The following is a 65,127-nucleotide window of genomic DNA, read 5'->3' on the forward strand; positions in this document are numbered from 1 at the left end:
GGCTCAGGAGGTTAAGTGTCTGACTCTTGATTTCAGCTCAGGTTGTGATCTCAGAGTCATGAGACGGAGCTGCGTGGAGCCTGCTCAAGATTCTCTCTCTCCCTCTGCCCTGCGCCCCCCTTTAAAAAAAGACTTTAGGATATTAAGAGACTTACCCAAAATTCCACAGCCAAGAAGCAGGAGATCCAGCAGTAGAGACATAGTTTATCTATCTCTAGAACCCAGACTCTTAATCTCTTCTTTTTCATACATTGCCATAAGCTGTTTGATGCATTTTTTCCCCCATCTATTTCACTACTTTAAGGATACAAGTCCTGTTAGAAAGTGTTATCATGGTGAATGGAGCCTATAGCATGGATTCTCATGAGAGCAGGAGGCACTGAGGGAGCACTGATAGGGTTGGTGGGCGGGGGGGCTGCAGTAGGGGAGGTAAATGGACCCTTGCTGGGTTCTGCCATGGCGGGCTCTGGCTTCCTTCCCACCCTGGGTGCCCTGTTGTCTCCCACTGTGCAGCAGCAGTGGCCTCCCCTGCCTACTCTTTCCTCCTTCCTCCATGACAGGAACCTGTTTTTATTGCCACACATAATAAAGATTACATTTGCCAGCCTCCCTTTTAGCTAGGTGTGGCCACCACTGACCCTGAGCGTGGGCTTGCCCTCTAGTGACAGCAGAATACAGGGTGTGAGGAGCCTGGGGGCCTGATATTGGAGAACCCAAGGCTGTTTACCTCCACTGCTTCCATATGACAGACAAATGCACTTGTGTTGTGTTTAAGTTCATAACTTGGGATTTTCTCTTTGTATGCATGGATACCTGGTCCTAACTACTAACATTGATTTTTCTTCTTTTTACAAAGGGGGAAACAAGGTCAGAAAGAGTAAAGAGTAAATAACTCTACCCAAAGTCATACAAGTATTACTCGGCAGAATTTAGATTTAAATCTGTCTGACCCCAGAGTTTGCCTTTCCAGCACAGTCTCTACTAGTAAAAGTAGTGGGAGCATGCACGTATTTAGTGCTCTGTAATTTGGAAACATTTTCTCATGCATTATGCAAGGTGTATAGTTTGGGATTTGGGGGCTGCAAGCAACAGCAATAGACTCTAGATAACTTACACTAAAGTGGACTCAATTAGGAGGATTTGGGGAGGTGTATCAGTCAGCGTTCACTCAGAGAAGCAGAACCACTAGAGAAGCAAAATTGCTAGGGATTATTTTACAGACATTTGACCTCATACTGTTGTGGGGGCTGGTTAAACAGTAAGACCACTGTCCTCAGTTCTGAAGCTGGGGCTTGCGGTCCAGAGGGCAGACAGTTAGCAGGGCAGCTGAATGTAAAGTAGGGGAGAGCAAGAACAGCTGGAACCCACACACACCAGCTGGGGACCACAAGGATGGACGGCAACCCATGCCTCTGACCTCGGGGGCAGGGATATCCTGCAGACATCGGGACTCTTTTATGACAATTCTTGAAACACACACACACCTGGCCCATAAGTTGGAAAAGCTGAAGGAGGATCCTGGGAAAGGCCACTGCCTCTTGCTAACAAGGTGAGCCAGCCAGAATGACAACAATGTGGTCTACAGAATGGATGCTTCTCTTCCACATTCCAAATCTCATCCTAGAATCTCTCTCCTGGCCCATCCTACATGAAAACATATAGGAAAGGGAGTTCTGGGAAGTGTAGTTCAGCTTAGCCAGGTTGGCATAATATAAAGCCACCTCAGGTAGCTTAGGGAATTAAAGGAAAAGCTGCAGAATCAGACTGTGGACAGGAAAGAAAGCAAGGCAGCTCAGGGTAACTGGCAGATGACACTCAGATTCTCTCCAAGTCTGAGTCACCTCCAGCTGCGCTCCCTCCTTGTACTGCTCAAATTCACAGGACACAGTCTGGTCGGCTGCTGGGATCCTGTGCTCATGCCTTGGCCAGAGAAGAGCAGACTCCTCAGTTGACCGTCCAAATAACAGTGCATAAAATGGGGGAGTGGTGGTCCCCCAAAGGGAAATCAAGGTGCTGTTACAAGAAATAAGGGTGTGCATGCTGGAAAGGCAGACACAGTGGCTACCCTTGCACATGCTGAATGCTGCAGAACAGGAGGCAGGAGGCAGTGAAACCAAGTTCTCTCCTGTCAGGTCAGCCTCTATTCAGAGCGCATGTTCCCTCACCAGATCCAGGTTTGGCTGAGCTTTTGAACAGCAGAGACATCTTCCCCTTCCTCTGTGGTGTCCCTTGCAAATACCCAGCCATAACAAAGGACTGAAGGATGGAGTGAAGATGTCAAAATAACTCCACAATCAGGGCTCAGGGTTGCCACCCTTCTTTTTCTCAGGTGTGGTGTACGTGTGTGTGTGTGTGTGTGTGTGTGTGTGCGCCTGTGTTTGTGATGTGTGTATTTTCTAGAAGGGTACAAAACTTCCAGATTTTCAGAGGAGTACATGACTCCCAAAAAGGTAACAACTATCGCTTTACATTTGGTAAAATTCTGCAATTCCCTATGTTCCAGCAATTGATACTTATTACAAAGTGGCAGAAAGTGGTTCCCAAAGTGGTGTGTAGTGTAGTGATCAAACCGGTGGACCCTGGAGCCCAGAATGCCTTGGAGAAAATCCTAATTCTACCACTTCCTAGCCAGCTGACCCTTGACAAGTTCCTTAACCTTACTGTGCCTTGCTTTCCTCCTCTGTAGAATAAGAACAATAATAATAGCTGTAGGTTTGTTGTGAGGGTTTAATGAGTTTGTACATGTAAAGGGCTTAGACTTATGTCTGACACATAGCATGTCCTCATACAAATTTAGTCATTATTTTTTCCTAACACTGATTCAGTATTTGTGGAGGTGGGAGGCATAATCTCTGAACTTGAAGAACTTAAAACTGAAGAGATAAGGTCATCCTATGGAAACAAGAGCCAATGACCGGGGCATTGTTAAATTGTGTGGTGCCACCTTGGGTAGGAATTGAGAAGAAGGGCAGAGTGGTAAAGGAAGTTGAGGTTCAGAAGGGGTTGGCAGAAGAGATGGAAGTCTTGCCCTGGGCTTGACGGCTGGTGGCACAGGCCAGGGAAGGTGGTCTGGAATGAAGATGTTGATGATGGGCACGGGTGTGGCACACTGGGGAGAAAGACTGTCATGGTAGAACAGAAACAACACTGATGGTGGAATCAGAAAGCTGCAGTGTTAGTCATGCCTTTTTGGGTTTGAGACATAGGAACTCTGGTTTAACACTGGGTTAATAAAAATGGGGAGGTGTGAAACGTACGAAGTCCAGGGATAATTTACCGCTGGCATGGCTAAACCAAGATGCAAAGCTCATGCAATGCTGCCAGGGTAGAGTCTTGGAGTCATGGTCCCCCTTCCTCTGGGTTGATTACATTCTCAGGCAGGCTCTCCCCCCATGGTGGCTGAAGAGACCGAGTATATGTCAGCTCAGCTGAGCAGCCCCTGTGGGCTGAGGGCATGTCTCCTCACCAGATCCAGTGGAGGTCTTGGGATCAAGGCTTATTGGCCAGGGTGGTCCCAGACCTCCCTGAGCTAACTTGTGTTGGTCAGGGAGAATGAGTGCTCTCATTATTCAGGCCCAATCCTGTGCCCACAAAAGTCCAGACAGTGCTGAAAAGATCGGGTGGTTTCCTCCAGCATGTGAGGCTACCATCGCTACAAGATGCAGGGGAATGGCAGCTGTGCAAGCCAAAACAGCATGCTCTGGGGAGACACAGCCCCAGTCCTGCTCTTCACATGCTCCAGGTCTAGCTTGAGGCTGGTACCTGCAAAACCAGTAAATGGGATAAGGTATGCACAAGCCCTCTGGAAACTGAGACAACCTCCCACATATCTAAAAGTTAAGAGGAGACCCGCATGGTCAGACAAGAGAGAAGACATCTAGAGCACAAATAAGGGAAACAGAGTCATCAGGATGGGTGTGGGCAGAACCCTGAAGAGAGCATAGAAACAAAGACCAAGAAGTCCCTGAGGCAGAGGAACAAGCATGGGTGCTGAGTAATTGTTTGATGTTTGATTCAAAAGCATACATCACTAAAGGATAAATAACTTGCAAAAGAGTCAACACAGTGCTAGCTGCAGGCCTCAGCCCACAGGCATTCTCATCAGTAAGCAGTGGGGAAGACCTGGCTACAGTTCTGGGCCCCCAGGGCCTCCTGCCCTCATAACTCTATTGGGAGCAGCCTCGGAAAGCAAGGAGAAACATGGGATCTGTTAATTAGCGTAGCTGTCGGGTGCCTGCCTGCCATGGGGCAAGGACACCCAAGAGGGCCTGGTCCCTCGGGCTGGGCTGTTATTTACCTGGCCCACTGTGGCCCAAGGCAGGAGCAGCACTCTGGTGACCTGGTGCTTGTCCCCAAGGAGAAGTAATCTCTGAAGCAAGATGCAAAGCAGTGCAAATCCAGCGAGTCAAGCACCCAGAGGTGACCATGAGGCCTGCTCTGCATATAATAGGCGAAGGTCTCTTAGCGAAGCCATTCCAATCTACATGCCAGGGCTGCTCCCCTCTGAGGGTGACCACCTGTGCTGGGATGCTGCTGGGCTTTTAGTGCAAAAACCAGAAAAGACCAGGATGAGTTAGTCATCCTACCAACCTTCAAGGACTGAACTTTTCTCTGACTTCTGAGGAACTGACCAGGAGGAGCATGAACATTATGTGAAGGGAGGAAAAGCCAACAGGGCTAATTTGGACTTTGCTTGCCCATGCTTTGGGGGCCTCAAAACAAGGATAGAAGCAAGATTGTCTGCCTGGCTTGCCATTCACTTCAAGGCAGGTGACACCATCTTTGCTATTAAATATGGAATACTTGCAAGCCAAGAGAGGTTCCTACAGGAAATTCAGAGGGGAAGCAACAAATACTGCTCACAGATCATTCATGGGCCAAAAAGCATGTACTTCCAATCAGATAAAGAGGAAAATCAATAATTATAACAAAACATTGTCATGGAAGGAAAAATAGAAGCTCCTGCCCCTTCCTTGAGACACAGGGCCTGTCCTGTCAATAAATTGAACAGATTCAGAGTCAGTTAGCCTTTTTTGAGCATCTGCTATGTGCCAGAGGAATTACACTCTTTTATTATGTAATTATTCTCATTCTGTTAAGTAGAGATGATTATCCCCATTCTACCCATGAGGAAGCCAAGGCTCAGAGCAGTTGAGCGAATTGCTTAGGTGACACTTAGAATATAGTAGAGCCAGGATTTCCCTCTGTTCTGCTCTGCATCTGGTGTCCCTTCTCTGACAGCAGGCTAAATAACTCAGGCATTAATCATACATTACTCACAACAGAGATTCTCTGGATTTGACTGCATTGACTGTGAATCTTTGCCACATTTGATTCCCATTTGACAAGTTCTACAGGAGTTTTAATCTACACGAATGTGTAATTTAAAAAAGGAATTTTATTTGCTGTCTTTATCAGTCAATGTGGGACTTGGTTTGGGACTCAGACACTTGTCAGTCACTGTCTTTGACACCTGTCACCTGCAGGGTGAGTGTTCCTGATATGGGGAGGGAGAGGACCATGGGGAGACAGGTGATGGGCCATTACAACGGTCAGGAAGGATCCTTTGGGGATACATGAGTAAAGTCACTCCTGCCTGATCCTCACCAGGGACAGGAGCAGGCTTAGCTGCCAATAAAGGCCCGTTAATCTTTGGAATGCTACAGCCATCACATTTATTCAATAGCAAATATGGATTGTTAGGCTAACCTGACCATAACTTAGAACAGGACTCTCTAAATTGTGCCATTGGTATTCATCACTGTAATAAAATTGTCTAATTGAAAAAGTCCATATTGACAAACCAACAGGAAGTACACTGATTTAATAGTAGCTTTGAATTATTAATTCTGCAATTTTTTATTCCATAGAGCTATTACATTTTTCATCAGATGGGCCTTCTCTTAAAGAGGGCCAAAGGGTTATTCTGGAAAATTCCTGAGACTGAAGTAAGAACATTTTATGGATTCTGTGAAAAGTTATTTGGCTTTTTGTATGCACTGGTGTGTGTGTGTGCGTGTGTGTGTGTGTTTGTGCATGTGTTTGACTGATTTCCTTAGGTGATCTGAGCTAAAGACAGGAATTTAAAGTTTGCTTTATTAGTTCTGTGGACTGAGATTACCATTTGGGGAAGAAGAGATGGGAGTCAATGTAAAAGGTCACATATCTGGTCACACTGACCTCTCCAAGGACAGCCCACTTTGGGCACAGGTATGCACACTGTGGTGATAATCCATAGCACATGACCAGGCTCATAGCAAAGACTGGCTTATTGGTTAAATGGTTGAAAGGAAAACTGGGTCATTTAGGAATTCAGCGGCATGTAACAAAGACTCAGAATATAGGGGTTTATCCTCTCATATAATGGAAGTCAAGATGTGGGGAGTCTAAGGTTGTGCGGTAGTTCTCCATGATTCAGCCTCCTTTCTTTCTTCTCTAGAATCCCTAATGGATAGTTTCCATCCTCAAGATCACATCTAATGAACTTGGCTACTGGAATGTTAGCCATAAAACCACTACATATGTTGGAAGAAGGCATAAAGGCAGAAGGGCAGAAAGTGGCATAACTTTCAGTGAGCAATACTGCACGATGTTCCAAACATTGCCACTTACAGCTCAGGGGCCAGAGATAGTCATGTGGTCATACTTCACTGAAAGTGAGGCTATGAAGTGTAGTCTTTAGGTAGGCATACCACCACTCTGAAATAAAACAGGGGATCCCTACTCAGGAATTAGGGAAAATGAACATTGATTTTGCACTAGTAGTTTGTCACAAAACACCATTACATTAGCATGAGGGAGACAAATTGACAACATCCATCAAAATGTTAAATATTCACAGTCTTTGAACTAAAAAACTAATTTTTAGAAATCCTTTCTATGTATTTACTCTCACATATATGCACACACAAATATGCATATAAGTGCTTACAATAGCATAGCATAGCACTATTAATATCACAAAATTGGAAACAAACTAAATGTCCACTGACAGTCAAATTGTACAAGAAGCTATTATATGCACCATGGGATACTATGCAGCTGTGGAAGAAGAATGAGGAGACTAGAAGTACTGAGATGGATAGGAGGCATTACTAAATTAAAGAGCAAGTTGCAGAATATTATACATATTATAAGTATAATATCCCATTAGTAGAGTTTTATTATATGTATTCCTGTATCAAAATCTTTGTGGACAGATGAAGGAGACTGTGTAATTTGAAAGAGCTGCCAGAAACTCTAAAACAGAGAATCATAGTTAATAACTGTGATGAACCCCTGAGAACAAATAAATGAGTGGAGTCCATGGTTGGAGAAAGTGCTACCAGTCTGGTTTCCAGAAGAGTTCTGCTTGTACCAAATTTGCACCAAAATATTGGGTGGGCCAATCAGATGTAAGGCCTTTGTGGTACATCTTAATGATGAAACTGGGGTGGTTCCTGGCAGGAAGGTGTACAAGATACCCCGAGGTAATACTCTACTACAGTGGCATTGCATCCAGGTGATGACATGATTTTTAATACATTGAGCTCTCACCAGAAACAGAGGGAACTTTCCAATGATAATAAAACAAAAGAATAACATACAAACATGCAAAGTAAGCTAAAACCAGGATTGAGAAAGGAAAGAAAACTGCAAATTTGGAAGATAAATGACAATGCCAGCCACAAATGCAGGGACTGGAAGCTAAACTCAGCCTGCTGCTGGAGCCTATTCCCTCATTAAGAAGGTTAAAGCTGTCTCCTGTTGGTGGTATACATGACTCCAGGAATAAGTCAATGCAAATTCCATTTTGGAGGAGGGTGTCATTAATTCAGGTTTTCAGGATTTCCACAGATTATGTAAAACCAAATAAAAGATCAAAATAAAAAATTACCAAACACACGAGGAAACAAGACATAATGATTATATCACTAAGGACTAAATTTAACCTCACATGGCAAAAAACAAGAACATAAACAAAAACAAAAAACCCACCAAATAATGGTGCCTTAAATATGTATTTATCTGTTTTCATGTAAAACAAACCAAGAAGTAGGTATCCAGGGCAGGTTTATCACAAATTCATCAGGGACCTGTTTTCTTATGGTTCATGAATCCTCTGAGATCTTGGTTATGATCATTGCTCTTGTGATCCGAGGTGGCTGCTAGAGCTCCAGATATCCACATTCCAGACCATTATGGAAGGAAGGACAAGAAAAGCACGACTATTCTCTTCAAAATCAGATTCTGGATGTTACACATAGTTCCTCCACTTATAATTTACTGGCAAAATTTTAATTCCAGTGACCACATCTGGATGTCAAAACAAGAAAAAACCAAAAAAACAAAAAACTAGGAAGTTTTAACTGGCTGACAATAAGTCTGGCTAAAAATTTGTATTTTCATTCCTAGGAAGGGATGGTAGAATGAATACTTATTGGCAACTAGCAGTCTCTGACACAATGAGTGTATGGTAGTCTGAATAATGAGCCCCCACAATATCCCAGTTCCAATCCCTGGCTCCTGTGAACATCACCTTGCATGAAAAAAGGGACTCTGCAGCTGTGATTAAGGATGCTGAGATGGGGAAATTATCCTGGATAACCCAAGTGGACCTTAGATGCAATCACAAGTATCCTTATAAGAGGAAAGAAGAAGGAGACTACAGAAGTAGGGCATGTCATGATGGAAGCAAGAGGCCAGAGTGATGCAAGGAAGGGGTCCCAAGCCAAGGAATGAGGGTGGCCTTGAGAAGCTGGAAAAGGGAAGGAAATCGATTCTGCCCTACAACATCTGGAAAAAGCAGCCCTTCCATCATGTTGGCTTTAACCAAATGATTTTGGACTTCTGGCTTTCAGAACTGTCATAGAATGAACTTGTGTTGTTTTAAATCACCAATTTCAATTTTGTGATAATTTGTTATAGCAGTTATAGGAAACTAATCAAGAGTTAGAGACAGAAGAAAAAAAAAACAGATACAGTGCTCCTCCAAGAACTCAGATATTGTAATGATCAGATAGTGAAAACTTTAAAGAAAGTTTAAAGATAATTTAAAGATAAAAAAATTCACTTTAAAAATGTGCATAGAATAGACTATCAACAATGACTTAGAAATCAAAAATGGAATCCATTTCGGAAATGAAAAATTATAATCTTGATATGAATAACAAATAGGTGGGTTAAAGAGCAGATTAGAAATGGCCAAGAAAAGAACTGACAAACTATAGAAAAGAAATGAGGAAATTATCTGTAATAATGCACAGAGACATGGGGAGATGAGAAGGATGACATATAAGTTAAACACTATGGAAAACAGAAGGAGCAAGAGAAGAGAGACAGTATTTGAAGCGATGAAATATGATGAAAGGCATGAATCCACAGCTACAGGAAGACCAACACATATAAAACAGAATAAAAAAAATTCTACACCTAGACACATTTTTTGTATGATTCCACAAAATACCAAAGATCTTAAAAATAGAGAAAAAGGATCACCTACAAAGGAAAGGCAAATGGGGTGACAGTAGACTTCTCAATAACAGCAAGGGAAAACAGACAAGAATATATCTTCCAGCTCATTAACATAATATCCAAATAAGATTGTACTCCAGGAAAGGTATTTTTTTAAGAACAAGGGCTAAATAGGGGCGCCTGGGTGGCTCAGTCATTAAGCCTTCAGCTCAGGTCATGATCCCAGGGTCCTGGGATCAAGCCCCGCATCGAGCCCCGCAGAGAGCCCCGAGCCCCGCATTGAACCCCATATCGGGCTCCCTGCTCAGCGGGAAGCCTGCTTCTTCCTCTTGCACTCCTCCTACTTGTGTTCCGTCTCTCTCTCTCTCTCTCTGTCAAATAAATAAATAAAATCTTTTTTAAAAAAGAACAAAGGTTAAATAAAGATATCTTCAGAGTAGCAAAGAATGAGAGAATTTATAATCAATGGCTCTTACTAAATGAACTTCTAAAAGATATCATTCAGGAAGAAGAAAAATTATCCCAGTAGGAAGGTCAGAAATATAAGGAGGAATGAAGAGCAAAAATACCTGGTAAACATAAAGGCCAAACTGAGGTAAATGTGAACAAACATTATCTGGATATGATTAAGAATAATAATAACATATAATATAATAATATAATATTCAAATACAAGTTGACATCAAATGAGATGCCATTTTACACACCCACTATCTCAGCAAACACTAAGAAGCCTGACAATACCTCATGTTGGTGAGAATGTGGAACAAGGACTCCTACACATAGCTCAAGAGTATAAATTGGTGCACTTTGGAAAATAATTTGACCCTGTAATACCCTAGAGAAATTCTTGCACATATGGACTTGATGACGAGTTCAAAAATGTCCATAACAGCATTGTCTGAAACAGCAGAAACTGGGGACAACCCAAACGCCCCTCAATGGGAGAACGCATAGATAAATTGTGGTCTATTTATACAAATGGAGCCCAGCAGTGAAAATGTTGACAGCACAGTCAACTGACACAATAGGGATGAAATTTAGAAACACAATGCTGAATTTAAAAAAAAAGGTTAAGTCCAGCTCTAAGTTCTTCCCATTTCATTTTCCCTCCCTTCCCTGATGAGCACTGAGTGTTATATGCAACTGATGAATTACTGAACTCTACATCTGAAATTAATGATGTACTATATGTTGGCTAATTAGAATTTAAATAAAAAATAAAATAAAAAAGGTAAGTCACAAGTGGTTGTGTATAATACGATGCTACTTTTTAAAAGCTCGAAAACCACACTAAAACTATAGCTTTAAGGACATTTACCTTTGTGGTAAAGGCTATTTTACACACCTAGAGGGTGATAACCACATAATGGTGATTTCTGTGGGGGTTAGGCTGGAGAAGGAATGAGTAGAAGTGAACAGGTCACTTCAAAGACATTGGTAGTGATGGAGCTTCAAAGTGGCATGGTGGCTTATGTTATTATTACACATTATAACATATATGCCTTATTTATACATTTTATGCATCAAGTATTACATAATAAAATAAAAAAAAATAGTGAGGGTCTGGCTCAAAGCCAGATTGCCTGGATATCAGTCCTGGTGCTGCTACTAAACTGGTTGTATGACTTTAGGTAAATCCCCTAATCCCTTAAATCGCAGGATTCTCACCCTTAAAATGAGGACAATAATAGTTTCCACCTCTTAGAGTTGTTATGAGGCTTATATAAGATAAAACTTGTAGAGCATTTATTAAATGCTCAGTAAATGTAAGGAGCAATTATTGTGATTACTCTGATTTCGGGATTCACCCTCCCTTTGGTCACGGTGTGCAATCAAGCTATGCCCATGATGATCTACTCATTTTCACATCTCCTCTTTTATGCCCCAATCCTTACCCTTTTCTCTCCACTCCCTCATACAAATGAGAGCACGAGCAGCATCCAGGGCTTGTCTGACAGAGCATTTAAAAGCACGTATATGGATGCTAAGAAGGGAACCCTAAGCATAAAGGGACAGAATATTCTTTGTGTTAAGACCCAGCAGATGTGGCTTTTGCTTTAGAATGTGTTTGGATGGTACTGTTTGGCCCTTTATACAACTCTGAATGACTAATTTCTAAGCAATGCATCTGTAGGGTTACAACCAGGACATTCAACTCTAACTAAATAAAATAAAATGACATCCCCTTAGGGAGATTTGGATGTTGGTGGTCTGAATGGGTTGGGGAAAATGCTTCCAGAACTGGGATTCCTGAGGAATAATGAATGCATGGTTGGTTAGCGCAGTCTGACAAACACTGCTAAAATCCTGGCAGCAAAAGTCTTGAGCTGAAAGGGTCTGTTTCATTGTGCCCCAGGGACTGGAGAAAAATAAGTACCAAGTCACCCTTTCCCTCAACTTTCTTCTTTTTTTAGCTCTAGTATATAGCACAGGCTGCTTGCATCTGGCTCAGGAACTAGGCATTTTGCAACATGTTTTGGAGTGCTTCTCTTTGTGTTCTCTGGAACTGCAGCTGGTTTCCTTGGCTGGAAACAGAGATGGAAAGAGAAGCTCATATCTAGCTGCCTTCACTCTCCTCCAAACCCCTAACTCTCAGTAAATGAAATCCATGGCGTGATGCCTAATGTGGTTCTTCTGTCCATGCCTGCCAGCTTCCAATTCTTTCTCAGACTTAAGGTATGTTGAAGTCTGTATTAGTATGGGTTCTCCAGAGGAACAGAAACAATAGGAAATAATAAAGATATATAGAAAGAGATTTAGAATGAGGTACGGGCTTACATGATTATGGGGAATGAGAAGTCCTGTGATTTGCAGTTGGCAAGCTGGAGGCCCATGAAAGCCTCCAGTCCCAACTTGAAGGCCTGAGAGCCAGGAGTGTCATTGTCAGTGGACAGGAGATGGATGTACCAATTCCAGCACTGTGTTGGGATGGAGCCCAACACAGTGCTTGAACTCACACCCATGAGATTAAGACCTGAGCTGAGATCAGATGCTTAGCCGACTGACCCACCCAGGTGCCCCTATCATTCCCAATTTTTGAACACTTTGCATTTCATGTGATCTCAGACCACATCTTTTGAAAAATGTATTTATTTCCATGCCCCTATGGTCCAGTCTACAGGCAGAAAGAACCACACTCTACAGGAGTGAAGTACTCTACACCTCCAGTCATTGTAACATGGATAAGGGAGGACCCCAGTGGGGATATTTTCAACAAGCCAAGTGTTGTTCACTGTGTTGCAAATAGAATTAAGGGCCTCTCAATTACTCTTTCTGTAGGAGGAGATTTCATTAATGTCCTATCCAGATGTCATTTCTCCTTTCATTTCATTTCTTTGTCCAGATAATTGGTGGTTATATACTGTTCCTCTTGCTTGTTTAACCCAGCTTGCTTTACCTATTTTTTCCTTCTTCCCACTAACAAACGTAGCCTTTATCATACAGATGTAATATACTGTTTTGAAAAAAATCCCCAGGCTGAATGCTGGGCTTGTGACAAAAGAGTTCTAGCCCAGCCTTCTCTTCCCACCAGCTCCCCATTCCCTACCATCATGCTCCTTCCAAAGAAAAGTATCTTTGCAGTTAGAAATCACAGATTTTACACCAATTAGTTATTAAAATTGTCTCTTAAACCTTAAGAGTGGCTTAAAGGTAGCTGTAATTTCAATTCAAGACTATCTATGATTTATTTCATACCAACTAAGTGTCAGACCGTGCAGGGCATCAACATGAATAATCTTATTTAATCCTTACAACTGACCTGCAAGGCAGACAATTGTGTTCGGTTGTTTGGAAACTTTTGTTCTAAATTATTTTGTCCTTAACCTCACTTAAAAAGCAATAATTTAGCTTTAATTTTGTATAGATAATAGCATATACACAAAATCTAAAGGCAATGGAAATATGGCCAGTCCAAAATGAGATGTATTATAAGTATAAACTACACACTGGATCTTGAAGGATTAATATGGAAAAAAAGGAATGGAACATGTCTCATTAATAAGTTTTTATATTGATTGCATGTTAAAATGACAATATTTTGCATATATTGGGCTAAATAAAATCGATTATTAAAATTAAATTCACCTGTTTTTTTTTTAATGTGACTACCAGAAAAATTTAAATTACATATATGGCTTGTATTGTACTTCTATTATATAGCGCAGTGCTGAAATATTCAGGAAGAGGAAACTACTCCTATGAAGACTCAAAGGGAAGACTTAAAGAAAGTGGAGGCAAAGGTGCATGACATGTGATATAGAGCAAGCTCTCCGTAAATAACAGGGAGGGGATGAACTGATTTTCTCTATGTTAACATTTAGTTCTTGTTAAGGATGAGGAAGTTGACTTGAGACTATGGCTTGTCTTCTACCTTCAGTCAGGTACAGGTATTCTCCTTTCACACCCATGGCACTTCCTATTCAGCTCTACCAGAACCCTTCGGCTAGTGCTCCACCCCACCCCCAATCTGGGCATTGCCTGCCTCCTGCAAAGACTCACATTCCTCAGTCACAATCTTGGGGGATTTAAGACTATTTCATTTTGTTCCCACAGTCCTTTTCCTTTTATGAAAACCTGGCCCTTGGACTCTCTGAGCTTATGATTTAGAAAACAAGCATGGATGAATATCTTTTAGGGTAAGGAAATCTAAGCCTTCCATATATAAATGTTTAGTTGATTTACAATGAGCCTAAAGTTGAAATCAATATAGATGGTGTCTTGGACAGAATTCCTTAGAAGCAGAGCTTGACACGGGGACTTGGGTACACATGATTTATTGAAGGAGTACTCTTCAGAAAAATAAATGATAGATAGATAGATAGATGGATAGGAGGCAGGGAGGCAAGATAGGGAAGCAGGATAGGGAAGGGGAAATTGCTGAGCATGGACTTCACCTAGGTGAAATCTAACCTTAGCCTGAGCCATAGTGGGTAGACTCTGGAGCTGTGCTGTCCAAGAGAAGTTACTACAGTGTTGGAAGTGTTCTATGTCATTGGCATTGTCCAGTATAATTACCACTAGCTACATATGACCATTGAGTATACAAAATATGGCTAGCATAACTGACAAACTTATTTTTAAATTTAATTTAAATTTGACGGGGCACCTGGGTGGCTCAGTTGTTAAGCGTCTGCCTTCGACTTGGGTCATGATCCCAGGGTCCTGGGATCGAGCCCCGCATTGGGCTCCCTGCTCCGTGGGAAGCCTGATTCTCCCTCTCCCACTCCTCCTGCTTATGTTCCCTCTCTAGCTGTGTCTCTCTCTGTCAAATAAATAAATAAATAAAATCTTTTAAAAAAATTTAAATTTGAAGAGTTTTACATGGCTAATGTCTACCATGTCAGACAATATAGTTCTGTAGTATAAGCCTCAAGACAGAGCAGGGAGGAGGGGGCTGACCCCTTGTGCTCTCATTGGTTGTGGGCTGCCCCAGCCTTGGTGGGAGGGTCGATGGGGCATAATTTCCTAGCCAAGGCTGTCAGCAGTGGACATTCACACAGCTGAGGGGTAGGTGTACTGGCTAAGTAAAAGGGATGAGGCACACCCCAATGCCTGCTATTCGTTAGTTCTCAACTGGATCATTCTGACATCTTATTTTTATCACTCCTCATGGATTCTCCAAGAACTAAATTGTAGCCATAGAATAACCAACACCAAGAACTGGCCATGGCTTCATGCCCCAAACAAACTTCCTAATCCCCAGAGCTGTTGGTTCCTCTCCACCCCATTCTCAAATCTTCCCTGGCAATTCTACTGGTTTGTTGGTCCCAGGAGGAGAGTCATGATGTTTTGCATAAGTATGCAGAAGGAATTTTTCTGTGGGCTTCTGATTATTAGCTTTTTCAGCCATAGAGAGGAAATCTATTTGATTTTACAATATCTACTAACCCAACATCTCTAAAAGAGAAGAAAAAACAAAAACAACTTTGCCCTTTTCCACACCGAGGTGTCATAGATGTGAGGTTATAAACAAGGAAACCTGAGTTCATGTTTTATTTATACCTATTACACTTGATTTATGGCATTGGAAAACATATTCAGCTTAATTTATGCAGGAATTAACTTTGGTAGAGATTAATTTTGGATCTGTGGCCCCTTCCTAAAGTATATCATCTCTTTTCATAACCTTGGCTTGCAGACAGAGATGGTAGTAAGTGAAAAAAGAAAAAGAGAGAAAGAAAAGGAAAAACAAAACCAAAAAACTTCCAAAGGGAAATACTTTAAGTCTTTAAAATGAGAATAACAAGATGTTTCAGAATTAGGATGCCTTTAGAGTTCATTGATAGAGCCAGAATTCAGAATTTATATAATGGTTCTTTCTACTGAGTTCAGCCATTCAATAGAAAGTTTTAGATGAAATACATAATGGAAGGTTTTATTTTTTTTAAAGATTTTATATATTTATTTGACAGAGAGAGACAGCGAGAGAGGGAATACAAGCAGGGCAGTGGGAGAGGGAGAAGCAGGCTTCCTGCTGAGCAGGGAGCCAGATGCGGGGCTCAATCCTAGGACCCTGGGATCATGACCTGAGCCGAAGGCAGGCACTTAACGACTGAGCCACCCAGGCACCCCCATAATAGAAGGTTTTAGAAGAAAAATAAAAATCGGACCATGGCACATATTAATACTTAATATTAAGAAATTAAGAACTATGAAATATTTAATCAGCATTATACTTACGATATCTATATCTTTATAGGTCACCAGGTGTGTGTGTGTGTGTGTGTGTGTGTGTGTGTGTGTGTGTGTGTGTGGAGAGGGAAGGGATGGGAAGGAGAGGGAGATCACTGTGTCAAAAAAAATCAAAGGGAGGCCCCTGGCTGGCTCGGTAGAGCACGTGACTCTTGATCTCAGGGTCATGAATTCAAGCCCCAAGTTGGGTGTAGAGCTTATTTAAAAAAAAAAAAAACCTTAAAAAAATCAAAGGGAAGCACAACATATAGCTTTGAGCTTCTTGACAGTCAAGGGAAAAAGGGAACAATGTGATGCCTAATAAAAGAAAGTATATTAGTTTGCCAAGAGGAACTAATTTTGTTTTTGTTTCAGAATGTTGTCTATTTAAAAAAACAAAGCTGTTGGGGCACCTGGGTGGCGCAGTCCTTAAGCATCTGCCTTCGGCTAAGGTCATGATCCCAGGGTCCTGGGATCGAGCCCTGCATGGGGCTCCCTGCTCTGTGGGAAGCCTGCTTCTCCCTCTCCCACTCACCCTGCTTGTGTTTCTTCTCTCGCTGTGTCTCTCTCTGTCAAATAAATAAATAAAATCTTAAAAAAAAAGCTGTCTTTATTAAAAAAAACAACCAAAAACCAAAAAACAAAACAAATAAACAACATAGATTATGTCTTTTTTTCTTTTCTTAGCTCCCAAACATCTTTATTGCCTATACCTGGCCCATTTCACTCACTGGCACTACCTGCCTGGCCCTGGCTGATACCTGTGATTGTGACCCCTGGGCCTGAGGATGCCATTCAGAGCTGGTCATACCTGCCTCTTTCTGTTTAAGCCTCAGGTCAGTCAGTGCCACCAGACAGATAGAGGAGGAGACAGAGTGAGTTGTCCCCTACCCTTCCCAAGGCAGATGACACCCTCTCTCCACAGCTGTATTGTTTTCACAACTCTCTTTTCCTGAGCCCCTGGCACTATCATCACCCCAGCAGCCAGCCAGCAGCCAGAACTCCAGGCCGCCTCTGGTGATGGGACGGGGTGCCAAAGGAGGGTGTCTGGGGGAGAGGGCACCAAAAAACTCTTCCCTCATAGATGGGGTCTTGTCTGTTAATTTGTACTTGAAAAAAGGCAGGGAATTCTACCTGGCTATGTGTTTTATTGGACAAAAGTGGAGAGTATATAATATTAAGTCATCGTTCTGTAGATTATCTGACCAAGTGAGTGATTCTGGTTTGCTCCTAGACTGTGTCGCTGGCAGTTGCCTGGTTTAGTTCTGAAAGGGAGAACAAATCTCTCTCCTTCACCAGCACTCCACAAAAAGCAATGCAGGAAGCTTAGTCAAGTGCGCAAATCTCTACTATGAACTTTTCTGCCACATATGGGGGAATTACTGGCCCTTGAAAGCTATCACAAACAGGTAAGAAGCAGGGTTATAACATGATTTGACATGGAGTTTTGATGGGTCCCACTCAGAAATGTGGAAAGTGCAGCTTTAAAGGCACCATTTCAGGAGATTAAGATTTGAAATTGTGTTGCTTTACCTTGCTGTGTTCTTTCCACAGGCTTTTCCTTAGGTCTTGCCCTGGAGTTCTTTTTTTTCTTCCTTTCTTTCCCTAGTGTACATATGAAGGTTTGTAATGCTTCATGCTTTAAGACTTGAAGAAAACTGAGTAAATTTAATGAGACTGATTTCATAGTCACTGGCTCCACATGCATTCGCTTGCTGTGAAGAGAAAAGCATGTGAGGAAAATATATTGCCACTGAAGGAACAGATCTGTCTCCAGTATAACCGCTCATTTTTATCCATCCCTTGTGTCTTACCAGAGTAGATTACTAAAGAAGCTAGCCCTGCAGCATGAAGCCCTCTCAGCCACAGCTCTTCAGGGTGGGCCGCATCTCTAGGCCTCCTCACTCTCCACCCCACACACACCAGCAATAGCTTGGTGAACACCAATTCCCTGGGTCCCTTCTCAATTCCCTGACATTCCCTGAGCATCTCACAAGGCTTGAGTCCCTGGGCTCTTGGCAGTTGAAACAAAATCTAAAAGAAATGCACTAAGCTCTGCAACCAGTATGCTAAACCCCGCCACAGCAAGAGGCCAAACCCTTCCGTTTCCAGTCACATGAATGCTGGCGCCACTGGCTCAGATCCCTGGAGAAGTTGAGCCCAAACTTTATGTCCAGAGGGGAGAGCAGATTTAGTCCTTAGTGCAGAGCCACTTCTATTTCCTGAGAAGAAATGAGGAAGCAATCACTCACATCAGACTTTCTAGAGCAATCCTGTTTTGAGCTTTCTTATTTTGTGGGCTATAAAAAAAGCTCTTCTGTCCTTATTAGAACACATGCTCGACCTGTGCCTGGGGGTGGGGGTGAAGAGATTGGGGAAAAGGTAGGTCTAGGAGCTAACAGAAATTGAGGTTGGAGAACTGCTCATATTATTTCTGGGAAGTCCACTGCAATTATTAGGGCATGTGTTATGAGGAAGAGCTGTGGACCAGGACTACAGTTGAAACTTCCTTACCTGTTTAGCACACTCTCAGTCTTGTCAGTTAAACAAAAATTGGGGCTCTGACAGGTGTGGAGAAGGAAGAAGAATGGCAGGGTGTGGAGCTGGGAGGACTATGAAGGCCTGAAACCTCTAGCAGCATCAAATAGGTTGTAATGTACAGGTAGAGGCTTTCCAAATGGCCCTGGGGACCTGGGATAGAGATTGGGAGGGAAAGGGAGACTCAACAAAAGGAAGGTCTGGGACAAACTCTGCCTATTCTATTGTTTTACTTAAACCAGCCTTAATCCCTGGGGTTGAACTGCATAGTGAACAAAAATCTTACCAGGACTAAATAATCCCCTAAGATATTGATCCCAATGATGTGACACGTTGCCAGGGCCTTTCATCAGGCCTGGTGTGGTTTTGACAATATGGCCCCAGTCTGTCTTTCTCAGGTCATCTTTTTCCACCCTCCCATCAATCCCTTGCTCTTGTCCTTCCCCATTCCCAGGCAGACCCTGAAGTTACACAGCTGTGCTGACAGTGTTCTCACTCCCTGGCAGAAGTCTTCTCTTCACTCTCTAAAGAAGTTCATTATCTGTTCTTCATGTTCCATGTCAAGTTCCTTCTACAATTATTTTCTAGATCCCCATACAAAATTAATCCCATCCTTTGAATTTCCATTTTTATGCTACTCTAGCATATGTTGGATTATGATGATTTCTTTATTGGTTTTGCTCTGCTGGATCATGTATGCTTTAAGTGGAGGGGTGGGGGAGACCAAAGTTAAGTTTCGTTGCCTTGTCCTGAATTAAATTAAATGAAAAGTCTGAGATACACAAGTACTGTCTCAGTATTTGGTAGGTGTTAATAAAAGGAGGAAGAGAATAGGGGTAGAGAAGCTCTATCTCTGTTAACAATGTTGCATGCTGGCATACATACATATTCATATATGTATATGTATGTGTGTGTGTGTGTGTACAGATACCCAAATATAAATATATAGAAGTACTTACTATGTACCATATACTGTGCTAGGCAATTTTACATGAATGTTTTTATTTAATCCTCATAAAGGGTCTGTTGTAAAGGTGAGGAAATAGAAATGATTAAGGATTTAAGTAATTTGCTCAAGATCACATAGCTAGTAATAGGCATAAATTCAAATTCAGATAGTCTGACTCCAGAGCCCAAGATTTAATCTGTTATTATTAGTTACCTCTCTTTATCATACCTGTAATGGACAGCTCTCATTTTCTTGGCTGCCTGCCTCCCACTTTATTTATTTATTTATTTATTTATTTATTTATTTTTTTGCCTCCCACTTTAGAAGCTGAGAAGTCCAGCCATTGTCCCAGCTTCGATTGTAGCTAGAATGTAGGCACCTGACCCAGGCTTGACTAAACAGATGCACCTACTAGTGACTTTGAACTGGGAGCTGGTAACATAAAGAGGCAGAGACAGTGAAGAATTCAGAGGCAATGAGGTGGTGGTAGCAGAAGGAGCACCATTCAAAGTCCACTGTCTGTGGCTGCCTGGTAACCTGCAGCATTCATTGTTTAGTGGTAGGGGCAGTAGTGGTGGTTTCCTCCCTAGATGGGTAGGGTGGTATGCTCTTGGCTGGGGTCCACTTGCTGCCTTCCTCCCTTGTCTGGTCTTCTTTTCTAGCCTGGTTCCAGTCATGTTGGAAACTCCTTGAACTATTTAATAACTCAGCAAAAAAAAAAAAAGTGTATATATATATATATATATATATTCTTTTCCCCCGCTGCTTAATCAACCAGAGTTAGTTTCTGTTGTTTGTAGCCAAGACCCCTGTCTGGTATAATATCCAAACCCATTATCTTGAATATAGGTTGACTGCCACATACACCATTCCTATCTGGGAAAAAAAAAACAAAACAAATATGGATCCAGAATTTCATGAAAGTTCAACTGAGTGGAGGATGAAGGTGGCAGATTGTGTATCATTGGGAAGAATTTCTAGGTCATTTATCTGACTACCTATTTATGATTCATATTGCAGTTTGCATGGATAAATATGAGACTTTTTGGTATGTCGCTACTAAACTAGAATCCAGAAATGGATTTTTACCTTCCAAGTGTAATTTGATTTCCAGGCCTAACTGTGAGCTTTAAACATTTTGTGATGAATTTTGCTTTTGAATAATAATAAGAAAAAATACTAAATATCTTTCTTGATCGTTATAGGAAAAATGGCTTCCCAAAACTGGAGTACTTACAACACTAAGATCACAGAGGAAGTTGAATTGCTGAATTATTTGATATAATCTAACTCATTAGAGTCTTAGTTTCTGAGATGGAAGAGGATATGATAGTTTACATAAAGATTATTGATAAATTCCAAGATGAAATTCACTTTGAAGAGAATGAAATGTGGTTGGGTGTAACTAATCTCTCTGGCCTAATTCAATGAGGGAGTTGTGTTTGCAGTTTGACAAATGGGTTATAATTACAAGGCATCTTGGAACTTCTGGAAGAAGCTACTGCTTTGGATGGCCAAGTGGTCTACTGAGATGTCAGATATTAGACAGGAATAAACCTTACAGAGGCCAGGGCTTTGACCTTGGTAAGTCTAGACATACTAACATAATTATCATCACTCTAATCAGATTATAAGTAAACACACACTCTACAAAGCAAAGAATCTCATGGGGTTATTTGGAAGATGATGAAAAGCTGCTTTCTATCTCTACTGAGGACACAACAGGAAGAAACGGGGTGGTTTGTAGCATAAGAGACTTTGGGAAGATTAATGGTTCTAAACCAGGATTAATTTGGAGACATTTTTGGTGGAAGGGAGAGGGAGGGTGTTACTGGCATCTAGTAGGTAGAAGCCAGGGATGCTGCTAAACATCCTATAATTTATAGGACAACCCCCACAACAAAGAATTATCTGGCCCCAAAATGTCTAATAGCGTCAAGCTTGGGAAACCCTGAGTTAGACGTAAGGAAAAAATTTCTGATTCTGAAATTATATAAATAGTGAAATGGGTTTACAGGTCCAGGACTAGTGTGAGGTGAGTGAAGTATTTGCTTTAAGGTGCAAAATTTAAGTGCCAAAAACCTCAATTATCAAGATAAATAATATAAAAAAACCAAAATCAATGCAAAAAATCCATGATGAGCAATATAACAAAATTTTAAATAAAGACAGGATTCAACAGAGAAGGCATTTGGGTAGGCGAAGTTGAAATATTATTTATCTTGATTCCTAAGGCTTTGGAACCCCCTCCCCTGGCCCCCTTTAAGTTTGTGCCTGAAGGCAAGTGCCTCATTCCCCTCCTCCTAGTCCTAGCCTGTTGGATTATTAAGGGTATGCAATTGTTTTAGCTAAAGGGTGATTTGATTTGATTATTACTAAAATGGGTTAGTCAGGTCTGGGATTAAAGGTAAATGGGAAGGTCTTTCCAGCTCTAGAATTTTAGATCTTAGTGACTACATTAAGTAAGGAAGCAATCCCTGTATTAAGCCCCATAGAATTTCCCTAACATGGGTTTTTAATTTCTCTGACTTATAGTCTGGCCTTGATTAGCCAAGATCACCTTCATTATGAATGGTAATATATGAATGGGATCCCAAAGAAATACGTGGCATTAATTGTGGTCTTAAGAAATACTGTTCTGTTGTAACTCACCCTTCCTGGAAAATAACCCTTGTATGATTTTTCCATTTTACTTAGCAAGTAAACTATTCTTGTTCCTTATCCTCTCCTCTCCCCAATCCCACTTCACCTCAAAACCAGCTAAGTATTCTTTTCTGGGCTCCACTGATACTGACATTCTATATCATTTGCCCCTTTTGTCTCCCAAAATGCCTTAGATGGAATTTTTTTTTTTGGTGAGAGAGAAGATTTTAAATATTTCTTCTTCTAATTGGCTGGGAAACTTGTCTATATCTAATTACTAAGTTTATGTATGTGGGATATAGAGTACTTACAACATAACGCTGACCCCCTCAGAAATGCCAGATGAAAGATTCAAAGACAATTTATTGTCCTGGGCAGGGCAAGATAGACAGTTATAAAAAATTACAGTAATATTACTAATTAGGAGATATGTGGTCTTGGATCCATATCAGAACAAACACCCTAACCATTATAGATTGCTTTCCATTAATTTCCCTGGTTTCGGTCTATGTGCAACTAGCCTGTTAGAGTACCTGCATTCAGCAAATGTACTCGTGCATAAAGTAACTGGATATGGGACCTACCACTTCCCCACATCCTGTCACTTAATCTGACATATGTACAATTCCTTTTGATCTATGCTAACCATCTTTATCTCAATGCAGATCTCAGCTTCCTATCTGTTATTTTTAAAAAAATGCTTTAATCAGAGGGTAGTGACAAGTTGGGTTGAATTACAGGGTTTGGGTTTAGGATTTTTTTTTTCATTCTGTTAAAAACAAAACAACTTCAAACTTGGGCTCCTTCTTCCTAACCATTTAGTCATAGCTATTGTGATTAGCTATTTTGAGTTTATTTCTTGAACAAAGAACAAAAAGAAAGAAGAGAAAAAGGAACTAAGGAACTAAGTGGTAGGGGGGTAGATGAAGAATGATTCTAATTCATTTGAATTGCCAAATCTAGACATATCCAAATGGTTTCTTCTCTTTTTTTCCCTTTTCCATTCCTTTTCTTTTTCATTTTTGGTTCAGAGGTGAACAGAAGTTCATGTGTGTCTGTCCGCTGCTTTAATTGTCTAGGATTTGGGACTCAGCTGCGTGAGATGTGAGCTTTGCAGAAAATCCACCAGGAGAGGGCAGTATGGAGAACTGAGTGGAATGGGTGTTGCCCTGGGGAAGAAGTCGCTTTACTATTAAACATTTTGGCTAATGACAGGTCATAGGATCTAAATTGTATGTGGCAAGGTTTTCCAATTCACAAAATGGTGATGACAATGCTTAAAGTTTCCTTTATAATAAACTGTATACATGAATATTAAGTTTGTGGACTACCTATTATTCTGTTGCAGAAAGAAAAACCCCAAACCAACCAACAAACAAAAAAGCTATGTCCCCTAGAAAATCTTAGTTAGACCTTTGGAAAGAAAATCAAATGAGACAAATGAGGTATTTGTTCTCTTTTTTAACTATAGAATGCCTTTTCTCTAAACAAATGTTACTCCACCTATTTTATAATCATATCCTGGCCAGTTGTGCAGTTAATTTTCTTCTCAAGATTATATATATTTTTTACAACAGACTTCCAAGTCCAAATAAAAGAAAACAGCTTTTTAAAAAAGTATATTGAAATGTAGCATGATATTCAATTAAAGAGGTTATTTATTTATTTTTTAAAAAAGATTTTATTTATTCGAGAGAGAGAGCACAAGCAGTGGGGAGAGGCAGAAGGAAAGGGAGAAGCAGACTCCCCACTGAGCTGGAAGCCCAACATGGGACTCCATCCCAGGATGCAGAGATCAAGACCTGAGCCGAAGGCAGACGCTTAACCATCTGAGCCACCCAGGTGCCCTAAAGGAGTTATTTAATCCAGCCATTGTTTCAGCACGTTTGTGTTTATAACTAGCTAAGCCATTTTTAGTTCTTAGGTAGAAATGAAATGATTAGGTCTTTCAAGCAACCACTTGCAGGACTTGGACACCAAAGCTTTAAGAGATGGGAACTCTGCAGAACCACAGAGGAAAATAGGAAATATTCCTGTAGGTTCCTTGAAGACAAGATACAAGGGTGGTACCAAGATGGATACGTCATTTTGTTTTGTGAACCTCAGAGAAGGAGAGAGGAAGTTTGCAAAGCATTTCCATGCTTCTCATCGCATAGATGATTTTAACAGAAGATTCTGCTCACAGTGCTCAATAAATGAGATGTCAAGAATAAGGCTCTTAAAGGTTATGTGAGGGCTTGATGAGAGCCAATACGTGAGATTCTGATTCTTTGCTGTAGCTGGTGGATTCTTTGTGTATTTTATCAAGCTTTCAGGACTGCTTACTTTGAAACAGGGAATCAGAAGTAGTGTGAGGAGTCATGGCTTCTAAATTATGCTTCTTAAACATCTGTTTATTCTTGTTGTTTCAAATTAGTGCTTTCAGTACTGATACTTCCAACATGGCCCCCTTCTAGAGGGGTGGAGAATATAGGGCAAAGTCAAGGAGTCTTTTCTACTGAGAATCTGCCCTTGCCCCTTGAAGAAGGGTGAGGAAACTGAGTAGGGAGTATGATGCCAGGGTAAAATAGAGCAACTATCATACATGACAGGTGAGGAAAAGTTTCAAATCCAAATACTTATTAAGTAGTGAACACAATTATTTAAGGTCAGAAGAACTTTATACTATTCTTTTTTTTTCTTCTTAAAAATGACATTTAAAAAAAGATACTATTTATTTGAGAGAGAGAGAGCATGTGATGGAGGAAGGGCCGAGGAAATATCAAGTGGAATCTCAAGCAGACTCCACATCAAGCATGGAGCCTAACACCGGGCTCCATCCCATGACCCCAAGATCAGGACCCCAGTGGAAATCATTAGTTGGATGCTCAACCGTCTGAGCCATCCAGGCATCCCTTAAAAATGACATTTTAATTTGATTATGTAGTTATTAATTTAATTTAATTTTTTTTTAGCTATTAATTTTAAAAAAGAAGCTGATATTGGAAACGTTAACTTGGAACTAGGTTTTCTGTTGTTTTATATTAAAAAAAAAGAATAATACAGTGAATCTCCTGTGTGAACTTCAGCCATGAGATCTGAACCAATATGTCTAGAGAGCAAAGAAAAATGGAAAAATCTTCACATAAATATTGGCTTAAATAGTAGAGATGGGGTTCTTTGTGGAGAAATAAGATACTCTAGCATTTATTTAAGTGTGTCTGTTCTGTCCAAATCAGTTATGAGGGCAATTATGGAGTTCCTTTAAATTGGCCCTGTTTCTCGTTGGTCTTGAGAATCAAGGCCACAGACTGCAGTGAAAGCTTTTCCAGATACTCCTCCCTGTGAGGGGGTGAGTGAGAGGAACCATGGAACATGTCTGGAAATAGAGCTTTAGAATTCCTTCAGCCTCCCCTAAGGTCAGGAACATGGCAGGGATGTCCACTCTCACCACTCTCATTCAACATAGTATTAGAAGTCCTAGCCACAGCAATCAGACAACAAAAAGAAATCAAAGGCATCCAAATAGGCAAAGAGGAAGTCAAACTCTCACTCTTTGTAGATGATATGATACTGTATGTGGAAAACCCAAAAGACTCCACCCCAAAACTGCTAGAACTCACACAGGAATTCAGTAAAGTAGCAGGATATAAAATCAATGCACAGAAATCAGTGGTATTCCTATACACCAACAACAAGACAGAAGAGAGACAAATCAAGGAGTCTATCCCATTTATAATTGCACCCAAAACCATAAGATACCTAGGAATAAATTTAACAGAAGAGGCAAAGGATCTGTACTCAGAAAACTATAAAATACTCATGAAAGAAATTGAAGAAGACACAAAGAAATGGAAAAACGTTCCATGCTCATGGATTGGAAGAACAAACATTGTGAAGATGTCAATGCTACCTAGAGCAATCTACACATTCAATGCAATCCCCATCAAAATACCATCCACTTTTTTCAAAGAAATGGAACAATAATCCTAAAATTTGTATGGAACCAGAAGAGACCGCGAATAGCCAGAGGAATACTGAAAAAGAAAAGGAAAGCTGGCGGCATCACAATTCCGGACTTCCAGCTCTATTACAAAGCTGTCATCATCAAGACAGTATGGTACTGGCACAAACACAGACACATAGATCAATGGAACAGAATCGAGAGCCCAGAAATGGACCCTCAACTCTATGGTCAACTAATCTTTGACAAAGCAGGAAAGAATGTCCAATGGAAAAAAGACAGTCTCTTCCACAAATGGTGTTGGGAAAATTGGACAGCCACATGCAGAAGAATGACACTGGACCATTTCCTTACACCACACACAAAAATAGACTCCAAATGGTTGAAAGACCTAAACATGAGACAGGAGTCCATCAAAATCCTAAAGGAGAACACAGGTAGCAACCTCTTCGACCTCAGCCGCAGCAACTTCTTCCTAGAAACATCGCCAAAGGCAAGGGAAGCAAGGGCAAAAATGAACTATTGGGATTTCATCAAGATAAAAAGCTTTTGCACAGCAAAAGAAACAGTCCACAAAACCAAAAGACAACCAACAGAATGGGAGAAAATATTTGCAAATGACATATCACATAAAGGGCTAGTATCCAAAATCTATAAAGAACTTATCAAACTCAACACCCAAAGAACAAATAATCCAATCAAGAAATGGGCAGAAGACATGAACAGACATTTTTCCAAAGAAGACATCCAAAGGGCCAAAAGACATGTGAATAAGTGCTCAACATCGCTCGGCATCAGGGAAATCCAAATCAAAACCTCAATGAGATACCACCTCACACCTGTCAGAATGGCTAGAATTAACAAGTCAGGAAACGACAGATGTTGGCGGGGATGTGGAGAAAGGGGAACCCTCCTACACTGTTGGTGGGAATGCAAGCTGGTGCAACCACTCTGGAAAACAGTATGGAGGTTCCTCAAACAGTTGAAAATAGAGCTACCATACGATCCAGCAATTGCACTACTGGGTATTTACCCCAAAGATACAAATGTAGGGATCTGAAGGGGTACATGCACCCCAATGTTTATAGCAGCAATGTCCACAATAGCCAAACTGTGGAAAGAGCCAAGATGTCCATCGACAGATGAATGGGTAAAGAAGAAGTGGTATATACACACAATGGAATATTATGCAGCCATCAAAAGGAATGAGATCTTGCCATTTGCAACGACATGGATGGAACTGGAGGGTGTTATGCTGAGTGAAATAAGTCAATCAGAGAAAGACATGTATCATATGACCTCACTGATATGAGGAATTTTCAACCTCAGGAAACAAACTGAGGGTTGCTGGAGTGGTGGGGGGTGGGAGGGATGGGGTGGCTGGGTGATAGACATTGGGGAGGGTATGTGCTATGGTGAGCACTGTGAATTGTGCAAGACTGTTGAATCACAGATCTGTACTTCTGAAACAATGCAATATATGTTAAGAAAAAAAAAAGAAGAAGAAGAAGATAGCAGGAGGGGAAGAATGAAGGGGAGTAAGTCGGAGGGGGAGACGATGGACTCCGAAAAACAAACAGGGTTCTAGAGGGGAGGGGGGTGGGGGGATGGGTTAGCCTGGTGATGGGTATTAAAGAGGGCAGGTACTGCATGGAGCACTGGGTGTTATGCACAAACAATGAATCATGGAACACTACATCAAAAACTAATGATGTAATGTATGGTGATTAACATAACAATAAAAAAATTAAAAAAAAAAGAATTCCTTCAGCCTCAGAGGACTTGCTCAGGGCAAAATCTCCTAACAAAACAAATTATTAAACACCCACTATGGAGTAGGATGAAACTCCTTTAAGGTATGTTTAATTGAGCCATTAACACATAGTGAGGAACAGCCCAAAGCACTTGCATTTCAACCTCCTGGCTCACTCACTGGGCATACTAGGCATGTCATAACAGCCTCGTAAAACACAACAAATTGTCTCTTATTTTGTAATTAACATCTTGTAAAGTTGACAATATGATTATGATTGAATCGAGTCAGAAATGAATTGCCACTTTTATCTGCACATAAGATAGTTTCCTCACGGGAACTAAAGGAATAGTGTAGATAAGAAAAGGAGCTGCCCACTATGTAAAGACAAAGCAAAAATAGTGTTATTTTAAGGAGCTCCTTAAAACCTTTAAAGAAGAAAATAACAAAGTAAGGGGGATCTTAGCTCTATGATTCCTTAATCAGCTTAATCAGCTTCCTCTTCCTTAGAATAAGACTGGCTGTGTATATAGCACTAAGGCAGAGTAGGAAGAATCAAGTGCCAGGTGCAATTTTATCTTCTTTTCATAGATTATCTCATTTAATCCTGCCAACCAACCATCAGGAAGATACATAACTACCATCTCCTTTTACTGGTGAGGGAAATGAAGCACAGAGAGGAAAAAGTAACTTGTAGAAGTTCACAAAGTCATTAAGTTCTGTGCTGGGGTTACAACCTGGAATTCTGACTTTGTAGTTGTTCTTTGTACCACTATTACCACACTGCCTTTTTCTTTTTCCTGCTAAACTTTTTTTTTTTTAAGTAAGCTTTATGTCCAATGTGGGGCTTGAACTAGTGACCCCAAGATCAAGAGTTTGCATGCCCTATGGACTGAGCCATCCAGGTATCCCTCTGCTAAACTCTTAAAGCAATGCTTCTCAAGTTGGGGTCCAAAGACAAATTTTCAGGAACTCTGGAATTCTGTGAGAATTAGCATTTCTTATGATCTTGCCTTTTGTGAGAATCTGAAAAAAAATTAACATAAGCGTGTTCAGGGAATCACATCATAATTGGGTATGGGCCTGTGTTGTAACTTCTTTTTGCCTATGTAAATTCCTGCCTCCTGTGAAGCCACAGACTTGGAGAGAGAAGGATTTAGTCATTAAGGTCACATGCTTCTGACAGTCTTATGACATCATGCTCCATGGAAGGAAGAAAATCTCTAAATACAGTTTGTATACCTTGTTTACATCTCTGTTGGGACCTTTTTCTTTTTTCATTGGCTGCCAATTCTCATTGGCTCTTCTGTTTCCTCAAATTTTTATGTATTTACAATGTAGGAAAAGTGGAGATGCAGGGTTCCCTGCCTTCCCAATATTAATTATCTGTATTCCTACAGTTATGAGGTTGAATAGATTACAAGGATTACTGTAGGATAGGTGCTTTAAAAGAGAAAGATTTGGGGGCGCCTGGGTGGCTCAGTTGTTAAGCGTCTGCCTTTGGCTCAGGTCATGATCCCAGGGTCCTGGGATCCAGTCCCTCATGGGGCTCCCTGCCTGGTGGGAAGCCTGCCTCTCCCTCTCCCTCTCCCACTTCCCCTGCTTGTGTTCCTGCTCTTGCTTTTTCTCTGTCAAATAAATAAATAAAATCTTAAAAAAAAAAATAAAAGAGAAAGATTTGTCTCAAGGGACTAAGTGAGGTCCTTGGGAAAATTGGTACATCCTTCACACACTTCTGCACAAATGAATCTCTTTGTGATTATGTTGTTAAAGTGAGAGTAGAATGTCATGTCATGCCACCTAATAATTTTGAAATAAACTTTTCATTTGTAATATGTTAGATTTATAGAACAGTTGCAACTATAAGAGTTCTTGTTTACTTCTTACCAGTTTCCCCTAATGTCAATTTTTTTTTTTTTTAAGATTTTATTTGCTTATTTGAGAGAGAGAGAGATCACATAGGCAGAGGGAGAGGGAGAAGCAGACTCACCACTGAACAAACAGCCCAATGCAGGGCTTGATCCCAAGACCCTAAGATCATGACCTGAGCCAAAGGCATACAGTTAACCAACGGAGCCACCCAGGTGTCCCTCCCCTAATGTCAATTCTTAACTTATATTTATTTGTACACTTGTCAAACTAAGAAATTAACACATATTACTTTTAACTAAACTCTAGATTTTATTCAGATTTCACAAATTTTTCTCAGTTTTTCTGTTCTAGGATCCAATTCAGGATACCACACTGCATTTAGTACCTAATAATTTTGTCAGAAATATTAAATTAAATTAATTTATTCATTTTTAAGATTTATTTATTTGAGAGAGAGAAAGAGACGGAGAGAGAGAGAAAGAGGGAGAGAGCAGTAGGGAGGGGCAGAGGGAGAGGAGAAGCAGACGCCCCACCAAGTGTGGAGCCTGATGCAGGGCTTGATCTCACAACTCTGAGCTCATGACTTGAGCTGAAACCAAGAGTCGGATGCTCAACTGATTGTGCCACTCAGGTGCCCTGTGAGAAGTATTTTATTTTATTATTTTTTTAAAGATTTTATTTATTTATTTGAGAGAGAGAGAATGAGAGCCAGAGAGCACGAGAGGGAAGAGGGTCAGAGGGAGAAGCAGACTCCCCGCCGAGCAGGGAGCCCGATGTGGGACTCGATCCCAGGACTCCAGGATCATGACCCGAGCCGAAGGCAGTTGCTTAACCAACTGAGCCATCCAGGCGCCCCTGTGAGAAGTATTTTAAACAAAAATCTCAACCAATACTTGATTCTGCCTTTCTTCATTCTAACAATTAGTGTGTTGCTGTTATAACCAGAATTTTGTTAATACATAATGAAATAAATTTTTAATAATATTTTTTCTTCTAATTTTCAAATGGGAGTACAAATCAAAATATTTCCTACACAATTTACTATCAAATTTTACTTTAACTATGGAAATTTAACTTTAACCAGTCTTTTCATCTTAATATGTTTAGATAACTAGTTGGCTAGAGGGGCTTCTTTAATATACGTAAAACAGGTTATTAGGATCTGTGGATAAAAAGAATAAGTTTGATGTCTGTATAATCAGAACTATGTACAATGTGCATATCAGTTCTTTGGGTTAAAAATTAAGTAATAAGGGGCACCTGAGTGGCTCAGTCGTTAAGCGTCTGCCTTCCTCTCAAGTCATGATCCCAGGGTCCTGGGATCCCAGGGTCCTGGGATCAAGCCCCATATTGGCGTCCCTGCTCTGCCGGAAGCCTGCTTCTCCCTCTCCCACTCCCCCTGCTTTTGTTCCCTCCCTCGCTGTGTCTCTGTCAATTAAATAAATAAAATCTTTAAAAAAACTTTTTGTTTTATCAATTTATTAATTTTTTAAAAGATTTTATTTATTAATTTGAAAAAAACTATTTTTGTTTTATCAATTTATTAATTTCTTTTAAAGATTTTATTTATTTATTTGACAGAGAGAGACATAGCGAGAGAGGGAACACAAGTAGGGGGGAGTGGGAGAGGGAGAAGCAGGCTTCCGGCAGAGCAGGGAGCCCGATGTAGGGCTCGATCCCAGCACCCTGGGATCCAGGACCCAGGGATCATGACCTGAGCCGAAGGCAGACGCTTAACAACTGAGCCACCCAGGCGCCCCAAAACAAAAATAGTTTTGATGCATTATAGAACCTTCAGTTGAATACCTGGACAGTAATGCATTGTCAGGTGGTAATTACTCTCTGCCTGCCTCTTGATACATAAAAGTATACCTTCAAACAGATATGTAGCTTTATGATAAAAAAAATAAAGCTTTCATCTATTTCAGCAGTATTATATTTCACCACTATCACCTTTATAATATTATGAAATAAACCCCACTGAATATGTAGCTTGTATATTGGGGGTAAGACACCTTTATGGTTTTTTTTTTTTTTTTTTTACTTTTACATTTTTTGGTTCAAAAAATAATTCATAATATCTAGGAGAAGTAACACTTTATAAGAAGCCAAACTCTCTCCTCTTCCCCTTTATATATTTTTACCGACCTATAGCAGTGAGCTAGTGCCACAAAATTGTGTGCTGTGTGGCATATAATTCTATACATTTATTTCTTTAGTGTCTGAAGAATTCAGCTAAGTTGGCCTACTTCTCATCTTGACCTGGGCTCACTTATGTATCTTGGCATGGGCTATGAGGAAGCTGGTTTGGCTGTGCTTCTGCTCCACGTGACCCTCACCTTCCTCCTGGGATAATGGGCTAGCTGGGTCTATCCTCATTGTAATGGCAGAAGCATAACAAAGCAAGCCCAGGTTTTCATGCTTCCTCTTGCATCATACCCACTATTATTCCATTGGCCAAAACAAAGCAAATGGCCAAACTCATCATCAAGGGGTGCAAAAATATACTCGACATCCTGATGGAGGAATAGCAGTCACCTGGAAAAAGGCACAGACACCCAGAGAGCTGAAAATGCACCGATCAACTACCTGTTTCTTTCAATGATTTAGCCTTCTCATAACAGGGGCCTATGTTACAATGTTGAAAACTCAGTACAGCATGGCTTTGTAAGGAATACATATAGAAACATTTTCAAAGCCTTAAATTGCAAAATTTAGCACCTAACTTCTGTCATAAAGTTTAGGAAAAGCAATAAGTAGGTTGGAAATCATGATTTTACAGGTTTTACAGACTAGGTTCAGAGCACTTAACTGAATCACACATGCCCACACTATTGATGGACTGATTTCTGAGTCTTGGACCATCTAAGAATGCCCTTTCCCTTTACATCCTTGATTGTCATTCCAGAAAACTCAGGTTATTCTTCCTGTGGGAATGGCAGGAGGCACAGAGCTACATGCAATTCATAGAATGGATTCACTTTGAGTAATAAATATATTTATTTCCATTATGCCTACAAACATTGATTTTTTTTAAAGATTTTATTCATTTATTTATTTGAGAGAGAGAGAGAGAGAGAGAGCACATGAGAGGGGGGAGGGTCAGAGGGAGAAGCAGACTCCCTGCCAAGCAGGGAGCCCAATGCGGTACTTGATCCTGGGACTCCAGAATCATGACCTGAGCCAAAGGCAGTTGCTTAAGCAACTGAGCCACCCGGGTGCCCCAACATTGATTTTTTTTTTTTTGAAGGATGTTATTATGTGGCAAGGTTTCAGGGTATATTTATTTATTTATTTATTTATTTATTTATTAAGATTTTATTTATTTGACAGAGAACGACACATTGAGAGAGGGAACACAAGCAGGGGGAGTGGGAGAGGGAGAAACAGGCTTCCTGTGGAGCAGGGAGCCCGATGTGGGGCTTGATCCCAGGACCCCGGGATCATTACCTGAGCCGAAGGCAGGCACTTAACGACTGAGCCACCCAGGTGCCCCGGTTTCAGGGTATTTTTTAAGGAATATGACAGGAATCAATTTCTTAAAGAAGTACTGAATTATCAGTTATTTTTTCAAATGGCTAATTCTAGGGAGGTTTTAAAATCCTGTCTTTATTCCATTTTTTGATGTAAATAATTTAGGACAACAAAGCACAGTGAGGTGAAGATGAGTGTTATGGTCTGAATGTTTGTGTCTCCCCCAAATTCATATGCTGAAATCCTAATGCCCAATGTGATGGTTCTAGTAGCTGGGGCCTTTGAGAGGTGATTAGGTCATGAAGGAGGAGTCCTTATGATGGGATTAGTGCCTTTTAAACAAGGTCTGAGAGAACTCCCTTCTGCCTTCCCCAAGCGAGAATACAAGAAGTCGACAGCCTACAGCTAGAAGAGAGCCTTCACCCAATCTTACTGGCACCCTGATCTCAGACTTTCAGATTCCATAATTGAGGGAAGTAGCTGTCTATTGTTTATAAGGCACCCAGTCTGTGGCATTTTGTCATAGCAGTGTGAAAGGACTAAGACAATAAGGGAAGAAATACAACTTTTCGTGTATTTAGAATGACTTATGAGCTGACAACCTATCCCACCAGATGTTTCAAATGAATCAAGTACTCAACACCGGGAAAACAAAACAACAGCAACAACAACAACAACAAAAACAAAAAACCCAAAACCAAAACAAAACAACAAGAAGGAAGGAAGGAAGAAAAAAGCACAAAAAAATAGAAGAGGAAGTGGCTTATTTATTTAGATTAATTAGACAAACAGTACAGATAGTGATGGCATCAATTGCTCATCACTTGGAATCTCCTACTTGGTTTCAAGATAGAATATTCTTACCACCTGGGCATTCTTCCTCAGGGTGTCATGAAACACTAACGACCTCCCCTGAACTAAGCCTAATTTGCTACTAAATTCTCATTGTCTATAATTTTTCTGTTTCTTACAGCAGGAGTCAAATGAGGTGGAGTTAGACTGCAGATTGTCTTCTGAACTAGCAAGTCAAGGTCCCAAATGGGGCTGGGCATACATGCAGGGACTTCCATCCCTCAGTATCTATCTGTCTGAGCAAAGCTTACTCTCCATCGGTCCCTCTCTTGCAAGGCTGGAAGTTGGAGTGGAGTGCAGGGAAGCTGAGTGGTAAAGCAGCCTCACTTGCTCATTTATTCTCAATATCCAGTCTGAGAAGTAGGGAGAGAGTGATTTAACCACTTTTGGTTCAATGATTAAACAATGAGATTAATGAATGAGAACAAACTTCCAAATGTTGATGTGGACCAGTTCACAGTTTTTTAATTCATGATATATGAAACAAAGAAACAAAGATGGAAACAAAGCTTGCTATTGGAATTGTTAACATTAGTATGACCTGCACTTTACTTTTCAAAATTGAGGGAGGGGATGGGGGTAGCAATGGGCAATACTCTGTACAGTAATATTTCGTACACATAGACCATAACCTGTGGTGATTATTTCATCCCAGCTCCTTAAAGGTCACAAACAAGACAGGAGTCTTGTAAACAAACCATCCATAAAGCTAAAGGGTTGAATTTCAGAGAAGGGTCTTCCTCTCTGGTCTCCCATCCATCATGCTTTTTCCCTTCCCTTCCCTTCCCTTCCCTTCCCTTCCCTTCCCTTCCCTCCCCTCCCCTTCCCTCCCCTTCCCTTCCCTTCCCTCCCCTCCCCTTCCCTTCCCCTCCCTTTCCCTCCCTTCCCTTCCTCTCTCCCTTCCTTCCTTCTTTTTCTTTTGTACTTTAAATTTATAGACAAGCTGCAAGAATAATACAATGAACTCTCTCATGTCATTCACCTAGATTCACTGATTATAAACCAAACACTTGGGGCGCCTGAGTGGCTCAGTTAGTTAAGCGTCTGACTCTTGGTTTTGGCTCAGGTCACGACCTCACGGATCTTGAAATCAAGCCCCACATTGGGCTCCGTGCTCAGTGGGGAGACTGTTTGAAGATTCTCTCCCTCTAATACCTCCCCCCAACACTCTCTCTCTCTCTCTCTCAAATCAATGCATAAATCTTTAAAAAAAATAAACCACTTTGCCACATCTGATATCTCTCTTCATGTATAATTACTATTAATATTTTTTCAGAACTATTTGAGAGTAAATTGCAGACAACATGGCCCTTTACTCCTAATCTAAATATTTTAGCATGCATCTCCTGGGAGCAAGAACATTCTCTAACATAATCACAGTGCAATTATCAAATACAAAAAACTTAACATAGATTTAATACCATTATTCAATATAGAATCTATATTCAATTTCAACTGCCCTGGTAATATTCTTTGTAGGGTTTTTTTTTTCTTCATTGATTCGGGATCCAATCCAGGATCACACATTGCTTTTGCTGTTGGTCTCTGCAGTTTCTCAATCTAGGACAGTTCTTTTCTTTCTTTCTTTCTTTTATAAAAAAATCTTTCATGACATTAACATTTCTGAAACAGAGCTATTTTTTTTTTTTAAAGAATGTTCCTCATTTTGGGTGTGTTTGATATTTCCTGAGGATCAGACTCAGATAATACCCTTTTGGCAGGAATAACACATTAAATGATGGTATGGTCTTAGTGCATCACAAAAGGAGGCATGTGATGTCAGTTTGTCCCATTAGTGATGCTAAAATAGAACACTTGGTTTTATAGGTACCAGATTTAGCTATTGTAAAATTACCATTTTTACTTTCATAATTCAAAAATAACCTATGATGAAGTGTTTTAAGGTGGTGCATCAAACTTGCACCTAATGGTTTCAGCATCTACTGATGAATCTCACCTGAGTTGATTATTATTATGATGGATGTAAAATGGTGATTTTCTTTTGTTATCATCCAGAAAATAGAAAAAAATTCTAATATTTTACTCTGGTATTAATTGGGAGCCTGATTTGTAATATATAATTTGAATACTAAGATCTAAGAAACTTCTTAAATCCAACATCAGAATTTTCTTTTTCTATCAACTTTAGAATTTTCTAATTTCCTTTTTCTTAGTGATAATATTGTATAGTGATAATTCCTCTTACTAATGATTAATGTTTATTAAATGCTTACTCTGTGCTGGGCACTATGGAAAGCACTTATGGTGCCTCATTTGTCTCACAGTTATTATTAGCTCTATTTTCCCAATGAGAATACTAAGAATCAGAGAGATTAAATAACTTGCCTAGGGTCACATAGCTAGTTTGTCCTGAACAGCTACTTTTGCATCATCCACCATCATTTGTACTGTGAAGTAATCAAATGGGAAGGAATTAATCTACTCTGGGAATGTGGTCAGTGCCTTTATCTTCCAGTTCGAAGGCCAGCTATATTGTTAAATACTGAGTCTCTTTCATTACAGCTAAGAGCTGGAGTATTCACTAGCACTGAGGCGAATTCAGCCTCCTGATGTGAAATAGAGTAACAGAAACTGTGATGTAGCATAAGGCAGTGGTTTTCAAATGCTATCAGGAGGTATACCCCCCCGCCCCCAGAGGTTGTGGATAACTTTTCTTTTTTCCTTCTCCTCTCCATTCCCCCACCCCCACCAGTTTTATTGAGATATAATTGACTTACAACACTGTATTAGTTTAAGGCATACAATATAATGATTTGATATATGTATATAAATCACATATAAAAGTTACAAATGTAAAAATGATGCTCTTAATCACTTACAGTAGTCCCCACCTTGTCCTTAGAGAATATGGTCCAAGACCTAACACCTGCCTCCATGCCTGAAACTGCATGTAGTACTGAACCCTGTATTTACTGTTTTTTCCTATACATACATATCTATGATAAAGTTTAATTTGTAAATTAGGCACACTAAGAGATTAGCAACACTGATAATAAAATAGCACAATTATAACTATATTGTAATAAAAGCTATGTGAATATGGTCTCTCAAAATACATTATTGTACTGTACTTACCCTTCTTTTTGTGATGACATGAGATGGCAAAATGCTTATATGATGAGATAAAGTGACCTGAATGGTGCAGGCATCGTGTTAGGTGACTATTGACCGTCTAATAATTCTAATAATTCATCAGAGGAAGGATCATGTGCTTCCAGATTGCGGTTGACCTCAGGTAACTGAAACCAAGGAAAGTGAAACCATGGTAAGAGGGGACTACTATACTACATTTCCAATTAACAGTTTTCCCTCTCATATCTGATTATATTTATTAAAATATAATTTTATGTTTACTGAAACTAATAATGAAAAATCTGTCCTTGTATTTTGCCTATTTTTTTCCATTTTTCAAGAAATTCATTAAATTTTTTTTATTGTTATGTTAACCATACATTACATCATTAGTTTTTGATGTAGTGTTCCATGATTCATTGTGTGTAACACCCAGTGCTCCACGTAGAATGTGCCCTCCTTAATACCCATCACCAGGCTAACCCATCCTCCCGCCCCCCTCCCCTCTAGAACCCTCAGTTTGTTTTTCAGAGTCCATCATCTCTCATGGTTCGTCTCCCCTCCGATTTCCCCCTTCAAAGAAATTCATTTTTGCTCTATCTTACAAAAGTATCTTTTCAGTGATGAATTCTAAAACTAAAGAACTTGTGCTTTCACCACAGATAATTTGGGAGTCCGCTCTAGATGGTTAATTTTGAGGCGGATATTGGGAGTGTAGTTAAGAACCAGGGTCCCGGAGGGGCGCCTGGCTGGTTCAGTCGTTAAGCGTCTGCGTTCGGCTCAGGTCATGATCCCGGCGCCCTGGGACCGAGCCCCCCATTGGCTCCCTGCTCGGAGGGAAGCCTGCTTCTCCTTCTCCCACTCCCCCTGCCTGTGTTCCTACTCTCGCTATGTCTTCTTCTGTCAAATAGATAAATAAAATATTAAAAAAAAAAAAAAGAACCAGGGTCCCGGAACCAGTTTAAGCAAAAACAAAAACCTAACAAAGCCTTAGTAACTAACATTTTTTTTATGGTTATGTATGCCCAACTTGTATCTGGGTTTCCGCAGAATACAAATCTAGTAAAAGGTACCCGTTTCTTGCCCCAAATCCTTCCACAGGTGTGGCCTGAGGTATTTGAGAGTAGAGGCCCAGGGGAAAGGAGACAGGGGGCGGGGCGAGTCGCGTGACGTTATCACAGAGCGCCGCGCGCGCAGCGGACAGAGACGGCGCCTATTGGCGTCACCACCGCCCGACTGCTTTTTCTGGAGACAGGAGTAGAAGGCCCGCGAGGTATCAATCAAAGCTGGGGTTTGAGTTTTTCTCGTGTTTCTGCAAAAGTTCGCTTCTTCTCGGAGTCCCTCTTTTCATCCCCGGGCTGACTGAGGGGAGCGGGTCGGGCTGCGTAGCCTTCGCGAATGCGTTACCTCATACCTGAGCGTTGGGGGGATGGCATTGTTGCAGGACCCCCACTTTGGCTTGTCCTGCGGCTGCTAGCCGGTTTTGGCTAACCTTGGCCCCTCACCACTCTCTCTTGGTCTGGCCTTTAGTTTTTTTCTCCTCAGCTTCTCCTCTTAAATATTGGGAGGTGGAGGAGAAATTAAATGACTGCACAATTTTCAGCTGCCGTCAAATCTTGTTTAGGGACGAAGGCCAAAGTGTAAGGTGTAGGGGAATAACTTTACTATGTTGTCACCGTTTATCATTCACATACGGCCTGCCGCTGCGGTATTAGGCCACGTGAAATGGTAGGCTAATTTCGATTTAAAGGCGAAATCTGTAGTCGATAATCTCGACAAAGTTTTTCATTATGCCTCAGGAAGGCTAGGTGCGATTCAAACTTCTGTTTAAATTATCTTTAATGTCTTTCTGTTTGTTGACCTCAATTCGATTTTGGCTTGATAAAGATGTATATGTCCTGCTTATTAATCTCTTTGGACTGTCTGATAATATACTGAACCGAGAATTAACTGTATTTTGACACTGGATCTGAAAATGTTGGATCTGAAAATTCAGACAATTCCTATTGAAATTCAGAGAACCGTTTGTGATTTGTGGACATGCTAGAACTCTGTTTTGTTGAAAGATAAAATAATGACCGTGTGAACAGTGGTTTTCCAAAATGTTACAGGGTGTTATAGCTGCCTTCAAATAGTTAATGTTATATGTATCACAGGTCAGAGGTGATACAGTTTTTCATAAAACTGCTTTTAATTTTCAAATGGTTCTTTATATGTGTTATCTCAGCTACTGATTCCAAACAGTTGACACTTCAAGTATGGCTTTGAATCGTCCACATTGGTCACATTTGGTCAGTCTCACTTTAGTAAATTAATAACTATTACCACTAGCTAATGTATTGAGTGGTAACTGAGCCAAGCACTGTTCTAATAGCTTTACCAATATTATTCATTTAACTTTCACAATCGTCCTATATACGGTTATTATTTTAGAGATGAGAATTTTGTAATAAGCGAATTCCATGGTTTTGGAAGGTAATTTTGCTGCTTCATATCTGTAATTTTGAAAATACTTTGAATTAAACATTGGCATTAAAAGAAGTAAATTCATTATCTGATGTAATTATTCATCTCAACTTTGAGCAACCTTTTGTAATTTGTATCTTTTTCTATTATCAGACTTTGGGTTAAATTTATTTTTTAGAGGTTAATACCTTTAAAAGGAAAAAGTATCTTTTCTCAGGGATTTTACTGTTAGTTTGAAGGAGAATTATAGATGGCATCAACGTGAACTGTCTGCCGAAGGAGCAATATTATTGATAGATTGTTGTATGTGTGTTTCACCATTATTTTCTAAGATAATGCAGTGCGAAAAGGTCATTATGGTAATAGAATTCTGGTGCAACATCTGCAGATGTCTCAAAATTATAAATTGGATTTTTTTCTGGCTCAGTTCATAATTGTATGTAACTCTACTTAGCATAGGAATGGAAATAGCCCTAGAATGTACCTTATGGTATATTTTTCTTTTGGATCCATGTGGTGACTTCCTAATATCTTTAAGTACAAACTCTAATCTGATATTAAGATTCTCAAAATTTGTCCCCAATTTACTTTCACTGGTTTTGAAGGGGTAACAAACAGTTACTAAGTACCTAATATGTGGCAAGATGTTATGTTAGTCATGTGCAGATGCAAATGTCATGCAACATAAATCCTGCTTTGAAGGAATAACATAGAGGATAAATAACCAGTGGAATGTTCTGGGCAGAGGAATGTCATGATCTGATTTAGGTTTTTAACAGGATCACTCTGGCAGCTATGTTAAGAACAGATTGTTGGAGAGTGTGGTAGGCAAAAGCCAGGAGACTAATTAGGAAGGTGTTGTAATAATTCATATGAGATTATAGTGGCTTCATAGGGTGAAAAGAAGTATGATGAGAGGCAGTTCAATTTTGGATGCATTTTGTAGATAAAGCTAACAGATTTGTTTATGGATTGAATGTGGATTGTAAGAGTGAAATAATTGTCAGGGTTTGGGGCTTGAGCAACTTGAAGGGTGGAATTGCCATTAACTAAGAAGTGAAAAACTAAGAAAGGAGCAGTTGTGTGGGGGAAGATTAGGAGTTCAGTTATGACATGTTAGGTTTGAGATGTCTGTTAGTCATCCAGGTGGAGATGTTGAGTCTACCAAGTTTAGAGTTCAGTGGGGGGAGTTCATTGCTGGAAAAGAACATTTGGGAGTTGTCAGTGAACAGATGGTACTTAAAATTGTGAGACTGGAGATAATCACCAAAGGAATGAATGTAAACAGAAAAGAAAAGTAGTATAAGACCTGAGTCCTTAGGCATTTTAGCCTTTATAGGTTTGGGGAGATGAAAAACCAGCAAAGGAGACAGAATAAATAGCTAGTGTGGGACAATGACAGTTTTGAGAGTCTTGTGTTGTGGAATTCAGGGCTGAGTAGTGTGTTCATTTTTGTCAAATGCAATGAATGAATGGATCAAGTAAAATGAGGTTTGACACTTTTGGATTTATCAAGATACATGAGAAGGAGTATGATTGATGGATATATAATAACTAAGTCTGGAGAACTTGGGAACAAAGAAGAGATACTTTTGTTTGGAAGCTATGGGAGCCTTTATAGAGGAGGGGCATAATTAGTATCCTGGCTTTAAATAATTAATGTTTCACTAGGCCCAGAACATAGGGGATGGGGTGTGAGGATGGGGTAATCCAAGCAGAGGGAAGGGCCTTACTTTTTTCCGTTCAAGGCCATACCTCCCAGTCAGTTGTTTTAAGGATGCTTTTCCAAGTTCTTTCCTAGCCATTTCCTCATTCTGGATAATTATTCTTGCTCTAGGTCTGAAGAAATTCACAAAAGACACAAATTAATGCTAGTTATCCTCAACCAGGTACTTGCTTAGTTCCCTGACAATTCTTTTTTTTATCTCTACTCCTCCTAGCACATACTCTACAGTGCCATGTAAATGAATAACATTTACTGAGCATTCACTACATGCCAGGCACTAGGGTTCATTTATTTAATAGATATTTATTTAGCAACTATGACATGCTGCCACGATACTTGGAATGTAATCATGAGCAAAGACTTGCCCTGTACCAGGATTATAGTATAGTGTGGATGATGGGCGTTCATCAAATAATCACAGAAGTATAAAATTACAACAATGACAGGGAGAAACCAGGACGCTGTGAGACTCTATAACTAGTGAATGTGACTTGATCTGAGTGATGAGGGAGCTGGGTTAAGCAGGCAAAAAATGGTGGTGACTGGGAGTCCTCACAATTCTAGGAGTTCTAGGCAGAGAACAAGGCCAGAGAGGCTTTTGTACGTGAGAATAGGGAGAAAATGGCCTCATGGTGGCTAGAAAATTTATGTGTAGAGAAGGGAATCTATTCATATGGTTCTTTGAATATAATAGAGCTAAAGAATATAGGTTTGATTTTAGCTGCTAAGTTGGGGGAAATGACATCGGGCATATTTGGGAATAAATTTCAAAATTTCAGATAATTAAAAAATTTATGTATGATATGTAAAAATATATATTATAATGTTATATTATTGTTTAAAACGCGTAATTCTGAGAGTATAATGTAAAATGTGCTCCTTTGCTTTCCTGCTTATTGGTTTCCCAGAAGTAGCCATAGTTAGCAGCTTCTTTTGTATCCTTTAAGAAATTTACATGCATATACAAGTATATGCTCATACATCTTTTTTCTTAAAAACAAATGGATTGTATTCTATATCCTGCTTAGTTTTTGTTCACTTAATATATCTTAAGAATCTGGCTCTACTTTATACTTTTTCACTGCCTCAGAGTATTTTATTGAATGACTATGTCATAATTTATTTAACCAGTTCTTGTTAATGGTTCTCTGCTTTAAAGTTTCAGTATTTTAAAGAGGGCTATACTAGATGTCCTTGAACGTTATCTTGTGTGAAAATGTACTCTTTGGGAAGTAAAATTGCTTGGTCAAAGAATTTGAACATAAGTAATTTTGAAGCACCATGCCAAATTCCCACCACTCCCCATACTCAGTATACACTCTAATTAATAGTGAATGAGAGACTGTTTCTCCTCACCTTTGACCATATTAGATACTATCAGTCTTTCTAATTTTTGCTTGTTTGGCAGATGAAAAGTGACATCTTGTTTTAGCGATTTATGTTTCTTTGATTATAAGATTGAGTAGCTTTATCTTTATTGGTCATCTGGATTTCCTTTATATGTGAGCTTCTGATTTTCTTTCATTTTTCTTTTGGGTTGTAGGTATTCTTTTTGTTGTTAAGTTGATTTGTAGGGGTTCCTTTTTGTGTCTTTGTGTTGCAAACATTTTCCCTAGTTTTACATATGACTTTTGACTTGTGTTGGTTTGTTTATTTACTCATTCCGGCATGCATACATTTTTAGGAGGGCAAGATAATGTATAGGACATCAGAATTTTTTTAGAAGGAAATTTGTGACATTATTGAAATAATTAGACATTCTGGAATGTCAGCCTTTGTTGGAAATGTTAGTAATATAAACCTCATTTGAGGCCACAGGGTCTGTTTTGTTTTTATAAGCTTTGTTCAACAACTATCACAGGTCTGTTGAGCTCGCCCAGTAACCTAGCTTCCCTTTACCCCCAATTATATTTGGAATTGAAATGGCAGATAATAGAGCTGCTTTAGTATTCTAGACTGTAATTTCTGTTTAGGTGTTCCTCAATTTATGAACTGAGTTATATTCTAAATGTTAGGTTTGTGAGTTAGGTATCTAATTTCACTATAGAAATAATGTGCATAGGTTCTTTTTTTAAAGATTTATTTATTTATTTTGAGAGAGAGAGCGTGTGCATGTGAGTGCACAAGTTGGAGGGAGGAGCAGAGGGAGAGAATCTTTCAAGCAGACTTCCCGCTAGTGAGAAGCCCGACAAGGGCCTTGACGAGGGGCTCGATCCCACAACCCATGACATCATGATCTAAGCTGAAATCAAGAGTCAGACACTCCACTGAGCCAACCAGGTGCCCCATACATAGTTTTTTTTTTTTTTTTTAACGATTTTCTTTATTTACTAGAGAGAGAGAGAGAGGGGGTACACAAGCAGGGGGAGGGGTAGAGGGAGAGGGAGAAGCAGACTCCCCACTGAGCAGGGAGCACAACGTGGGGTTCAATCCCAGGACCATGGGATCGTGACCTGAACTGAAGGCAGATGCTTAACCGACTGAGTCACCCAGGCGCCCCCCACCCTGCCCCGCTACATAGGTTCTTATCTCTATTCTCAAAGTATAAGTAATTCATGAAGGCTAGTTTTTTTTTAAATTGCAAATTCAAGATGTCCTGTAATTTTGCCCCTATGTACTTCAGTATGCATCCTTAAATGATATTATATAACTATAATGCCATTTTCAGCTGAATTCTAATTTCCTAGCAATAATCTCTTAGTGTCATCTAACACCTGATCCGTATTCAGATTTCTTTGTCTCATAAATATTTTTTTACACTTGATTTGAATCAAGATCCAAACAAAGTCTACATATCCATTTGGTTGTTAGCTCTCCCAGATCTCCTTAATCTCTTCTTCCTCTACTTCTCCCTTTTCTTAGTTTTTCTTCATCACATTTTTTGTTACAGAAACCAGGTCAATTGTCCAGTAGAGTATTTCTCATTTTAGATTTGTCTTTTTGCTTTCTTGTGGTGTTAACTTGTTTCTCTATCTTCTGTATTTCCTGTAAAATGGAAGTTAGCTTTAAAGGCTCAATTAGATTGAGTCAACTTTTTTGGGAAGTTGGAAATGCTACGCAGATGGTGCTGTGTACCTCACATTGCTTCACATCAGGAGATTCATAATACGTTTGTGTCCTACTTTCAGTGATGTGAAGATTGATCCCTGGGCTTAAGTAGTGACAAGTCTCACTCCTGTGTTGTAAACTTCCCCATCACCCCTTTATCTGTCAGTGATTGTTGCCTGAATCTATAATTTCATCAGGGGTTGCAAAATGGTGATTTTTTTTTTTTAATTTGTCATTCCTTCACATTTGTTAGTTGGAATTTGAAGTCTAGTTTTATTACTTGGGAACCTGACAATCAGGAATAACAAGGCTATTGTGGGGGAAATTCTGTCACAACAACAACTTGTAATGCCAGGAATGTACCTTTTTTTGCTGTAGTTCTGGAGGCTTAAAGGAGTGTGACGGTCTTTCTGATGTGACAGCTTGACTAGGCTGCAGCCCCAGATATTCAGTCCAAAACCAATCTAGGTGTTGCTATAAAGGTATTTGTAGGTGTGATCAAAATCTACAAATTAGCTGACTTTAAGTTAGGAGGAATATTCTAGATAATCTGGGTGGGTTTGATTCAATCAGTTGAAAGGCTTTAGAAGCAGAGCTGAAGCTTCCCTGACAAAAAAGAAATTCCACCTGTGGACTGCAACTTCAGCCTGTAGCCAAGACTTCCAGTATGCTCTTCCTTGATGGCTGCCCTGCAGATTTTGGAATTACTTAGCCAGCCCCCACAGTTGCTTAAGCCAGTTTCTTTCAGTAAATCTCTTCATATATCTCCTATTGGTTTCTTGCAATAAATGTCTTCAAATCTCCTATTGGTTCTCTGCTCTGGGTGAGCGCTGGCTGGTACCAGGAGCAACTCCCCTGATGCCGTTCTCTAACAAAATGGGGTGGGGAGTTGTGGTAAGGGTCAGAGAACCTACATTGTTTAGGGTGATCATATGATTTATTGCTCAGACTGGGACTTCTGAAAGAGAAATGGGGAGCTGAATGGATGGCCAGTAGAAACAATAGGCACAAACTAGGATTGTCTTGGGCAGATTGAGACATAGTCATTCCACGTGTCAGCCAGTGGTGATGGAACATCAGTATGACACAGCCCCTTCAAGGAGCTTGTAGTCAAAGGGAAATTAATTATATCAACAGACAATACCAGGTAGTGTTTTAGTGATATGACAGCTTGTAGTTGCGTTTTTCAGAGAGAATAGGAGGGTGGTACTCAGAGAATTCTTCACTAGCTGAAGCAAAACCTGATCTTATGTCTAAAGTTTGAACAAAGTTAAGTGGGAAGAATGGTTAATATACAGAGAGCCATGTAGGTGAAAGGTTAGAGTGAATGAGCGTGGCACATCTGGAAGACTGCCATCATGGCTGCAGCTGTAAGATTGGAAGAGGGGGGCAATGAGAGATGAGGTTAGACAAGCAAGAGTCACGTCATAATAGGCCTGGTATCCATACTGAGGGATTGGGGAGCTATTGCAGGATTTTAAGCAGAGGTGTACCATGACTAGAGTATCTTTATAGAAAAATCATATCTTGTAACTTTTCAAAATTGAAAGTGGAAAAAATTGACAGTAGGGAGACTACTCAGAGGCTCTTGAAATGATCTAGTCAGTGAGAGTGGAGGAAAGCTTGTGGTGTAAGGACATTGAGGCCAAATTGATGGGACTGATTGGATCTGGGGCCTGAGGAAGGGGTGACGGGTGACTCCCAGGTTCCTGACCGGATTGACCTTCCTGAAGTAAGAGAATCGTCGGCAGGAGGTAGGGGGATGGCTTCTGTTCTTGTGTGATAATATGCACCCCTCCTTTTCTGCCTGTATTATGATTTTCCTTACCAGTGAGAGGAGGGAGGGAGTGGCAATGACATCCTGTAGGGATTACTAGGGAGGTTTCCCTCCATCTGCACTTAAATCTTAGCCAGACCGTAGGAATGGAAAGAGGCCAGTTTTCTCCTGCCCTCTCCTACCTCCACCTCTGCTGCTGCTACTTTAGAAGGAGCAGGTCGAAGGGCGAGAAATACCTTTAGACCTTGGGAGAGGGTAAGGAGCAGAGGAGGTTGAGTTCTTTTCTTCTTTCCCTTTGGACATTTTACCGTGTACAACTTTGGGCAAGTTATTGACCCTCAAATAAAGGAGTTAATGTGTATAGAGTACTTAGAATAGTGCCTGGCTCATAGGCAGTGATTTTCAAATGTTTGCTATTGCTGCTAATACCATACATTTCATGGCTTTATTCTGGGATCTGAGTAGCAAAGGGAACAGAGGGAAGTTTCTGCAGTTCTCTCCTTGTAGATTTTCCTGTGGAAGGAATGAATATTTAGGAACTGTCTGTATAAAACGTTAGAAGAAATCATATGAATTGGAGGGAATTTCTGATAATAGAAGAACCATTATTTTGTAGTCTGCCTTGCCTTTATTTTTTTTAGTTAGGAAAAAGGCAAGTGGTTTAGTTCATATTTAATGAGGGTAATTATTCTTACTGCTTTGCTTTCACTGTTTATCCTAACCCATTTTAACGATAAATAACTGCTTGTTTATTGGGGCCTAGGGACCAGGGATAGTTGTAGGAAAAATCCCCATCATGATTTTGGAGAGGAAAAATATTCTCAAATAGAAAAATTGGATGAAAAAAATGCACATTTAAATAAAGGCCTTCCTGTGTTTTTTATATTTGCAGTATTTGTTAAAAGCCAAAATGCATTGTTAAAATATGCCTTTATTTGAATTTAATGATTTGTTTTTTATTACAATTTTAGTACATGCTTTTTGAAATAACAAAATTTAGGGATGCCTGGGTGGCTCAGTCAGTTAAGCCCTTGCCTCTTGATTTTGGCTCATGTCATGATTTCAGGGTTGTGAGATCCAGTTTGGCTCAGTGCTGGGCATGGAGCCTGCTTAACAGTCTCTCACTCCCCCCGGCCCGGGCTAGCACACGCATGTTGGCTCTCTTAAAAAAAAATCATGACGAATGAAGAATTAAAATGAGTCTGCTTTGATCCTATTCCCTAATCCCTGCCTCTTCTCAGAAAGAATGTCTCTTTTTTGTGTATCTCTTTCCAGACCTTTTTCTACATATTTTCATATATACAGGTCTTTAAAAACAAATGGCATATGTAAGATACATATTGTTTTATATACAATGTTCTATGAATTTTTTCACCACTTCTCATTGTGTGTCACTACATAAAGATTTACTTGTTTTTAATACTCTTTTGGACGGATGTGCTATAATTCATTTAACTGTTTCCCTATTGATGAATATTTAGATTAGTCTTTCCAATATTTTGTTAAGAGTTTTTTCATTCAGCAAATGTTTGTTGACTGTCAGGCAGTGCTAGTGAACAAAACACAAAAATTTCTGCTCTCATGTGGCTACATTCTTTTGGAGGTGGCCAGACAGTAAATGAATAAAATAAATATGTCATGCTACTGAGCACTGTGAGGTAGAGAAGGAGATAGGAGTGCTGGAAGTCGGTGGGGGTAGTGGGTGCATTTTAACAAAGGGTGGTCAGGAAAGGATTACCTATAGGTGACGTTTGAGTAGAGATCTGGTGAAGGTGAAGTAATGAACTCTGAAGCTCTTGGTGCCGGAGAAGCATTCTAGGAAGGGAAGAACAAAGGTCCTGAGGTAGGGGCATGCCCAATGTCTTCGAAGGGGAAGAGCAATGAGGCCATTATGGCTGGAGAGTCAAGGACCATTCTGTAATTTTAGGTCTGAACTGTTGTAAAGGTAGAGTTGGAAAGACTATAGCAGGCAAGACTTTGGTTTGGGTACATTACATTTGAGAATCTATTAACATCCAACCAGAGAGGTATTGAGTAAGCAGTTGGAAATGTGATTTGGAGTTCATGGGGAGGTCAGAGTTGGAGATAAAGACCTGGGAGTCATCAGTATATTAATGCAATTTAAAATCCAGAGCTCACCTAGGGAGTAAATTAGAGGGGAAAAAAGAATCAAGGACAGCCTGTGGGCATATCAAGGGTAAGAGGCTGAGGATATGAAAAGGATGCAGCAAAGGAGACCAAGAAAGCATCCATGAGGTAGGAGGGAAACCAAGAAAATGTGATGCCCTGGAAACTAAAGGAAGGGAGTGAACAATGTCAAGTGATGAGAACTGAGAATTGACCATAGAATTTAACAGTGTGACTATGTGGGTGACCTTGACAAGAGCAATTTTGAGTGAGAAGGAGGGGACCTGGTTGTAGCAGATTCAAGGAAGAATGGAAGGAGAGGAATTGGGACTGTTGGTATAAGCCTGTCTTTCAAGGGTTGGAAAATGTTTTTTTTTCCTCTGGAGGGGATATGAAGTCAAAATGTTTCTTTTGTTGTCAAAGATGGAGAAATAAAATGTGGTAAGCTTATGGTTAATGATAGAGCAGAAGGAAAAACTGATGCAAGAGAAAGTGGGAGAGATTGAGAGAAGAGTTCAAGGTGTCCATTTTAATAAATTTGTATGTATGTATGTATACAAGGATTTCTCTAAGCTAGATTCTTAAGACTGCCTGAGTCAAAGGGTATGTACATTTAAAAAATCTATACCAGTTTACATTCCACCTTCATTGTATACCCTTGCCAACACTGAACTTTGCTAATCTTTAACATTATTGCCATTCTGATGGGAGATATCTGTATTATTTTAATTTGTAGGAATTCTTTATATAATCTAATTCTTTATTATTGGCAAATATTTTTCCCAGGCTGTTTCTTGCCTATTAACTTTGCTTATGGCACACTTTTACCATGTACATTTTTTTTTCAGTTTTTTATGTAGTTAAGTCTGTCCCTCATTTGCTTTTATAGCATTTGGGTTTCATATGGATTATATAAATATTTTAATAATCTTTTAATATGTTTATACATTTACCTTTTTAATTCATCTGGAGTTTATTTTTGTGTATGTTATGACATAGGTATCTCAGTTTTTCATCTTTTTCTGTGTTCTTAAACAGTTAAATACTATAGAATTAACTGTTTCTTAAAGGTTTGAAAGAAATTACCTGTATCTTCTAGACTTGGAGCCTTTTTGGAGGGTAGATCTTTGACCTTAAAATTTTTGTTCTGTGGTTAATCTATTTGTTTTACATACTTCTTTTTAGGTTAATTTTGGTAATTTTTTCCCCCCGAGCCCCTCATTCTTTTCATCCAGATTTTCAAATTTATTGGCTTAAAATTCTACGTAAGGAGAATAAGCACTAAATCTTCCCCATATTTGCAGTATATCCCTTGTACTTACACCTTTATCTGGGCAGCAGCTGCTGGAGCCTTCCAAGATCTAGAGATTTTGGTTTAGCTGTTTTCAGCCCTTATGCCCTAGTTCTTAGTGCCTTTCATCTTGGAGTTAGTTATACATTCACCTTCTCTTTTGTTTGTGGGGGATTGCAGGCTCCTTGGTCTCTTTTCTTAACACGCTGATCCCATTTGCTTTTTAGCTTACAAAAATTTGTGCTGTTGATGTCTGCTGATGGATACATGCCCTTTTTGGTTTCCAACATTACTCTGGACTTATTTTTGGATTTCTTTTGTCATTTGGAGAGATTTTGGGAGGGATGAGAGGCAAATACATATTTTTAGTTAGCCTTTTGAAACAAGAAGTCACAATTCCTTCCTGTGTGGTTTTCTTTTATCAGGTCCTTTTTTCAATTGCTGGTTGCATAGTAGTTAGATAGTAACTTTACAGCCCAAGCAGTGATAGCCAGATAGACTTCACTTTTTTTTTTTTAATGAAACCAGATGACTCAGCAGAATGTACTTGTTGAATAGAAATGTTGACACATTGTCAATAAATATTCCAATAGTACTTTTTTAAAGTTAAGTGACACAATCGTAACATTTAGAATTATAAGGGACTTTACAGATCATTGACCAACTGCCTTATTTTATGCATGAAATATTTGAGGCCCAGAGATTTTCAGTGATTTATCTAAGGTGACGAAATCAGTGATCAAGCAAGACAGAAAGCCCAAGTTTCTTTACTTCAATTCTACTATGCTTTACTATTTTACACATTCTTGGTTGTTCTATTTATCTTTGTAATGAAAGAGGTATTTTCATTGTATTTAAAAAATACGTATATTTTTTAAATCTACAGATGGTACGTATGGCTTGGAATTGCTTCTGAAAATTTGGTCTTAGATATCATATTAAATATGTTGGTGTGGATTTTGGTTTTTCTCACATAGATATTATGTATTATATAAATGTGAATTTTATTTTTTTATTTTTTTAATTTATTTTATTTTATTTTTTTAAAGATTTTATTTATTTATTTTACAGAGAGAGAGAGAGACAGTGAGAGAGGTAACACAGCAGGGGGAGTGGGAGAGGGAGAAGCAGGCCTCCCGCCAAGCAGGGAGCCCGATGCGGGGCTCGATCCCAGGACCCTGGGATCATGGCCTGAGCCGAAGGGAGACGCTTAATGGCTGAGCCACCCAGGCGCCCCATAAATGTGAATTTTAAAAGAATGGGCTGTCAAGATATACTCTAGCCTAAATGAAAATCATATTGTTTATTTTTCCCAAGTTTCCTCTTTTCTGCTGGTAGACTTTATGTGATTTATAGACTCTCTGAATTTGTTATTACAATTTTAAAGAGGCTTAAAAAATATATATAAATGTAAGTATAGGCTTAAAAATGATTTTAGTGATAGTCATAAGCTATTTCAGACCTAGGTTTTCTAATTTTTTATTTTATTTTATTTTTTTCTAATTTTTTAGTTTAATATACCATGCTGCTAGATCAGCACCTAAATTAGTTAATTAATTTATAGATTTTATTTTATTTATTTGACAGAGAGAGATATCTAGAGCAGGAACACAAGCAGGGGGAGTGGGAGAGGGAGAAGCAGGTTTCCCAAGGAGCAGGACGGGACCATGGGATCATGATCTGAGCTGAAGGCAGACGCTTAACAACTGAGACACCCAGGTGCCCCTCAACACCTAAATTTAGAAGGGCTAAAATTTTTCAAAGTTTTTCAAAGAAAGAGCTTATCGTTTTTTCAACAAGCATAAAGGATAGGATATACTCATTGTACTTTCATAGCTTTGGTTGGTCTTTAATTTCAACGGGTTTTTTATTTTTTGTAAGTTTTTAAAATGTGGGATTTTGATTACTGATAATCCATCTTTGGTCTTTTGTTCTTGAAAGGCACTGAGGCTCTGATACGTGCAGCATTAGTGGACTTGGGTGGGTTCTCTTCTCCCCCTGCCACCTTGAACAATTTGAGGATGCAAAGTGAATGTAGTTGCTCTAGAATTATATTTTAAGATTTGTATAGTTATCTTTAGGTTTTAACTCTTTTAGTAATTTTTAAATGCATGATATAACTATTGATTTTGTTTTTGTAAACTAAAGAGCAATCTCTGTCTTCCACAAATTCTAAAAATTTAATTTTTTTTTCCAGTTGGTCATAATGGCAGGTGAAGAAATTAATGAAGACTATCCAGTAGAAATTCATGAGTATTTATCAACATTTGAGAATTCCATTGGTGCTGTGGATGAGATGCTGAAGACCATGATGTCTGTTTCTAGAAATGAGTTGTTGCAGAAGGTATTTTAAAAATGTAATTTCTAAAAATGTAATTCATAAAACAGAGTGCTATGTTATGAAAATATAGAAGATACAGATTAATGACATATGTTCCTTTTCCCCTTAATTTCAATTTTATAAGTGTTTGGTATTTTTAGGGGGAAAAAACAAAACAGAACTCCAACCTTAGGAAATACTTCCTAACTATATATTTTTTTTAACTATATTTTTATTTTGACTTGGTTTTGAGAAAAAAGGAGCTCTTAACAACATTCTTTTTGACAGACTCTATCTTTGACCTTTTAAATATTATAATGATGTTATCAGGGTTTCTGGAAACCCTATAGGACAAAAAGAGTAAATTGACTTTGACAGTCTAAAACAAATCTCATTATGTTTCTTCTGTCTTTGGTATTGCCTAAGCATTTTAGCCTGCCTCTTATACATAAGTGCATCATGTACAGTGTTTATATTGATAAATTACTTTTGACATACAAAACCCAGATCGTAACTCCTGAAATTAAAATAATTGAAAAGAATTTTGCTTGGATTATACACATTCCTTGTCTAAGTAAAGTTGATACCCTGAAGTGAAAATCTGTGGGCAAAAATCACTGGTTAATAAAACTTTTTCTTTTTGCAAATTATTTCAGGATCATTTGGTTATTGGATTATAGGAAGGGAAAGAAACATCTCTTTGATACATTGTATTTGGTGAAAGTTTATGTGATGGTGCTCAAAATTTGTATGTATTTCTTTTTTCTTTCTCTCTTTTTTTATAGTTGGACCCCCTTGAGCAAGCCAAAGTGGATTTAGTTTCTGCTTACACATTAAATTCAATGTTTTGGGGTATGTATATTAATTTGGAGTTAATTAGCAAATTATTTATTGTGTCAAAGGTGATTTATTTTTTAAATGCTAGCACTTTATATACGGTTATACTTTATGGCAATTTTAATAGTCAGATATTTATTTCTTTTAAGTCAGAGTACCAGATATCCTTGAGGCACATAAAAATTTACTATTACATAGAGGTTGAATAATTTAAGACTTAATTAATCATTTTTTGTGACATTTCTTTTTTGTGAGTAACTAGTTTCTTTAATTAATGCTCTTAATTAATATATATGCCATTTCATTCCATGAAATCTTTGTCTTGTAGTTTATTTGGCAACTCAGGGAGTTAATCCTAAGGAACATCCAGTAAAGCAGGAATTGGTAAGATTGCAGTGGATTTCTTTTTATTTGACTCTTTGTTTGTTGTGGTATTCCTGAAGTCAAAGTCATAGTACCTTTATCATACTAGCTGTGGAGAACAAAATTATTTAGAGTCCAAATTATGAAAGTGAGCCAGATTTCCTTATGTCTTTTCCTTACCTTTGTCAGGGAAATGGTGTTCCATATATTATATAAATCTCTGGATGGGAAAATGTTACAATTCAAGTAATTTATAACTTCCATATTATTTTTTCTATAAATTCTTGAAATCCTGTTCATCTCTACAACTGCCTTTTTTTTTTTTTTTTAAACTCTTACACAATTCTTAAAAGTATATTCTAGTTGATTTACTAGCAAAGACGGGAAAGTTTCTCCCCCACTTTTCAATTTTTCCATTAATTCATTTTCTCAGCAGTAAAGAATCCAGTTCAGCAACAAAGCTAAAAGCTTTTTTGGCACCAGTTGTATGTGTACTGTCCAGTAATTCTGCATTACTGACATATTTACAACCTGTAATAAATCTTCTAGGTTTGTCTTTGTATTCCATTTAGATGTATAAGTACAGTATATAAGGTCTAGTATCTTGAAGTTTTTGCTGACCTCAAAAATTAAATCATTCAATATGAAAGAAAAAATTAGAAATCTAACTTACAGTAACCTTCTTGACTTGGCTTTATGAATAAGAATGTTAATAAATTTATTCTTTGTGTTTATAAGATATAAGGTAAATATATGAAATACACTTGACACTGTATTATTATTCTCAAGTCTTATGGTGGTTGATATGTATGTTATTTACAACTTAGTAGAATACTTGGTCATTTATTTATAAAAAAATGAGTAAACCAGATATCTTCATTTTATAAATATATGGACTAATGCATTGTCTTCTTTTAAAGTTCTTGGGGGAAAAACAAATTTATTTTTAAATACAGAAATTGTGAAAAATATTTAAAGCAAAAATGTAAAACAATATGAGGCACAGATCTTGATTTGACCGGTGATACTGACTTTAAAATCTTAAGAAGTGTGCCCTGTATCATCTGTTTTCAACTTTCTAATATGGACTTTACATTTATAAGGTTTCTCATTTTTCCTTTAATACAAACTTATTTGTAATGTCTTAATACTTGATTCTGTCATTGGAAATGGATAAAATCATCATCTGTCTTTTTTCTCTGTCAGAACCCACTTTATGGAGGAGTACATTCATATTCTGGACGATGGTTGGCACATAAAAAGCTTACATAAACCCATTCCCCTTTTCTGACCTTGTGACAGACATCACTAATTGATCACAGAGTTAGTGTGTGAGAGGAAACCTATTTGTCATATATATCATGAATGGGGAAAGGCATTGAAAATAGTCAATTTATTTATTCAACAAATAATTGCGTGCCTATTGGAAGCCAGGCATTATATCCAAGTGAGATGGTTCCTCTGTGAATAAAGCTGATAAATACCACTACCCTTGTGGCAGATGCCAGACTATCTAGTGGAGGGAGACAAGCAATTAACATAAACTAATAATAAATACATATAGATATATAGTATGTTAGAAAGTTATATGTTATGGGAAAAAGATAGCATAGGATGAGGGGTATTGGAGTGCTTGAGTAGGATTGCCATTTTAAATGGTAAAGGCAGGGCCTATTAACAAGGTTAACATTTGAGCCAGCTGGAAGGGAGAGAGGGAGTGGCTATGTGGATATTTGAGGAAGATCATTCCAGGCAAGGCTGGGGTAGGTGTGTGTTGGGAGGACTTGGGCTTTTACTCTAAGGGAAGCAGACAGCCATGAGAGGATTTTGAGCAGAGTTGTCAGCCTTTCACAATTAAAAAGTTCTAGGGGTCTGCCTTTTTCTGAGTGTATTTCTATAACTATTTTGATTATTTTAATAAAACTTGCTTTTTATTAGTGATCAATCATTTACTATGCTATTTTATGGCTCTCATCCCCTTTATTTCTCCAGTGACAGTATAAAATAGCCCTTTATTCTGATTAATGGTCTCAGAGGATTCAAAGTGGTATGGCAACCTTATTATGTTCCTCACCTTGTAAAGTCTGATTAGAACTGATTAGAAATATAGAAACTATATTTCATTAGAAAGTATCATGTGCTTATCAATCAAAACTATGAAATTGAACAAAAAATCTTGTATTTTCATTTTGCTTATTTTAATTGTGATACTAGAAGGTAAAATAAATAGTTAAGTACTACTTCTTCCATTTCCTGTTTAGAAAAGTTTCAAGAGAGTTTAATTTGTATGTTGCATACAAGTATATGAGAGCTCTATTTTAGATTATAGACTTCAGATACATAAGAGTTCTTATATGGATTTAGGTTAATGTTAAATTAAAAAATATATAACTACATATGAACAATTCAGTGTTTATCTCTGTAGTGATGTCTTAGTCTCGTTCTTCCCCTTTTGAAACACTCCAAATACTTCTGAAATGACTTTTTAATGTCTGTTCCCCCCAGACTATGAACTCCAGAAGAGCATGGAACATGTTTATCCTATTCACTTGCACTTACTAGCACCACTCAATAGGCAATAAATACATATCTGTTGAATTTAACTGAGGTATAGTATAATAAAGCTTAGTGGTGGTGAACAGCTTAGTAAATCCGTTGCTTTTTTTTTTTTTATCTTTAAGGAAAGAATCAGAATATACATGAACAGAGTCAAGGAAATAACAGACAAGAAAAAGGCTGGCAAGCTGGACAGAGGTGCAGCTTCAAGATTTGTGAAAAATGCCCTTTGGGAACCAAAACCTAAAAATGCATCCAAAGTTGCCAATAAAGGAAAAAGTAAAAATTAACCCTTTGGTTTTGATGTACACATATGTAAAAGTACATCACTTTTATTGTTTTCCACAAAATAGATGATTATGTGGCATTGCAAGGTTTAAATGTATTTGTTATTGAATCCATATATAAAATTTACATTTTAAATTTGTAATGCTAAATATTCTTTCCCCTAGAAAGATTAAGTTATCTTTATTGATTTTCCTATAGAACACAGTGAGGTTTTTAACATTGTGATATATTTTATATTTATAGTTTATTATCTCTCTTGACAAGACTCTTATTTCCTTATACAGGTCAATCTTTCAAGTACCATTTTATAAGCAACTATGAAATTTAAGTTAAATGTTCTTTGTAAACATTTGTCTATTTTAGTAAAAGGCGAAAGATTTATGCAATCTGAAGAGAAACCAGAGTATAACATTTGTCTATTTTAAATGAATGACTTTATGAAGTATGCTCTCTGAAGGCTAAAGTTATAAATACATCTGTTTTCACTATATAAAGAAAGAATGAAATGACTTAAATGCCCATTTCTTTCCTATATAGCTACTTCATCATGTTTTCATGATTTTGGGAATTATTGCTTTTTTTGATATTTGAAGTATGAAATTAAGACTTTAAGGTTATATTTTAATTCTTGGCAATTTGCCTCTATGTCCCATTTAAGGTAAAATATATTCTCATTAGCTTTAGTTGGGAAATGAAGCTGTATATTAATGGCTGAATTTTGGCATAATGGCTATACCCTATCAATAAAGGCTGTAAAGGTTGTATAGATGACTGTTTATTTTTCTCTTTTGTGTAAATTTGCCCTTGAAATTAGGAAGATAGGTTTTAGAGATTATTAGGAATAGAGAAACTCGAGTTTTTGTTGCTTATGCATCATGCCTATAGATCTTGTCTCATTTTTTCACATTTTTTGATTACATGGTTTTGAGGTGATATCAAGTACATACAAGTATTTTGGAACAACTTTCTATGTTTATGTAATGCCACACTTAAGGAGAGGACAAGTCCAAAGGAGATTATATTGTGTTTATATTCTGATTTATTTTTTCAGAATATTTGTTACAGAGAATTCTACATATTAAAATTTTTTTTAATGTCTAAGTCCTTGGATTTTAATTATATGCTCTTAATGCTTTCAGTTTTTGAATCCACATATCCACATCATTATTATAGGAATGCCAAGTACAGTAAAGTACTTTAATTTTTGAAAAAGAAGTTAAAATTTTCTATGTGATTAGTTCTGCATAAGTAACCTTGCATAAATGGATTTCCTGATTTATGGTAGAAGATGTTGGAAATGTCTTAAAATGTAATCGATTTTGTAAAGCATGTTGAACTCTTTCTATGACACATGAAGAGGAAGTCACTGATAGATGCAGAGTCTTCTGGCTCAGATGTCAGACAATTTTTGAAGTGGAAGAACATTTATAGTTACTTCATTACTTTTTTCACCCTCATCCTCTCAAATTTCTAGCTTTTTTAAAAAGTAACTTCTTCATGAGAGAAATAAATGTTATTATGAACAAGTGTAGTGTACATGTGTTATTTATTACAAAGAAACTTACAACTTGCATTTCTGTATATTTTCTAATTTCATAAAGAAAAAAATGAAAAATGTCATACAGTTGCAGAAAATCATTAGCCAAGTTAGGGTTTGTGAAAGTCCAACTCTAAATTCTGTTAAATTGGAGTTTCTTAGTGAATAATTCTTTCAGTGTTTTATTAGTAGAAATAAAAAACAGTTGAGTGTATTCCCTTTTATCATGTAGAATTTGAAATACATATTACCTGGCATGTTATCAGGAACTGAATGGTGGTAGTGCAGTGCGTGCTCATTTTTGTTGTTGTTTATTCATTTCACAGATATTTAATGACATTTACATTGCCAAATACTACTCAGGTTCCAAGGAAGACAACTCAAGCCTTTATTCTATTTTTATAAAGTGTTATGAAAAAAGTAGTCTTTTTGTTCAATTCAGGTTTTCAGAGTTACTAGAAAATTTATGACAAATTGTGCTCATTAACCTTAGTCAGAACCATAAAAGGTGATGGGTTGATCTATTTGTGGTATAGTTATTGTTAACATAGTTTTTTCCAAATGACAGTCTGCTCTAAGTTTAGATGTTAATCACATCTTTTATTAATCTCTTTGGAAATTAACAAGTTGGAGAGGTTATAGCTATAGATATTTTTAAGATTGGAATTATAGACTATTAATCTAATACTAAATAATGAGATTTTGTCTTTTAATATTATTTTAAGTACAATTTTCTTGTTAATAGTTGCAGGATGGGAATTCATTTTAGTAAAGTAGAATATATTAAGAGGAAAATTGAAGGTTGAATTATGGTTTACATTCCTGGAATTAGGAGGTTATGTCAAGTTGATTGGTTTTTAAGATACCCTACAGATTAAAAAATTGTTCTCCTTAGCTATTAGAAGTGGATTGGTATTATTTCTAAATAAGGCTTTTAAAATTGACTAGAAATGTAGGAAATGCTTCAAAAATGGACAATGTATTGAATATAGATACTAATTTCTTAAGTAGGTGATTGGAGAAAAAGATGCTCTAGGAATCATTCAGTTTATGATATAGTTAAACTATAATTTTATGCAGTAAATTATTAGACACTCTGGCTTTACAAAGTGACATTAAGTGAGAAAGATTTGAACAGTGATTCTGACCCTCATGTAATAGCTAAGTTTGGTATATAAAGGGAAGAAAAAGAAGCCCTTGGCATCTCATATTCTTCCCTCATAGCATAGTTCATAAACTTACCCTTGCCCAAATATATTCAATGGCTCCTTTACCAAATGACCTTGGTAGCAACCTATTTTATATAAATGTGATCTGAATGTACTGTACTAATAAAAACATTTCCTTTTCTCTGTATCCTGGTCTAAAACTCTTTGGTTTTGGAAATACAAACTACATTTTGTTTATTTTGTATATTAGCATTTTATAGTTGTCATTAACAATTATGTTAGGGGGAAAAGTATACAGGACTTCATAGTGGAATTCTGTAGATTTGTTCTACTTTGTTAATTTGCTATTATATTGCTTGTGAGCAGGATTTCAAGAAAATGCTTTGAATGTTTTTGGCTAGCAGATATGTTTTCCAATCAGAGTGAGCTGTCATAGAGTACTCTTTGGAGCAGCCACCCTCTGACTTGATGTGCCTTTTAAAAGTGTTTATTTTATGGCATAATTTTTAATATAGCCAGGAAGGATTAGTAAAGTTATCTAGAAAAGGGGATAGCTATAGTGATCTCTATTGGCAATTGAGGTTTAATTTTAATTCTGCCCCCCACCAAAAGGCCAAAACCCAAAACCAGTCTAGCTCTGTATTAGTCTTCTGTTCATAAAAGGTTGAGAAAAAAATGCTAGCTCCCTCCCCTCCCCCCATAAACCTTGAAGTTAAGCAAATGTATTGTGGCAGAATAACTGCATGCAAGATGTCAATTTTGTAAAGTGATTTATTTCAGACTGTGTACAGAATTTGATGGTGGGGAAAAATAAGCTTTTATAAATGAAACATTTAAGAGATGTTTTTTATTCGCATTTTTTAATTTTTTTTATTTTTTGCTACAATAAATGACTGAAGGAAATTGAAGATGATAATTCAACATTTCAAGATGCTTCTGCTGAAGTGAATGTAGACCTATCCAGGTTTATTTAAAGTTTATAGTAATATGGTTTTTTAAAGCCAAGTTCCCAGGAAATGATATGATTTGAATGAGATGATTAGGAGAAATAGAAAAGAATACTTTCAATCCCTTGTTATGTGGGTATTATCTATTGAGAGTGTTGAAAATGTTAGTGTAAAAAGAATAGAGGCTTGTTATGTACAATTTACTGTAGTGTGTACAATTCATCTTGGATCTTGTCCAAAGAAGTTTAGTTATTAAAATAGCAGAAGAATTATTGTAACAAGGAATCACCTGATTTAGTGCTACAGGAGTGGATTACTCATCAACTGTACTATAATGTATCTGGCTGATACTGTTTTCATTTAGTTCACCTTTGCTGTCTCTCTAATAACACATTCCAGGACTTACTTAAATCGAAATCATTTACTACTCTATTTCTGATACTTTCTTTTCTACTATCCTTCCCTTAAGAAAGAAATCATTAAAAATATGTATAATAGTTGCTGGGTTTTATGGGTTTTGACATTTGTGATTTTTAACCTTTGTGATTTTGACTATTTACGAGTGACCTTAGAAGTCCATGGGGTATACGGTAGTTTGCTATTTTGCCAAGGCATAATCCTAATTCCCGCTAAATGCCATGCAGAATGGCATTACTCAGCTAATGATGTGGCCTAGCAAGCCTCTCAGCAGCCAGTTTCTTCCCTGACTTATAGTCTCATGCATTTATTCACTCATTCATTCTACAAATATTTATACCTCTCCTGTGTGCCAGGTTCTATTATAGGCATGGGAAATTCAGCAGTTATCCGGACAATATGTAGTGATTGGAAGATGTCAAACTTTATCATGTGAAAATGGCTGCTATGGCTTGAATTGTGCTCTCCCAAAATGCATATGTTGAAGTCCTAACTCTCAATACCTTGTAATGTAACTCAGAAATAGGGTCAATGTGGATGTAGGTAGTGAAGATGAAGTTATTAGGGTGGGCCCTAATCCAATATGATGGGTGTCCTTATAAAAAGGGGAAATTTGAACATAGACATGCACAGGGAGAACATCAGATGAAGATGACGGCTGAGATCAGGGTGATGATTGTATAAGCCTAGGAACGCCAAAGATAGCTTGCAAACCACCAGAAGCTAAGTGAGAGGTGCAGAACAGATTCTCACAGCCCTTGGAAGGAACAAACCTTGCCAACAACTATGATGTTGTATTTGTAGCCTCCAGAGCTGAGAGAGCATACATTTCTGTTGTATAAGCCACCCGGTTTGTGGTACCCTGTTATGGCAGCCCTAGCAAATGAATATAATGGCTATTCTATGAGAGGAATTAAAAAGATTAATAATTTGCATATGAAAGTATGTGTAAGAAACTTTATGACACAAGGTGAGAGTGTAATTCTGAAGAAAACCAGGAACCTGTATAAATTTATTCAGGAATATTTTTGAGCAAAGATCTCAGGACTTAGACTTTGAAATGTCAAGGGTCTGTTAATACTCACTCTGAAGCCAAAATGCTCAGACTTTTCAGCAGACATTGTCAGTTATGATTGAGTGTGCCATCTTTTAAACTTGGTTTGAAGAAACTCATTTCCCTGAAGGAAAGAAAACCCTGTCAGGTTTCCATGGAGAGAATGTTTTCACCAAGCCTATTATGTGCTGTGTGTTCTTTTCCTAATACAATGCCACAGTCAGGTTCAAGTAATGAATATAAATACTTAACACATCTTACCCAAGCTGTGCTTATCCAAGAGCACAAGCCACTTAAGAAATCTCATATTGAATTCAGCTTGATAGAGTTTTTTAAAGTCATTCCCCCCCCCCAAATTCTAAACTGTATAATGTGCTATTCACATTATACAATTTACTGTACAATTTTCAGTTTTTTTCAGCTATTCAGTTTTCTTTCTTTAAAGTTAGGTATTAGAGAACTCAGAAGTGGGTTTTACTCTTACTGGTTGGGCCCAGTTTAAGATTTTTTTTTTAATATTTTAAATGCTGTGTATTGATGTTCAGTTTTTAGAATCAATCAGTAGATTTAAACATGGAAGACAAGAATGTAAACAAAATCCACCGTGACTATGTAAAAGTAAAAGCATATAGAATAGAAGTGAGTTTGAAATGGGGGAAGGAGGACATCATCATGGGGAGAAATCCAGATGCTGCACAACACTGATGGATGAATATGGTTTTACGTTTATTTCAGTAGTAAAGGTAATAGCTCTATTATTCTTTTTTAATTCTTTCATGAAAAACTGGAAGGAACTGGGGGGACTAGTATAAATTAAATCCTTATTTTTAGGATGGGGAGTCAGATGAGGGCCAATGAAATTGTAGTGTAGATACACATTATGAAGGTAACCACCAGAATTAAAGACAGAAATGATTTGAAAGTGGTAATTCCTCACTTGGAATGAAGATGAAGTGGGAGCACAGCTTTTTTTTTTTTTTTTTTTTTAACATGGTTTGTTTGGTAAAAAGATGTGAGGAAGTTGTACTAATGAGCAAAACATTTGTTCAAAGAAGCAGCATGACAATTGGATAACCCGGTGAATGCTAGTTGTTTAGTTTTTGAAATGTTAGGCAATAAGTAAATATATCAGTGAAATAATATAAGAATGCTTAAGTGTGCATACATATATTTCATTGTTTTAAAAAACCCCTCAAACACCCGTATATAAAAATGTCTTTAGGCATTTAATAATCTTCCTACATTTGAATGCAGTTTATTTTTAATTTTCATTTTAGACAAGTTAAATTCCAGTTATAGCTAGAAAATAAGAATTTTTATTTTGAAGTGGCTCTCTAGTGTGCCTTCCATGTTCTTTGGAAACTTCTAAATGTTATTCAAGATAGACACCACAATGATAGGGTTATATGTAAGTGATAGGGTGATCTTTGCTTGAATGTTTTAATGATGCTGAATTGGAAGAGGGGTTTTCTTGTACCTAATTTTCATTAAAAAATGAAAGTTCAGGAGAAATGCCCTTATAATTTTTTTCGAGACCTTTTTTCACACGGTAGTCTAACTAGATAGATGGAAATTGATTGTTCAGTAACCGAAGTCATACATGTCAGAAAGTGTAGCAAAATGTAAAATCTTCTTAGGATTTGTCCTAACAATTAAAATTAGGGTTTAAGGAATTGGAATTGCTAGATTTTATCTACCACTTCTAAAATTTGTAGAAAACACTAATAAAGACTAACCTATTGGTGGTTTTCTTAATTATTGATGCTATTTAAAACCTTATTAGCACAAGTTAATATTCAAAGTTAGCTACATTATATTGCCTGAATACATAACATTGGAAATAACCTGTAATTAAATTTCATTCTCTCACTTATCTAGGCATTTAAGGTAACTTAAAATAATTTAAATATATAACATTGAAAAGAAATGTTAAAAGTAGCTTTTGGAAATAGGAATAATGTATATTCTAATCCTCTTAAGGGAAATACTATGTATAGCTTAATACATATCTTTGACTGACTTGTTAAGCTCAATTCTTATGTACTGGCTTGAAGTTTATAGAAACATTGAAATAATCATCTTAAGCTAAAATTGTATATGATCCATTCATTGCTTATACTCCTCTTCCCCCTTATATGTGATCTTAAAGAAATTACTTAATAAACCTTATTTTCTATGGCAGTTTTAGGTTCACAGTGGCAAGTACAGAGAGTTCCCACATACCCCCGGCCCCCCAACATGCATTACCTCCAACACTAATGACATCCCCCACTAGAATGGTACGTTTGTTATAACTGATGAACCTACATAGATCAGTATAACCCAGAGTCCATAGTTTACATTAGGGTTCATGCTGGGTGTTGTACATTCTATGGGTTTGGACAAATGGGTAATGACGTGTATCTATGATAGCATCATACAGAATGGTTTCACTTCACTAAAAATCCTCTGTGCTCCACCTATTCATTCCTCCCTCCCCAGAACCCCTGGCGACAACTGATCTTTTTCCTGTCTTCATAGTTTTGTGTTTCCAGAATGCCATACAGTTGGAATCATGCAGTATGTAGCCTTTTCAGATTGTCTTCTTTCACTTAGTAATATGCGTTGTTTCCTCCATGTCTTTGTGGCTTGATAGCTCATTTGTTTTTAGTGCCAATAATATTCCATTGTCTGGATGTTTATCCATTCACTTCCTGAAGGATATCATGGATGCTTCCAAGTTTTAGCAATTATAAACATCCAGGTGCAGATTTTCGTGTGGATATGTTTTCAACTCCTTTGGTTTAGTAAAGACTAATGTGTGCGATTGCTGGGTCATATGGTAAGAGTATGCTTAGTTTTGTGAGAAACTGCCAACTGTTTTCCAAAGTAGCTGTACCATTTTGTATTCCCACCAGCAATGAATAAGAATTCCTATTGTTCCGGGACTCCTGGGTGGCTCAGTTTGTTAAGCGTCTGCCTTCAGCTCAGGTCATGATCCCAGCGTCCTGGGATCGAGTCCCACATCCTGGGCTCCTTGCTCAGTGGGGAGCCTGCTTTTTCTTCTGCCTGCTATTCCCCCTGCTTGTGCACACGCTCTGTCTCTCTGATAGGTAGATAGATAGATAAATAAATAAATAAATAAAATCTTAAAAAAAATAAAGAATTCCTGTTGTTCCACATCCTTGCCAGCAATTGGGGGTGTTGTAATTTATTTTTAAAGCTTTTATTTGCAGATTCTGCCATACATTTTTGTAGTGGTTCAAAGAAAAAAATAAGTGATCAAAGGAGATGTAGAAAATCTTAAATTTTTTTTTAAAGATTTTATTTACTTATTTAACTGATAGAGAGACAGCTAGAAAAAGAACACAAGCAGGGGGAGTGGGAGAGGGAGAAGCAGGCTTCCTGCCGAGCAGGGAGCCCGATGAGGGGCTCGATCCCAGGACCCTGGGATCATGACCTGAGCTGAAGGCAACCGACTGAGTCACCCAGCTGCCCCGAAAATCTTAAATTTCTTAATGATAAAATTGGAATAGAGCTAGGATCTGCATCCCGAAAAGCTAGCAAGTAGAATATTTCATTCAGGATGAGACCTGAGCTTTAATTTAAAATGCATCTTAAAATTCCTTAAATTTCCTCATTCACTGGAGAACATTTTCAATATATTCAATTTTTTTACAAGACAAAGTATTCGAATCCCCTTTAAATATATTTAATCAGAGGTAAATAACAAATGCTTGTTAATATGTGAGTTGGGAAGTACAATTGAATTTATTACGTCTTTGTTTTTAATGCTATCTTTACCAGTTTTAAATTTTATTGCTTTTAACGACATATCAGATAAAGGGCTAGTATCCAAAATCTATAAAGAACTTATCAAACTCAACACCCAAAGAACAAATAATCCAATCAAGAAATGGGCAGAAGACATGAACAGACATTTCTCCAAAGAAGACATCCAAATGGCCAACAGGCACATG

The 65,127-nt window shown here is 38.3% G+C and overlaps 1 protein-coding gene and 1 long non-coding RNA gene across 5 annotated transcripts; one reads left to right on the forward strand and one right to left on the reverse strand.

The window, feature by feature from the left end:
• Positions 1 to 7,996: 7,996 nt before the first annotated feature.
• LOC112821211 (uncharacterized) lies at positions 7,997 to 38,417 on the reverse strand. 4 transcript variants are annotated; one of them, XR_012379792.1, is made up of 7 exons: positions 38,319 to 38,417; positions 37,249 to 37,412; positions 22,570 to 22,628; positions 18,643 to 18,819; positions 18,227 to 18,350; positions 17,662 to 17,843; positions 7,997 to 8,295 (listed from the first exon to the last, which is right to left on the reverse strand). It is a non-coding gene; the product is annotated as an uncharacterized lncRNA (long non-coding RNA). The 4 variants fall into 4 exon arrangements; XR_012379793.1 differs by having other exon boundaries at positions 38,248 to 38,382; XR_003207381.2 differs by lacking the exon at positions 7,997 to 8,295 and adding an exon at positions 11,669 to 11,981.
• C1D (C1D nuclear receptor corepressor) lies at positions 38,392 to 57,570 on the forward strand. Its single transcript, XM_025868563.2, has 5 exons — positions 38,392 to 38,518; positions 51,878 to 52,024; positions 52,786 to 52,852; positions 53,166 to 53,221; positions 55,882 to 57,570. The coding sequence occupies exons 2-5, from the start codon at positions 51,887 to 51,889 to the stop codon at positions 56,044 to 56,046; spliced, it is 426 nt and encodes a 141-aa protein (XP_025724348.1). The 5' UTR covers positions 38,392 to 38,518; positions 51,878 to 51,886; the 3' UTR covers positions 56,047 to 57,570.
• The last annotated feature ends 7,557 nt before the right edge of the window (positions 57,571 to 65,127 follow it).

This window comes from Callorhinus ursinus, unplaced genomic scaffold (genome assembly GCF_003265705.2).
Source record: "Callorhinus ursinus isolate GAN/ISIS: 27379988/994484 unplaced genomic scaffold, GSC_fseal_2.0 scaffold10, whole genome shotgun sequence".
Taxonomy (NCBI): Eukaryota; Metazoa; Chordata; class Mammalia; order Carnivora; family Otariidae; genus Callorhinus; species Callorhinus ursinus.

Coding starts and splice junctions, on each gene's coding strand:
- C1D (XM_025868563.2), top strand. CDS start 51,887: ATGGCAGGTGAAGAAATTAATGAAGACTATCCAGTAGAAATTCATGAG. Junction 52,853..53,165: donor ATTAAATTCAATGTTTTGGG/GTATGTATATTA, acceptor TTTGTCTTGTAG/TTTATTTGGCAACTCAGGGA. Junction 53,222..55,881: donor ATCCAGTAAAGCAGGAATTG/GTAAGATTGCAG, acceptor TTTATCTTTAAG/GAAAGAATCAGAATATACAT.